Source organism: Arachis hypogaea, chromosome 14 (genome assembly GCF_003086295.3).
Source record: "Arachis hypogaea cultivar Tifrunner chromosome 14, arahy.Tifrunner.gnm2.J5K5, whole genome shotgun sequence".
In the NCBI taxonomy this organism is placed as follows: domain Eukaryota; kingdom Viridiplantae; phylum Streptophyta; class Magnoliopsida; order Fabales; family Fabaceae; genus Arachis; species Arachis hypogaea.
This window is the reverse complement of record NC_092049.1, coordinates 125,387,430-125,459,518: the sequence shown is the minus strand read 5'-3', so window position 1 is coordinate 125,459,518 and position 72,089 is coordinate 125,387,430. Positions and strand designations below refer to the sequence as shown.

Sequence of the window (72,089 nt, the reverse complement as noted above, 5' to 3'; positions counted from 1 at the left end):
CCATTCGATGTAGTCCTCGGCTGTGTCTGATACTGAGAATTCAGCGATGAAGTCGGCTAAGAATTGGAATTTGATAGATGTTCGCCCTTCATATTTGATATCAAATTCTGAAAGTTCAATCGACCATTTTACTAGTCGGCCAGCCAGCTCTGGTTTCTGAAGGACTTGGCGTAGAGGATGATTTGTTCGAACGTGGATTTCATGGCTCTGAAAATATGGTCGGAGTCTTCTGGCCGAGAAGACAAGGGCTAGGGCCAGCTTTTCAATGGTCGGATATCGAAGCTCGGCATTCTGTAATGTTTTGTTGGTAAAATAGATAAGGAACTGCTGCTTTTTCCTTTCTGCAACAAGAGCGGAGCTTACAGCCCAATTAGTGATAGATAAATATAAGAATAATGGTTCCCCTTGTAAGGGTGTTTGTAAAATTGGTGGTTTTGAAAGAGTTTCTTTGATAGTTGTGAATGCTTGTTCACATTCATCAGTCCATTGGAAAACTTTTTTCTTTTTTAAAGTTTGGAAAAAAACATAAAGTTTTAGAAGCTAAGCAAGGTAAGAGTCTAGAAAGTGCAGCAAGTCTCCCTGTTAACCGTTGGACTTTCTTGATGGTGTGAGGACTTGCCATGTCCAAAATAGCTCGACATTTTTCTGGATTTGCCTCAATAGCTCGGCTAATGACAAGGAAGCCGAGAAATTTGCCACTCTGGACCCCAAATGCGCACTTCTCGGGGTTTAGCCGCATGTTGTATTTTCTTAGTTGTCCGAAGATTTCAGCGAGGTCATCAAGGTGGTTGTTGCCTGTTTTTATCTTGGCAACCATATCGTCAACGTAGACCTCAATGTTTCTGCCGATTTGTTTGGCGAAGACTTTGTCCATGAGACGTTGATATGTTACACCTGCATTCTTAAGGCCAAATGGTATGACTTTATAACAATAGTTTCCATATTCAGTAATAAAGGCTGTCTTATTTTGGTCGGATGGATGCATTTGGATCTGGTTATAACCAGAATATGCATCCATAAAGCTGAGTTTTTCAAAACCAGATGCGTTATCAACTAAGCAATCAATAGAAGGCAAAGGGTAGGAATCTTTGGGGCATGCTTTGTTGAGATCGGTGAAATCAGCACACATGCGCCATTTACCATTATGTTTTTTAACCATGATGACATTCGCCAGCCATGTTGTGAATCTAATTTCTCGGATGAAGCCCGTGTTGATGAGCTTCTTGGTTTCTTCCAGGAAGGCTTGTTTTCGGTCATGGCCGAGATTCCTCTTTTTCTGTGTTACTGGTCGGGCAGATGGGTCTAATGCCAACTTGTGTGATATGATGGATGGATCGATGCCTGGCATATTAGCTGGGGTCCAAGCAAACAGGTCGGCATTTTGTTGTAAAAATGCTCGGAATGAGGATTTGTCTCCCGAGGATAATGTTGAACCGACGTATGTGAATTTGTTCGTGCTTTCTGTGAAATAGATTTTATGCAAGTCTTCTGTTAGGGTTGGCCTCTCCAATGTTCCCGCTCTGGGGTCAAGGTCGGCCAGCATTTGTTGGTCGTTCATGTTGCCGATGCTGTGAACATGGGCTTTTGTGTTTTAGCTAGGTCTTTTGAGACTATTGTTGTAGCATTCTCTGGCTTCTCGGGCATCACTGTGAATGGTTGCAATTGTGTTATCCTGCAAAGGGAACTTAACACAAAGATGAATTCTAGATACTATAGCACTGAATTTATTTAAGAAAGGTCGGCCAAGTATTAAATTGTAAGGACTAAAACAGTCAACTACCAAGTATTGAATATCTGATGTTTTTGAAGAGGGAAACTCACCAAGTGTGGTTTGTAACCACACGGAGCCCATAACCGGGACTCTCTCACCTGAGAAACCTACCAAGTCTCCAGTAGAAGGTTGGAGGATGTAGCTGCTCAATTTCATTTTCTGGAATGTGGAGAAAAATAGGACATCGGCACTTCTCCCAAGATCCAGCAGCACCTTTTTTACCAGGAGGTCTCCGAGCTGTAGGGAGATGACGACCGAGTCATCTAAGTTTGGTATACCTTTGTAATGATCGACTGTCTGGAATGTTATCTGTAGGGATTGTGGTATTGCCTGCTGCTGAGTTTGATCAGCGTTGATGGAGAGCATAGCCCAGTAAGATCGCTTTCTTGCCGAACTTGTTGTTCCTCCACCTGCAATAGCTCAGTAATAATACGCCTTGGTTGGTCGGGATGGCTAGTGTCTGGCCGATCCTTATCTCGGCCATGCTGTGTTGTTGGCTGTTGTTCGCCAGGAGTGGTTGTTTGTCGCTGCATGCGGCTGGCGATGTATTTGTCCAGGTGGCCTTGCCGAGCTAATCGCTCTAGAAGGTCTTTGGCGATGATACACTCGTCGGTAGTGTGTCCATACTTTTGGTGGAAGGAGCAGTATTTTGATCTATCTGCGCTTCTTGAATTCGGGTAACTGCCGGCTTTTCTTAGCGGCTTGATCAGCTTCGAGTTCAGGATTTCCTTGATGATATCGTCGCGTTTGGTGTTGAACTGAGTGTAGGACTCATACCACGAAGTCGGTTTGTAGTTCTTCTTTTTGTCTCGAGCTCTATCGTCGTCTCTGTAATGAGGTTTTTCTGTTTTTCGAGCTTGTCAGAGTTCCTCGATGTCGATCTGACCTTTTGCCTTTTTGCGGAATTCGGCCATAGTTTTAGGTTTGGCCACAGCAATAGTTTCCTGGAATTTTTCTGGTCGCAATCTGCTTTTTATGGCGTGCAGTTCAACCTCGGGGTGGAGGTCGGGTATACTTATGGCTATCTTTGTGAAGCGCGTCATGTAGTCCTTGAGGCTTTCATGTTGACCTTGCTTGATTGTGTTCATGTAATTGGAGTCATGCAGGTAGATGGCTGATTCAGCAAAGTGCTCCTCAAAGGGCTTTGATATGTCTCGAAATCGAGATATAGAACATGCAGACAAAGAACAAAACCAATCAAGTGCATGACCATCTAAGTAAGATGGAAAGCAACGACATAAAACTTTATCAGATGCACCGTTCACTATCATTATGGAGGTGAATTTCTTGATGTATATCTTCAGATCACCTAACCCATCGTAGGGAGTCAGGGTAGTCGGCAGGGTGAACCTTCGGGGTAGCACGAAGTTCATCACCTCTGCCATGAATGGTCCGGGGGAGCTTTCCTGATTGTCGTCCTCAGTGTCTGGCCGAGCTTTTTCATTATGCTTGGGTTGCTCCTCTTCGTGCTGAGCAATGTCAGAGACGTGTGTCGGTCCTGACTGATGCTCGATTTTTTCTTGTCAGTCGTTGTTGTTTTCGGTTCGGGTGTTATTCAAGTTGGCAATTTGATCTGCCATTCTTTGTTTCTCCTCGGCCATGGCTTGCCGCAACTCAGTTACCATTTGAAATAGTTCGGATGATGTGGGTGGAAGTCGTTCAGCCATGACTACAAGTGAAGACCTTGAGGCCGATGATATATGGAGGGGATTATATTTTCGGCCACATGGTGGGCGCCAATTGTTCTTGTATGGATACCTGGAGGGAGAGCTCGGTCTCTGGGAATTGACGCCGAGTTGTTATCTTCGGTGCCGACCTTCGAGCTTTGTGATAATCCGAGCTTTTACTCCAAGAGGATGTCCAATCGCGTAGAGCTTTGAGCAAGAAACAGGAGGGGAGTGTACCTGCAAAGGCACTCCGAAACTTAAGTTAGTATTGAGAATTCAATGTGTCTTTTGGGATGGAAGATCATACATTTTATGGGTGGCTTGTGCAAGTCGGTTATGCTCTTGCTTTATTGCCTGTATTGAAGAGCAATAACTAGGTTGGACGTTTCACATTTGGAAAGCAGTCCGTTGAGCCGAGTTGTAAGTTGTAACGTAAGTGGCCGATTAATGACGTTATTGCCGATCAATAACTGTAATGCCGAATTATAACGCCAGCTTTCTGAATAATAACGTGAATAATGCCGAGTTATGAATGATAATGCCGATTTATGATTTTGGATTTGTAACTGTCAGATTACTTTGTTTTAAGAATTATATAAATTATTTTATAACTAATTATAAAATAAAAACATATCTATTATTTTTATTTATCTAAAAAATTATGAAAAAAATTATAATATTAGTTTTCGTGCAAGTATAAATCTAGTTCCATTGTAAGTTCCAGAACTATATATCAGTTATCAGATAATTATTTTAAGCTTAAGGTGTTAGATACCATATTGAATACAGTGTTTTATTGGTCTACGTGAAAATGGGTTGATGTTAAAATTGGTTTCTGATCATACAGGAGTTAATTTGGTTTTGGAAAATTGCTTGAATGCATTTAATTCTTCAAAAGATATCAATGTGAGTTATATTGGTATTTTTTGATAATTTTTTATTGACATATTATTGTTAAGAATGAGACAAATGACAAATTTTATCTTAGTAAATTTTTTTTTTAAAGAATTAAATTGAATTATTATATTTTAAAGAGATCAAAATAATTTATACATAATTTTTTTAGAGATTATTTTAAATATAATTTATTTGAAAGTCTTATGAATAAATTTTTCTTTCTTCCATTTTTTAAAATTTCAATTTTATTTTATAGTGTTTCTAAGTGCTTTGAAACTTATTCTAGAAAAGAAATAGTAAAAAATGAAGTTAATCTATAAATGTAGTGTGCTTATATTGTATAATAAGAGAGAATAGTTTTAATGTGAAATAAATTTATTTTTATTTTTAAATATTTAAAATACTGATAAATTTATCTATATAAAAAATTAATTTTATACACATAAAAAATTAATTTTCATTAATAAAATTAACTAAACTCTAAAAAATTATTTAAAATTCTTAAACTAGTTCTCTTAACATAATCTGCTTTATTCTTAATTCTCACTTTTTTATCATTATCGTTCTGATGAGTTTGGAAAACTCTAATTTAATTTTGATGATGAACAAACATTATTAAAATAATTAATTACAAAATTATTAATTTAATTTTCATTTAACATATGTTAATTAATAATTTTGTGATGCAGGTTTTTAATTGGGCCGAAATAAAAGGAGAGATTCCAAGCCCAATAAATTAAAATCCAGTCCTATGTAATTCTTGTTTTGTGATTGTTGGCTGAAAAGATTTTATCATTTGGGCCAGAAATCAAACATTGCCATAAGCCCAATTTAGTTTTGATGAATGATCCAATGCTTGATCCAAAATTCATCAGGAAAGCAAATGTTACTAATTGGGCCAGATTAAATTATGTTGCTACCAAGCCCAACATTAACTTTTGATGAATGTTTCCAAGCTTGGTCCGAAACCAAGTTAAAGAGAAAGCAAATAGGCTTCATGCTTTCCAACGGATTCCATTGCTTGCTAAGGATGGATTTCAAAACTTAATATACTAGCATTGGAAACATGAGAGAGAACTTGACTTTGATTTGATAGGAATCATTATGATTAATGTTGTACGCTATTCCAAGCAAGGGAAGTAAAAGTAATCCATCAATATGTTTCATTTCATTTAATTGCTTTTACTTTAACTTCACATTCTCTCTCATCTCTTTCCTTCTTCTCTTTCGGTCATTGACCAGGAAGCCATGGAAGCTACACTCACCGAAAAGAAGAAGCTGCATGCATCAAGACCATCAAGCTAATGATGGCAAGAAAAAGAAAACCAAAAATATATTGTGGCTGAGATAATCATCAAATGTAGTAAGATTTGGTGAGGTAATCTCGGATCCTTCATACTCAAAAAGAAAGAAGAAGATTCGGCCAGCAAGGAAAATATTCTTGGAGGCATGGCTTGTCTCTGACTCTACTCAACCACCACAGGAAGTAGCTAGAGTGGCGAAGTGATGGAGGAGGCAGAGATTGGAGCAGATGAAGCCATCATCATCATGAAGCATCAAGGGCCAGAAATCCATCTTGGAGAGGAAGCCAAGGATGGAGCGCTCGGATTGATGAAGAGTGATGACCAAGGAAGGATTAGAGGTATTTGCATGTTGGTTTTTGCATGAGTTTCCTCTTCTCTCTCTGTGGCCGAACCGATTCTGTGTTGAAGGAAAAGAAGCTAAGCTCGGTTTTGTGTTTCAACTGTGAAGGCTTCACTTCTCTATAAAAGGGGTGAACAGTCATGGTTTGATTCAAGGAGTTAGAAGTAAGCATTGAGAGTGCAAGGCACAGAAGTCTCATAGCTACCTAAGCTTACAGATTTTCTTCTCCTTCAATGTATTCTGTTTTGTAATTTTTCTGTTTAATTTTGTCATGTCTTGAGTCTCATGGAAAAAGGCAAACAGTGAGGTTTGTATGAAAAATCCATAGAGCGGAAAAAGGCAGAGAGTGCAAAATTAAAAGAAAAGCCATAGATGTCTTAGAGTTCCTTTGTTTATCTATGTTGTGTTTCATGATTCTGTGGGAATCCCCTTATAAGTTGGGTTAGCACTTTACAATTTGTAATCTGAAAGATTATAGTGAAATTCCATCATGTTTGTGATGGAGACTGGATGTAGGCTGCACTGCACTTAGCAGCCGAACCAAGATATATTTGGGTGTAATCTTTTCTCTCTCCTACTCCATTTCTGTTTATACAGCACAGGAGCTAAAAATCAAAAATGTCTCGTGCCAAGTGACGAGACAAAATGAAAAAGTCTCGTGGCTAAGAACGAGATAAAAACAGAAAAGTCTCCTCTAAGTTCAGCAAGAGTTAGCAAGCGAAAATGGGGCTAAGATTCAACCCCCTTCTCTTAGCCACTGAAACCATCACATTCTAACCTCGAGTCTTCTATCATTACCATCCAATTTCTTCCTCATCCAATTTTCATTCTCAATTACAAATTATTGCCACAATTACTATCATCAATTCATTATCACTACCTCCTTTTCAACCTTTTTAAATGGTTATTTCATCTTTTTTTATGTCATTTTATATCCACATTTAAATGGCTCTTTCAAAATAATCAATTAACTTTAGAATCACAGTTCAGTAGTTTTCAGTGTGATTCGTTTTCCCGCAATAAGACTCCCATTTTTAATGCTTTAAGAAATACGCCTCTGTTACTTTAAGTCTCTAACTAACATCAAAATTCATGATTCTATTACTAGTCTTTTTTTTATATATATTGTATATTTTCGCCAATCACCACCAAATTAAAAGGTGTATGACTTATGAGTAATTTGTTTTTGTCAAAAAGAAAAAAACTATCAAATTGTTCTCCCACGTCTAAAAAGCAGAAGTGAAGTTAATTATAATAATATTAGTAAAGGTGCTTTCTTGAAAACTTCTTCGTAACAACTATAAACAGTATTACAGTAATTTAGAGTAATTAAACTCAAATTTTCCCAAAAATTGAGAGCAAGAAACACATGGTGCATTTAGAGATGGCAAAATTATTTGAGATGCCAAAATTTTTATAGAAACGGCGTTGAATGGAGGTCCAATTGTAAAAATTTTTTTTGCAAGAATGAAATGGGAGACAAAATTCTCCTGAGGTATGCGTGGAGACCCGAACGGAGATCTTCGTCCCATCTCCCCTAATTCCCAAAATTCATAAATTTACTTAATTGTTCTTAATAATTTATTTTTCGTATATGTTTTTAGTCATTTCACATGCCATATATATAGAGAGAAAAACCTAAAATTCCTAATTCTCATTTGCATAACCCTTCTTCAATTCATAGATCCCTAGCGTCATCCCTATTCCATCCAACATTTCTGCAGCCACTCCCTCGCTACTCTTCCGTCTCACTGCATTGTCACCGCTCACCGTTTCATCACTCTCACCGCGTCGTTCTCTATATTCGTGGCATTTTTTTCCACAACTCTATTCTTGTGTCGATTCTCCTCTCTGCTGCCGCGTCTCCTACATCGTCTACTACTCTGTGCTTTGGCTCGCTGTGACGGCCTCTACAGCATCATTTTAAAAGAAGTTACCATTTTATCGTTTAGATTTTTTTATATAAAATTTTACTTTTTTTTTATAGAATTGATATTTTTAACTTTTTTTTTTTATGAAAATTAATAATTAGTCATAATTTTTAGAGAGATATGAAATGAAATCCTATAAAAAATAGGGATGAGGAGCAATATTTTTTCACAACAAAAAATGGAAATAGAAATAAAGAGCAAATTTAAAATGAAAATGGAGAGCAGGAGGGAGACATCTCCCACTCCACCCCTACCCCGTTGACATGTACACTTACCCAATTGTGCTTGTGCTAAATGCTCTCGTAGTAAAGAGAAGGATTTGAGTGGGAGTGGTAAAAAAATTAAGGAGTGAGAACGAAATAAATTAGATTAAAATTAATTTAAAAATTATGGATAATTTTTTTTAGTTCAAATAGTTTTGTTAGAAACCTATTTTTATTTTTATGAATTCAAAGATAATTTTATATTTTTATAGATAAATTTATTAACATTCTAAATATTTATAAATAAAAATAGTAATAGTTTGACGATGATATTATATATATTGATTAGTGATTAATATTTTCTTGTAATTATAAATGTTAATCAATGGAAACAATTTATCTTAATAATATTTATAATTATTTAAGGAGCTTAATCTTTTTTCTTCAAAAATATCGACCACTAAGCATAATAACTAATCTTTTTAATGAGTTTAATGTTTTTATAACCCATGAGTTTAGAGTTGACTCATATTGATTTTAGACAATTTTATTCGCATTTTAATATAATCTTTAAAATTTTAATTTACTCAATTTTAATTTTAAATTTGACATTTATGACTCACATGTTAATTAAAGGATTTTTTATTTAAATAAATTTTATAGAACCTAAATTTACTGGATTGTCCTGAAATGAGATCTGCAACGTGATTATCCTCTTCCTATTATTATTATATAAATCGTCCTAGGCTGTTTAGGACTAAATAAAACGTAAACCATTTTAGCTTGGAACGATTAATGCATGATCTGGTAAGGAAAACAAAGGGTAAATTGTGTCAGGGTCCCTAGAGTTAAAAGGAGAACATAAATCGTTCCGGACTGGTAAGTTTAACATTTTGTTGGGCTAAACTTCATTGAGCTGCCACGATTTACACACAAAGGAGACCCTACTCACCCTGGCGCGATTCACGTGTTACTTGGTAACACAAACTGGGCTGGGACGATTTATGCTTGCAATGTTGTTGAGTTGATTGCATGGCAAACTTAACTACGTTAATACGTTGGATCATGTAGTGTGTTGGATCATATAGTATATACTTAGTATGCAATTTAGAATAATTTTGAACGAAGACGTTGTGCGATGGTGGATTTAATGATTTAGGGTGTATGTAGTTTACCATAAGACGTTAGAAATCAGGCTTCTTAATAGCTTAGTTAACACTTTTACTATAGAGTGATAGTTGTATAATAGGGTGCTTTTATTTATAATATTTTAATTTAAATTATATCTATTTAAATTTTAACTTAAAAAATAAAAATATACTTTTTATAATTTCAATTATTGATTTCATTGTGAAGATTAAATTAAATTTAAAAAAAATACTAACAAATTATAATAAAAAATACTAAATTTTAATACATAAATTTAAAATTTTTTTTAAAAAAATGTCAAAAGATATTAAAAAATATTAATATTTTATAATATAAATTTATGTTGTTTTAAGTAACATAAATTTAAGTTTTTATGAAATTTTTAGTATTCGTTATTTATATAATTTTTTTAATCATTTTTATTAATGCATATTTTTTATAGAATTTTTTTGTCATGTTTTATTTGACTTCATATAAATTTTAATTATTTATTTATAATTTTAATTATTAATTCTATTAAAAAAACCAAACTAAATAAAAAAATACTGACAAATTATAATTAAAAAAGTACTAAATTTTAATACATAAATTTAAATTTTTTTAAAAAAATATCAAAGAGTGTTAAAAAATATAATTTTACATAATATAAATTTATGTGGTTTTGAGTAACATAAATTTAAGTTATAAAATGACAAATAAAATTTTATAAAAAATATACATTAATAAAAATGATTAAAAAATTATATAAACAACGAATACTAAAAATTTCATAAAAACTTAAATTTATGTTACTTAAAACAACATAAATTTATATTATGAAAAATTAATATTTTTTAACACCTTTTGATATTTTTTAAAAAAAAAACTTAAATTTATGCATTAAAATTTAGTACTCTTTTATTATAATGTTAGTATTTTTTTAATTTAATTTAATCTTCCCAATAAAATCAATAATTGAAATTATAAAAAGTATATTTTTATTTTTTAAGTTAATATTTAAATAGATATAATTTAAATTAAAATATTATAAATAAAAGTACCCTATTATACAACTATCACTCTATAGTAAGAGTGTTAATTAAGCTATTAAGAAGCCTGATTTCTAACATCTTATGGTAAACTACATACACTCTAAATCATTAAACCCACCATCGCACAACGTCTTCATTCAAAATTATTCTAAATTGCATACTAAGCATATACTATATGATCCAATACACTATATGATATAATTAATTTTGCCATGCAATTAACTCAACAACATTGCAAGCATAAATCGTTCCAGCCCAGTTTATATTACCAAGTAACACGTGAATCGCGCCAGAGTGAGTAAGGTCTCCTTTGTGTGAAAATCGTGGCAGCCCAATAAGGTTTAGCCCAACAACATGTTAAATCTACCAGCTTGGAACGATTTACGTTCTCCTTTTAACTCTGGGGACCTGCCACGATTTACCTTTTGTTTTCCTTACCAGATCATACATTAATCGTTCCAGGTTGAAATGGTTTACGTTTTATTTAATCCTACACAGCCTAGGACGATTTATATAATAATAGGAAGAGGGTAATTGTTGGGAATAAGACACAATTCCCCCTTGAGAAAACACCTTTGACAGAGAAATAAAATAGACACAATCACAACACAAGAATTTAACGTGGAAACTCCAATTACCGGAGAAAAAACCACGGCCGTTGTCAAATGACAACCAGAGAATATCACTATGTGAAAATTGTTACAACACATAGACTTCTTTCTCTCACCGGCACCCCAGTACACCCACACTCTTTCAAAGCAAATATCTAACTACACCTCACAACACTCTCTAATCAAAGAGTACAGAGGAAAAGAAAAATCAGATACAAGCTTAAAGTGTTTCTGACTGGTGCAAAAACAAATGGAGAACTTAGCCTCATATTTATAGCCTAGGCCACCCACTCCATTTGCTATCCTAAGCAATGTGGGACTAATTCAACCAAATCCTAACAATCTCCACCTTGATTGAAATAGTCACACATCTTCAGCTTCCATTGTCAACACCGACAATTCTTTGCTGCCATTGTCTATACCGACAATCATAGTTCAGAGAACTATCATACTCCACCATGAAAGTATACTCACTTGGAATTAGACCACTCCAAGAATTTCGCCTTGGTACAGATCGAAACCTTGCTGAAAATTCATGGTGCAACTTCCAAATTGGCTTTTCCTGGAAGTTCTTCAGCCATCGACCTAACTCCGCCACACACCTTGCATCTCAACGCCAACCAATGCCCGTGTGCAATTGTGGACCCGATTGCCACAACTTATCCTTATCCATGGCAGTGCGGTAATACCATGAGGATACTTCTTGTCTTCTAGAGAACATCATCTTCTCTCATAGAGAGAGCAACCAGAGATCTTCTCCTTCAACGCCTTGTGCAAACCTGATTGTATCAACACATCCTTGACTTGTATTTGCCACAAGCCAAAATTGATTCTTCCATCAAAATTTTCTATTTCAAGCTTCACAGCACTTGAATATCCTGACATTGTTGCAACCGTATACTGGAATAGTATAACTCAACTGTAGACCGTGCACTAGGAAGGGTCCCCAGGAAAGAGAGGTGGGTCACAATGGACACACTTAAATACCAAGTCTTTCCTTAGCCAGAACCTTTTCCAAACTGCACTCTCACAGAGTCACACTGCCTTCCAGCAACAACAACAGCAACCAAAGATCAACCTCAAGCCACAGGGCAAAATTCTTTTCTGATGTGGAAGGTCAGACTAGGCTGCAACCACAGAGCATACTAAGAATAAATCCCACCGAACCAGGCTCTGATACCACTTGTTGGGAATAAGACACAATTCCCCCTTGAGAAAACACCTTTGACAGAGAAATAAAATAGACACAATCACAACACAAGAATTTAACGTGGAAACTCCAATTACCGGAGAAAAAACCACGGCCGTTGTCAAATGACAACCAGAGAATATCACTATGTGAAAATTGTTACAACACATAGACTTCTTTCTCTCACCGGCACCCCAGTACACCCACACTCTTTCAAAGCAAATATCTAACTACACCTCACAACACTCTCTAATCAAAGAGTACAGAGGAAAAGAAAAATCAGATACAAGCTTAAAGTGTTTCTGACTGGTGCAAAAACAAATGGAGAACTTAGCCTCATATTTATAGCCTAGGCCACCCACTCCATTTGCTATCCTAAGCAATGTGGGACTAATTCAACCAAATCCTAACAGTAATCACGTTGCAGATCTCATTTCAGGGGAATCCAATAAATTTGGGTTCTATAAAATTTATTTAAGTAAAAAACTCTTAATTAAAGTGGCCTGATAACGGTCACGTTAGACTTTTTAGCAGCTAGTTAATATGATGATTAAAATTATTTTGCTCTATTTATTAATTCCTAAGAATCCTTTAAAACTCTAATTTTAATTTCACTTGAAGAAATGTCCAACACCATTGGAAGTGTTGTAGAATAAATAAATAAGGAAGAGGAAATAGATTTAAAACAAGAAACATAAATAGATAGTCATAGTATTAATATTATATCTATTAATATAATTACTCAATATAATAAAAATAATTCATATATGTAAATATATATAGCAACGTAAAAGAGAGAAAGAAATATTAGTAATGTATAAAGAGAGTATTATTACTGTGTATAAAGAGAGAAAATAGTATTTGTTATTGATTTTAGTGTGTTTTTATTCAGAGGCTTAAGCCTCTATTTATAATGAAACATTTTCAAACTACATTTAATAGAGTCATCCTTGGTAAAGAGAGTTTCATTAGAAATGGGCATCCACATCAGAACTTATCACAACACTCCCCCTTGGATGACCATTTAGGATTATTGCCTCGTTAAAACCTTACTAAAGAAAATCCAATGGAAAAAAAACTTTAGTGAAGGAAAAATAGTACAATATCCTTTGTGATGGGGACTGCCTCATTAAAAACCTTGTCAAGAAAAACCCAATGGGAAAAAAAACCTGACCAAAGAAAAAAGAGTACAGTCTCCCCCTCTTGTCGACATCAGTTGATGTCTCGAAATCGGCGCATCCTAATCTCATGTACTAATCTTTCAAAGGAGAATTTTGGGAGTGACTTTGTGAATAAATCTGCCATATTGTCACTTGAGCGGATCTGTTGGACATCAATTGTCCCTTAATTTTGAAGATCATGAGTGAAGAAGAATTTGGGAGAAATATGCTTTGTTCTATCACCTTTGATGTATCCGCCTTTAAGTTGAGCAATGCATGCTGTATTATCTTCAAACAGGACGGTTGGAGCTATCTTATGATCAATCAGCCCACATGATGATAGAATATATTGGATCAAACTCTTGAGCCAAAAACACTCGCGACTTGCTTCATGAATTGCTAGTATTTTGGCATGAGTAGAGGATGTTGCAGCAATCGTCTGTTTCGTGGACTTTCATGATATAGCTGTTCCACCATATGTAAACAGGTATCTTGTTTGAGATCTCCCTTTATGTGGATCAGACAAGTAGCCAGCATCTACATAGCCAACTAGTTGTGACTTGGATCCATAGGGATAAAATAATCCCATATCAACCGTCTCACAAAGATATCGAAAGATTTGTTTGATTCCATTCCAATGTCTTCTGGTTGTAGAGGAACTATACCTTGCTAATAAATTCACCGCGAATGATATATCAGGTCGTGTATTATTAGCAAGATATATTAGTGCTCCAATGGCACTAAGATATGGTACTTCAGGACCAAGGATATCTTCATTCTCTTCTTTAGGACGAAATTGATCATTTTCCACATCCAAAGACCTTACAATCATTGGAGTACTTAATGGATGTGACTTATCCATATAAAATCTCTTCAAGATCTTTTCTGTGTATGTTGTTTGATGAATAAAGATCCCATTTTTTGTATGCTCGATCTGCAGGCCGAGACAAAATTTAGTCTTTCCAAGATCTTTCATCTCAAACTCTTCTTTTAGAGTTTTTATAATTGTTGGAATCTCTTCAGGAGTTTCAATGATATTTAAATAATCAACGTACACAGCAATTATAATGAACCCAGATGTAGATTTCTTTATGAAAACACATGGACAGATATCATCATTCTTGAATCCGTTTTTGGCCAGATACTCAGTAAGACGATTATACCACATTCGTCTAGATTGCTTTAGACCATATAAAGATCTTTGCAATTTGACTGAGTATAACCCTTGCGAATATTCATTGGATGGTTTAGATATCTTTAGTCCTTCAGAGATTTTCATATAGATATCCCGATCTAATGAGCCGTATAAATAGGCTGTTACCACATCCATTAAATGCATATGTAGTTTATGATATGCAGATAAACTGATCAAATAACGCAATGTTATTGCATCTACTACAGGAGAATACATTTCTTCATAATCTATACTGGGTCTCTGTGAAAAACCTTATGCCACAAGTCGGGCTTTGTAGCGAACAACTTCATTTTTCTCATTTTGTTCTCTCATAAATACCCACCTGTATCCAACAGGTTTTACATCTTCTGGTGTACGGACTACAGGTCCGAAGACTTCACGTTTTGCAAGTGAGTCTAATTCAGCCTTCATGGCTTCTTTCTATTTTGGCCAATCATTCCTTTGTCGACATTCTTCGACTGATCTTGGCTCAAGATCCTTACTTTCATGCATGATATTTAATGCCAAATTATATGCAAATATTTCATTAACAATTGTCTTATTTCGGTCCAATTTCTCTCCTGTAAAGACATAATTTATTGAGATCTCATCATTTTCACAATTTTCAGGTACCTAAACGTCTTCTGGCATTAAAACTATATCAGAATTTTGGACAACTGCAGGTGTCTCTACTATGTCTTTTTTAACAGGAATAGTATTTACCTCTTTTCTCTTTCAAGAATTTTTGTCTTTGGAACCAACAGGCTTGCCACGCTTCTGGCGTGTATTTGCTTCAGTGGCAATTTGTCCAACTGGGACATCAATTTGAATTGGGGCATTTTCTGCTAGTATATACGACTTGGTTATCCTCTTTGTATCGGAAAATGCATCAGGCAATTCATTTGCTATTCTTTGTAAATGTATAATCTTTTGAACTTCTAGTTCACATTGCCCTGATCGAGGATCTAAATGTATCAAGGATGATGCATTCCAATTAAGTTTCTTTTCAGGAAACTTATTTTCTCCCCCTAATGTTGGAAAATTTGATTCATCAAAATGACAATCTGCAAATCGGACTTTAAATACATCTCCAGTTTGTATCTCAAGATACCTCACTATAGAGGGAGAATCATATCCAACATATATCCCCCAATTTCCTTTGGAGTCCCATTTTGGTGCGATTAGGTGGTGCAATGGGAACATATATCGCACACCCGAATATTCTTAAATGAAAAATATTTGGCTGCTGGCCAAATGCTAATTGCATAGAAGAGAACTGATGGTAACTCGTTGGCCTCAAATCAATAAGTGCTGCAGCATGTAAAATAGCATGCCCCCAAACTGAGGTTGGGAGATTTATTCTCATAAGTAAGGGTCTAGCAATTAATTGGAGGCATTTAATAAGTGATTCTGCTAACCCATTTTGTGTGTGAACATAAGCTACTGGATGTTCAACACTTATTCAATTAGCCATACAATAAGCGTCAAATGCTTGGGAAGTAAATTCACGAGAATTATCAAGACGAATTGCTTTGATTGGATTTTCTGGAAAATTGTGCTTTTAATCAAATAATTTGAGCCAGAAATCTCGCAAACGCCAGGTTGCGAGAAGATAATAAGCACACATGTGACCATCTGGAAGATGCTTAGACCATAAAATATCTAAAAGATGATGAATAGGTCCACATATATCACCTTGAATCTTTTCTAGGAATTCAAGGGGCTCAAATCCAATCTTTACTGGTGATGACCTTAAATTTAACTTTCCTTGAGAACATGCAGAACAACAAAATTCATTAGATTTAAGAATATTCTGATTCTTTAGTGAATGTCCATGGGAGTTTTCAATAATTCTCCTCATCATGGTTGTTCCCGGATGACCCAATCTATCATGCCAAGTTATGAATTCATTTGGGCTAGTAAACTTCTGGTTTACAATGGCATGTGATTCAATTGTACTAATCTTGGTATAATACAACTCAGATGAAAGTGAGGGTAACTTTTCTAATATAACCTTTTTGTTTAAATCATGAGTTGTGATACATAAATACTCATGATTTTCCTCATTCATAGTCTCAATATGATATCCATTTCGGCGAATATCTTTAAAACTCAACAAGTTTCTTCGAGACTTGGTAGACAACAGTGCATTATTTATTATGAATTTTGTTCCTCCAGGAAACAAAATTATAGCTCTTCTGGAGCTTTCAATCACATTGCCTGAGCCAATAATAGTATTAACATATTCTTCTTTTGGCACAAGATGGGTAAAATATATATCATGTTTGAGAATAGTGTGCGAACTTGCACTATCCACAAGGCATACATCTTCATTACATATCCTTGCCATTCTCTTCAAAGACAAATAATAATAAAATGAGTAGTATGCACAGTTAAATTGAATACTTGATTGGAATTATTTTTCTAAGAAATATTGTACATAAAAATAATGTCATATACTAAAATTTTATTTTAAAACATGACACATTTAATGATTTCAAAATTCATAAACATTAATATTTCATTATTTATATACATCACATTTGAAACTTAAATACATAGAAAATAAAACTTAACAATAAGTTCTTTACATTATTTATTTACATGGATACTTAACAATCTCACATATTAAACTATTTCATCATTGATCAAATGATCAATATTTCCTTCAAGATCCTCAAAGAAATCAGATACATCATAATGAGTGGTGGAGTTTTCAGCAACATCATTTGTGTTGAGTTTGAAAAACTTAAATTAAAAGTGATGAACAAACATTATTAAATATGTTTAAGTGTTTAAATAATTTCCAATGGTTTGTTTGATGATTTTTATTCAAGTGTGAAGGAAGCAAAATAGTTTTCTACAATGGGCCAAAAAGCTAATCAAGTCTACTTTGATTAATGAATTAATTTAGTCTTGTGCAAATTAAATAGATCAAGTGGCTGAATTTTGAGATTGAGATAAGCCCAATAGGTTGGAAAAATATTCAGCCTTTGGTACAAAATGGTTTAATCATTATGGCTGAATTATTATTATGTTGATTGGGCCAAAAATAGTAGAGCAGCCCACTTTGGCCAAAATATTATTTTAGCAAATTAATTCAAACACAAAGTGGCTGAAACTTGAAATAAAGAAAAGCCCAAACCTCAGGTCTATTTTGATAAAACAAATGATGAAGAAAGTGGCCCAAGGATGCCATACGTTAATCACAAAAACAAAAGAGCCCAATTTCATTGAAGCATGTTTTGGTTACCAATTCACTTTGGTAGAATTCAAATTTTAAACAAATTGAATGCATATTTTCCACGGTTACCACTCACATCTCTGATGGAATTCAAATTTAAATTAACTTGGCTTAATTGCATGCCTTGAAAATAGGAAATAGAAAGGTCAAATTGATTTGATGGCCTTTAATGTTTCACACGTTACTAGGCTTGGAAAAAGGAAAGTGGTTAATTAATTCATTTTAATTACCTTCTTTACTACTAGTAAAAGCATTTCACTCTTCTCTCTCTTCTCTTTCTTTGCTTTTGGTCATATCATCAGGAAAGGAGGATATGCAAGTTATCAGAAGAAAGGTGCAAGAAACAGAAGCTATGAACAAGCAAGAGGCTAAGGTGATGATGGCCTTAGCAAAAGAAAGAGAAGATCCACAGTAGGGTGTGGCTGAGATCTTTGCCACTTATGGTAAGAAGTTGTGAGGAAGTCTCAAGATCACCATGCCTAAAAATGGTGGAAGATCTGTTTCGGTCAGAGGAAGAAGATCCTTGGAGGCATGGCTCGTCTCTACTTTTGATCAACCACCACAGGAGGTAGCTACTGTAGCTACATGGAGGAAGAGACAGAAGTTAGAGCAGATGGAGCTGTCATCATCAAGAACTCATCAAGGACTAGAAATCCTTCTTGGAGTGCAAGTCAAGATGGAAGGCCCGGATTGATGAAGATTGGTGACAAGGGAAGACACAGAGGTAATTGCATGTTGGGTTTTACATTCGGTTTCCTCTCCTCTCTCTCTGGCCGAACCGATTTTGGTTTGAAAAAGAAGAAGATTGGCTCGGTTCAACCGTTTCAACCTTGGAAGCTTCCCCTTCTATAATAAGGGTGAACGGCCAAGGCTTGAGACAAGGAGTGAGAGCACACGTTCGGGTTCCCATAACTCTTGGAGCTGTTTATTCTTCTCCTTCATGGCTTTCATTGAATATTTCTTTTTCTCAGTGAGTTTGTCTGTGTTTCATTGGTAAAAGGCAAAATGTGAGGTTTTGTAAGAAAAAGTCAATGAGTAAAAAAAGGCAGAGAGTTAAAGAAAAAGCCATTATTATCTCAGAAATTCTTTGTATGTATTTCTGTTTTGTTATCATGATCTTGAGGGGATCCCCTTGCAAGTTGGGTTAGCACTTAGCAGTTGAAAGTTTGGTAGGTGACCAAGTCAAGTTCAGTTTTGGGGATAGATTCTGGACTTGTCCCGGATAGGAATGGGTAGTTCCTAGGGAAGAATTGGTGTCTGTAATCAGTTTGATTATAGTAAAATTCTGTCACACTTGTGATGGAGACTAGATGTAGGCCGTATTGCACTGAGCAGCTGAACCAGGATACTTCTGGGTGTGATTCTCTCTTTCTCTACTGCTCCTTTATTGTTTCTGTTTGTGGGAGACAAAATTAAAAAATATCTCCTAACCGGTTACGAGACAAAAAGAAAATGTCTCTTGACCAGTTATGAGACAAAAAGCAAAAATATCTCCTGAAGCAATTCTAAAAGTAGAAAGCAACATTTAGAAAAAGAGGGCTAAGATTCAACCCCCCTTCTCTTAGCCACTGATAACCATCAATTTGAAACGAAATTCGTCTCCTTTCCTTTGTCGCCTTTTTTTAAAGATGCTTGATAAAGATCGACTAGATGCCTTGGGGTACGACAGGTACGCGAGCAATGGCCCTTTCCACCACAACGGAAACACTTATCATCTGTTGATTTTTTTTGCCTGATATTTCTTTCTTTATTCCACTTCTGGTGAGATCCTCTCTTTTGAACATAATTTCTTTTTCTTCCATAATTTTTCTTGTTACTAAAGCCTTGCCATTTACCTCTTCTGGGGGTAATGATTTGTCGCATTTACTTCAGGAAATGGGACAGCGCCAGCAGGGCATGCTTCGTGATTCTTTAAGAGCAACTCATTGTTGCGTTCAGCAACAAGAAGGCAAGAAATTAACTCAGAATATTTTTTAAACCCTTTTTCTCGATACTGCTGCTGCAGGAGCACATTCGAGGCATGGAAGGTTGAGAAAGTTTTCTCCAACATATCATGATCAGTTATCTTTTCGCCACATAATTTCATTCTTGAGGTGATTCGAAACATTACAGAATTATATTCATTTATGAATTTAAAATTCTGTAGACACAAGTGCGTCCATTCATATCGGACTTGAGGAAGTATCACCGTTTTTTATGATTATACCTTTTTTCAAGGTCTTTCCAAAGATATGCAGGATCTTTTAATGTGAGATATTCATTTTTCAATCCTTCGTCAAGATGACGATGAAGAAAAATCATGGCTTTGGCTTTATCCTTCTGGGATGCATTATTTTCAGCCTTAATGGTATCTCAAAGATCCATTGAATCAAGATGGATTTCAGCATCTAATATCCATGATAAATAATTGTTTCCAGATATATCAAGAGCATTAAATTCAAGATGAGAGAGTTCGACATAATGAAAATTTTTTACCCGAGTCTTCCTAAAAATTTGATCAGAGTCTCGTACTGATAACGTGTTGTAGAATAAATAAATAAGGAAGAGGAAATAGATTTAAAACAAGAAACATAAATAGATAGCCTTAGTATTAATATTATATCTATCAATATAATTACTCAATATAATAAAGATAATTCATATATGTAAATATATGTAGCAACGTAAAAGAGAGAAAGAAATATTAGTAATGTATAGAAAGAGTATTATTACTGTGTATAAAGAGAGAAAATAGTATTTGTTATTAATTGTAGTGTGTTTTCATTCAGAGGCTTAAGCCTCTATTTATAATGAAACTGTTAGGAACAAGAGACTGGAAGAGTAATCTGAAAAGTGTATTATTGAGTGTGATCAAAGATACAATATACAAGGATATTTATAGGTGCTAAATGAATCAGAGTAATAAAGGCATAGAATCCTACAATTAATATACAGATATACTATATAAATATAGACGATACTAATTGATCTAAATTGATTCTAATGATTCTCTAACATCCCCCCTCAAACTCAAGTGGGAGCTAAGGATACCAACTTGAGTTTGGATAACAAAGTCCGGAAACGAGTCGGGTGATGAGCTTTCGTGAAGATATCAGCAGTCTGATCTACTGTTCCAACAGCAATGAGACGAACAGCATCAATAAGGATACGTTGCCGAACAAAGTAACAATCAATCTCAATGTGTTTGATGCGTTCATTAAACACATCATTATGGGCGATCTGAATAGCACTGCGGTTATCACAAAAAACATCAGTAGGGGACGACTGAGGAGCACCCAGATCTTTGAGAAGCCAATGAACTGAGATAACTTCAGCAGTGGTGTCAGTGAGAGCACGGTACTCGGCTTCTGTGCTTGAGCGAGCAGTGAACGTTTGCTTCTTAGCACGCCAAGAAATGAGAGTGTCGCCAAGAAACAAACAGTAACCAGTAGTAGAACAATGATCAGTGGGAGCACCAGCCCAATCAGCATCGGAGTAAGCTTAAAGAGACAAAGAGGAGTGGGAAAAAAAATAAAGGCCATGAAATAGAGTGCATTTGATGTAGCGAAGAATGCGAAGAACTGCCGCATAGTGAGTAGTACGAGGAGCTGAGAAGAACTGGCTAAGTACATGAATCGGATAGGCGATGTCTGGTCGAGTGACAGTCAAGTAGACGAGACCGCCAACTAATTGTCGATAGAGAGTCGGATTATCCAAAATAGTGCCATCCATAGGGGTAAATCGAACATTAGGCTCAAGAGGAGTAGACTCAGTGTGACTAACTGTAATCCCAGTGCGAGCAAGAAGATCTGAATCATACTTAGCCTGAGAGAGATAGATTCCACCTCGGTGGAGATGACCTTGAGACCAAGAAAATAGCTGAGAGAACTAAGATCTTTCATCTCAAAGGTACGATGAAGTAAGGCCTTGAGATCAGAGATACCATCAACATCATCCCCAGTAATGATCATGTCATCAACATACAAAAGTAGAAGAACAACTCCACGTTCGCTTTTACGAATGAAGAGGGCATTCTCATGAGGGCTAGAAGTAAAACCAAGACTGCATATGGTAGTGCTGAACTTGTCAAACCATTCACGAGGAGCTTGCTTAAGTCCATAAAGTGCCTTGCGAAGGAGACAAACCTTATTAGAAGGACAAGGATATCCTGGAGGTGGTTTCATATAGACTTTCTTTTTCAAATCCCCATTAAGAAATGCATTCTTCACATCCATCTGACTGAGAGACCATTTTTTAACCGTGGCAATGGCAAGAAGAGCTCTAACAGATGTAAGACGAGCGACAGGAGCAAAAGTCTCTTCATAATCAATACCATACTCTTGCGTACAACCTTGAGCAACCAAGCGGGCCTTATAACGGTCAATAGAACCATCAGAGCGAGTCTTGATCTTGTATACCCATCTACTGCCAACAACTTCTTGATCAGAAAGAGGATCAACCAAATCCCAAGTGTGTGCCTTTTTAAGTGCCTGTATTTCCTCTTGCATTGCTTGTTGCCAATTCGTGTTTGAGGAGGCTTCTATGAATGACTTAGGTTCATGTTGATGAAGGATAGTAGAAAAGCAGTGGTAATCAAGAAGATGAGGAGGTGGATTCCTTACCCTAGAAGAACGAGCAGGAGGAGGAGGCATGACGGTAGGAGCAGGATCATCGTCCGGTCTGGAATCATCGGGAGATGGAGAAGGTGAAAGAACAGGAGGCTGTGGAGGGTCACTCGAGATAAAATATGTAGAATCATCACTAGGAAAAAGATCAACATTAGGGTTAGTAAACAACGGTGACTAAGTAGTAGGAATGGACTCAAAGGACGAGAACCGAGAAAATATGTGGTGCTCCCAGAAGACAACATGACGAGCTATACGAATACGTTTAGAGAGAGGATCCCAACAACGATAACCCTTGTGTTCAGTGTCATAACCAAGGAAACAACACATACGAGCCCAGGGTTCAAGTTTACTATGTTCATGATGCTGAAGAAGAACAAAACATACACAGTCGAAAACTCAAAGAGAACTATAATCTGGGGAGGTATGATAAAGATGCTCAAAGGGAGTAACATTACCAAGAACAGAAGAAGGGAGTCTATTGATAACATGAACAGCAGTAAGAACAGCTTCACCCCAAGTACGCTCAGGACACGAAGAAGAAAGGAGCATTGCACGGACGGAGTCAAGAATGTGACGGTGTTTGCGTTAGACTCGACCATTTTGTTGAGACATACCAGGACAAGAAAACTCAGACAAAGTACCCTGTTCTGCAAGAAAGGCTAAGAGTTTGGAATCACGGTATTTCATAGCATTATCACGTCGGAAAACCTTAATGACCTTAGAAAACTGAGTTTTAATCATAGTAACAAAATTGATATAGATCTGAGGTAACTCATGGCGATTAGTCATCAAATAAACCCAAGTAAAATGGGAATCATCATCAATGAAAACGACAAAGTATTAAGTTCCGCCCATAGAGGCAGTGGGAGCAGGGCCCCAAACATCAGAGTGAATGAGATCAAAAGGAGAGCAAGCAAGAGATGAATTATTGTGAAAAGATAAAGCAGGTTGTTTGGCAGTTTGGCAAGAAATGCAATCAAAAGATTCATTTGGAACCTGACTTAAAACACCCTGAGACACAAGAGGACGCAATTTTTCTAAGGAGGTGTGGGCAAGACGTTGATGCCATAAGTGGAAGGTAGAGGGAGAAGAAGCAGCATAGAGATTTGGCACAGGAGGAATATGAAGATTCTCGAGTTCAAACAGCCTTCCGACCTTACGTCCAGTCCCGATGATTTGTCCCGTCCGAGGATCCTGTACACGACAACCAGTAACGGAAAAAGTGACTTCAAAACCCAGATCAACAAGTTGACCAACAGAAATAAGATTGAAGTTTAATTTGGGAATATAATAAGTATCAGGAAGATTAAGAGTTGACTGGGATATAGAACCCTTGTGTGTTGCGTGCAAGAGGGAGCCATTTGCAGTATTGACAGAAGGTCCATTTGTAGTGGTAGACATGGACGAGAAAATATTACGCAACGGAGACATGTGATTAAAGCAACCCGAGTCAAAGTACCATGTAGAATTACCTGGAGGGGTGGAAAAAGTAGCAGGGGTATTACCAGAAGTAGAGAGAAGACGCTGAAGAAGAGATGCAATATTAGATAGAGAGACAGGAGACGAGTTGAGTGGATCAGAACGTGGTGGGCGAGTAGGACAGGCAGTAATTAAATGTCCCGAGAGCTTGCAGTAACGACAGAACAGCTGTGAACAATGGTAGCTAATATGACCTTTCTGGTGGCATGTGCGACATTCAACAGAAGGACAGTCGGGGAAGAGGTTCCCAGAACGGTTACAGTTTCGACAGAATTTACTCTTTTTGGCGGTGGCAGCAAAAACATTTGACTTTTCCATGATAATAGTCACAAAGATCAAATATAGGAGAGAGAAATGGCAATTTTGGAGCAGAAAATGAGAAATCGGAGTGCAGAATCGAAAAGAGCTCACCAAAAAATCTTAGGAAGGGTCCCACTGTCTGCCACGTCGGAGGACACGTCAGCAACCACGTCAGCAAAAAGGAACACGTGGCGCTACGAGATTGGATAAGCAGGACACGTCAGGGCTGACGGGGCGGGGTGCCACGCGGGCAGAGGAACGGAGCGGGTCAGGCGCGCAGGTCGAGAGCGCGGGTCAATCTCGGGTTGGGAGAACAGCGGCGTGACACGTGGCGAATGCGGAGCCGTGGATTTGGAGCGCTGATCCAGCGGCGCTGGAGGCGTCTGGAAGGAGAACGGCTGAATGCGGACAGGCAACTTTGGGCGGCGCGTCCGGCGTCTTCCGGCGATGATTCCGGTGGCATTGGAAAGCTTGCAACAAGGAGAAGGCGAGGGTGGTGGCGGTGACGAACCAAAGCGTCGGGAGAGACTCGAAAAGTGAGCACAAAGTATTGATTAGAAGCAAACGGATGGCGACCTTTAGACAGAGCGTGGCGGCGCGTGCGGTGGTTTTCGGCGACGAGGCTGGACTCGTTGAACTTGCAACGACGAGATGAAGGCGGTGGTCAAGGCGGTGACGAACCAAAGCGTCGGAAAAGGAACGAAAAGAGAGACCAAAGAACACTGCCGGAAGAGCAAAAATAAAGGACTATAAACGAATTTTCACTGGAAAAAAAAAGAACCTAAACTCTTGATACCATGTTAGAAACAAGAGACTGAGAGAGTAATCTGAAAAGTGTATTATTGAGTGTGATCAAAGGTACAATATACAAGGGGTATTCATAGGTGCTAAATGAATCAGAGTAATAAAGGCATAGAATCCTACAATTAATATACAGATATAGAGTAAAGTATCGTTTTTGTCCCCAACGTTTGGAGTAAGTTCTATTTGTGTCCATAACGTTTAAATCGTCCTATTTGTATCCCTAACGTTTATAAAAGTGATTCAATGTTATCCTATTATCAATTATACTAACAAATCAGATTATATTTTTTAATTATTCTCACTTGAATGTATTCATTCTCAATTAGATCTCATTTGGATGTGTTTGATTTTAATATTATACCCACTATTTGTGTTTAGATTCAATTATGTCCCTAGAAAAGTGAATTATGTAAATATTGTAGGAATTAATTTCAACTTTTAATGAGTTATTTTTTGGAGTGGATCACCGATTCTATCCCAGACATTTGTATTCTAAAATTACTATACATATCTTTTTCATGTTTATCTGCCTCTTGCAGTGTCTGAAATTTTCTCCATTTCCATTGAGTATGGTTTGAGTGTTGGTAAAACATGTGAGTTATTTTGTTTGAATTGTTTGTTTGCTCTATCACTACGAAGGTAATGATAATATACTATGCTTGTGATATGTGTGATAAAGTATCTCTTCAATCATAACTCGAACGACATGCATCCATTTGATATAATATATTATATTTTAAAGAGTAAAGCATCGTTTTTATCCCAACGTATGGGGTAAATTCTATTTGTGTCTTTAACATTTAAATCGTCCTATTTGTATCCTTAATGTTTGTAAAAGTGATTTAGTGTTATCCTGCCGTCAATTACACATCATGAACGCTTTAGTTTGAGTTTTAAAAATCTCTTTTTGAAGTTAGAATACAAATGTCCGAGATAGAATCGATGATCCATTCCGAAAAATAGCTCATTAAAAGTTGAAACTAATTCCTACAACATTTACATAATTCACTTTTCTAGGGACATAATTGAATCTAAACACAAATAGTGGATATAATATTAAAATCGAACACATCCAAGTGAGATCTAATTGAGAATGAATACATTCAAGTGAGAATAATTAAAAAATATAATCTGATTTGTTAGTATAATTGATAATAGGATAACAATGAATCACTTTTATAAACATTAGGAATACAAATAGGACGATTTAAACGTTAGGGACACAAATAGGACTTACCCCAAACATTGGGGACAAAAATAATACTTTACTCTTTTCTAAAATAAGACATATTAACTTAAAATGGAAGAGACAAACACTTAAGTCAGTTTCAATAGGTTTATAAATATTTTTTTATTTTTAATTTATGAAAAGTTATAACATTAATATTTAATATAATTTTTAAAATTAATTTATTACTTTTTAAAAAATCATTTAAATTACTTATGAAAAAATTAAAAAAATTATTTCTTTTATAATAAAATTTTTTTATTATTTTTCTTTTAAAATAAGTATTTTTGTGATTAAAAAATTAAATATAAAATAACTTATTTATAATTACTTTTAATATAAATTCTTATATTTTAAACTTCTTCTTTTAAAAGAGCTTAATTAAATTATTTATCTAAACTTACCTTCATATATAATATAGTATTTCGTTTAATGCAATAAGAATTATATTTTTTTTATAAAAAATATATTTTCATAAATATTGTCCCTGGGGATAAAATACTTGGATATTGCAGAATATATATATATATATATATATATATATATATTGATATTCATACGAATAAATTACGAATTTATTTCATTTACATATTTCTAGAGTATAATTTCTGAAATATTTCTAATATTAAATATTATAAAAATAAAAAATTTTTGAAAAAGGAAATATAATAATTAAAGAATTTATAAGGATTTCTAAATAATACTACAATAGTGTTTATTCCCATAGTACAGGTGTTCTTTAAAGTTTAAACATGGGTATTTGGTATATTTGGAGATAAATTATCCCTAAAAATTTTTTAAGACCTGAAATATATAAAGGAGTATATTATTCTCATGTGATAATTCTAGAAAGAAAATTATTAGGAGCTAGCACTTTTTATTGATATTAATCAATATTTTAGAATTTAGATTAATATCTTATTTTTATAGTATTAGAATTTAAAATTTATAATTTAAAATTTATAATTTAAAATTTAATTTTTAGTATTTAAAATTAACTAAAAATTAATAAAAAATTACTAAATTTCATTAATCACTTAGCATTGCTCTTCTAGAAAATAACTTAAAATAATTTGATACAAACACCCTCTTATCGAGGTGTGTTTTTTTCTACAAGTACTTTTAATTTAGTGTATATGGATATGTATATTGATGCAAATTTTGGAAAGTTGTGAGGTCAAAATTATTTTGATATATTTTTTACATTTAATTGATTATGCAAAAATAATTTATGTTTGGCTACTATAGTTTAAAAGTGATATCAAGATAATTTATGTTAAAAAGAAATTCTACGATAATTACATCGTATTTTTTCTACATTCTTACACACAGAAAAATTATATATAATATTTTTATCAGTGTATCTATTCCTATTCTAAGGAGTAATAAAATTCTTACTCCAAAAACATTTTCTATATATAAACTCTTTACATTGCATTTCTCTATACACATTGACTCTTCTTCAAATTTTTACATCAACTTACTCTTAACGAAAATTTCTTTTTCCTTTTTAATTTTTCGAAATGCATTTTCTCACCTAAATAATGTTTCAAAATTTTCAGCCACTATAAGAGAAAGGTGGATGGATCTCTTTAAAATTTACAAACACCTTTACCTTTATATTAATTTATCTATTTATAAATTATAATCGGGACGACTAAGAGTGACTTGAGTCTTGAGGTCCATATTTATCATGTTACGCGCATGATGGAAATCGCATAATTGACCTAATAATTGACCAAAAAATAGATAAATAAATAAATAAAATAATAAAAGCAATACTCCGTCAATTTCCAACAATTTTTTAAGTTAAGATCTTAATTTTAATAAATTTTAATTATTATATTAGTTTTTAATTTTTATTTTATTAAAAATGTTAACTTTTATATCAAATTTTAATATAAAATCAGACAAGTCAATTCTCATCTTTATTTAACAAAAATATAAAAAGTTATAAATAATTTTAAAGTTTTTATATCAATATCTTGATGTAGATGAATAATTTAATGTTTAAATTGGTTTGTCTAATAAAATAAAAATTTAAAAATTAATTTTATCCTTAAAATTTATTAAAATCTAGTGTTCAACATTTAAAAGATTAATTTTAGATATTATTCTAATAATAAAGACTATCAGAGATTTAGAGTGACATGTTAGACAAATTTATGTGTAGAAACCTTTTAGAAGAACATTTTCATTGGACAAGAATATTTGTGGAGATAATGAAGGTCACTGAAATAGTTTTATTTCACGATTGAATTTTTTACATAATGAAATAGAGAAATGAAATATCACGATGCTGATAAAACACTATAACAAAAATATTGACTATCGTTAAAATTATTGTTAGATTTAGCGTTGTATTGTATCGGCAAATTTACTTCAAATTTTTTAATAAAAAGGAGAAAAAATTTGTCGTCATAAAAAATTATCTCAAAAGAAGAGGATAATAAATCTAATAAAAAAGACGGTAAATTTGAATAGGGTTAATGTAAATATAATTTTATCTTATGTGTTTTTTTACCAAATTTTGAGAAGAATGTAATATGATTAATATTGTTTTAAATATTTCAATTACCATAATTTCATATTTTTAATTTGTATATTTGATATTTGATATTTGATATTTCACATCAAATTTAAAACATTATTTCAATTATTAATTATCGAAATGCATTGTAGATGGGCAAAAAAATATTATTTAAAAAAATACTACCGTCGGAATATATCGATGGTAACAGCCCAGTTAAATTTCAAAATAAATAAATAAAATAAAAAAAACCTTTTTCGTTGGCATTACCATCAGATTAGTTCACCGATAAGATGACGCGTTACCGTCGAAAAATTTCGATGATAAATTGTGACAGATTTTATTTTTTTTATAACTATATTCAGTCGCAGATTTTGACGGTAATTATCGTCGGACAAAATAAATTCGACGATAATTATTTATTGATGAAGTTTATATCGTCGGACTTTGTTTGATTTTCCAATGATAAATTCGATAATACTTAACATTTTTTTGTAGTGAAATTTTATACGGATGATTGAAATAAATCTCGAAACACATAAGTAATGTCTCAACCTTTCATTTGCTAACTAAAATTATGTCATCGTATTAGCATATGTTAATATACTTGAGAAAAATAAAGAGCATATCACTCTTTAAAAGGACCTGCTATTAGAAATAAGAAACACAAGTTTTAAAATTTTAACTTTTTATTTTTCTTTTTGAAAAAGCCTTAAGTAATTAACCTACATAACTAGGAAGTTATTCTTTTAAACTTCAGTCATTTATATAAAACATAATATAATAGAAAATTAAGATTGGTTTAAAGAGTATAGCACTTCTTGTTATTTAATTAATAAAAAGCGTTTAGTTTTTTTTTTTTTTTCTCGTGTTTATTTCGGCTACCCCTATTTTTACCGTTCCAGGGAGAGTTGTTTCTCTATAAAAGCCATTTGGTGTGTTCTAAACTTGTCATCTCAATATTTGCATTGCACTAAACTTACTAATACACCATGGGATCGTTATGGTCTCTTGTTTTTCAAACACATTTTCTTTTTCTTTTTTCATTGCTCTTCTCATTGTCCACTATCATAAACGGTCACCAATGTCATGGAACTGAAAGCAATGCTTTGTTGCAGTTTAAGGAAAGCTTTGTGATTAGTAAGTTTGCTTCTTATAATCATTTTAGCTATCCCAAAACTGTTTCTTGGATGCCAAGCATAGATTGCTGCTCTTGGGATGGTATCGAATGCGACGAGGTCACCGGTCATGTGATTGGCATTGATCTGAGTAGCAGCCAGCTGTATGGATCAATAGATGCTAATAGCAGTCTGTTTTCTCTTGTAAACCTTCAAAGCCTTGATCTTTCTGACAATAACTTCAACCACTCTCAAATTCCAACCAAGATAGGTAACTTTTCACAACTAAGATACCTCGATCTTTCTCATGCTAGCGAGACAACGTTTTCCGGTGAAATCCCGCCAGAGGTTTCCCGTTTGTCAAACTTGTTGTCTCTTGATCTAAGTAGCTTTACTGTGTTAGATCCTCCTGATGATCCACTTAACAACCAATTGCTACTCAGCATATCCACTCTAAGAAGCTTAGTTCAAAACACAATTAGGCTTGAAGAACTTCATCTTAGTTGTGTAAATATTTCATCATCTGTGCCCGATGTACTCACAAACCTCACATATCTGCAAAGTCTTGATCTTTCCCATTGTGACCTGTATGGTGAATTTCCAGTTGGAATATTCCATCTTCCAAACTTGACAACTTTGGTTTTGGCTGAAAACCATAACCTTAATGGTGTGATTCCTGATTTCCAGTCAAGGGCACTCGTTAGCAAGTTGATTATCCCTGCAACAAATTTTGGAGGTAGAATACCAACATCCATTGGTAATCTTACTTCTTTAAAATGGTTGTCCATTGCAGAATGCAATTTCCAAGGATCTGTTCCTTCTTCGTTCGGCAACCTCAATCAGCTGGTGCATCTAAACCTTTTTTCCAGCGGGTTAACCATTGGAACCTTCCCAGAATTTTTTGTGAATCTCACCCAGCTATCTTACTTAAACTTAGGAAGATGCAACTTAACTGGTGAGATACCATCTTGGATAATGAACCTAACATCTTTAAATCACTTGCGTCTTTACAACAATACATTTCATGGTGAAATCCCACACTCTCTTTTAAGAATGGACAATCTTACAACTGTTGATCTAGAATCCAACTGGTTGCAAGGGAAACTAGAGCTTGGATTGTTTTTGAAGATGAGAAGGCTTTCTTACCTTTATTTGTCTTACAACAAACTATCTTTGCTCAACAAAAAAGGTTCCTTCAATGCTACCCTTTCCCCACTTGAGGTCTTATACTTGGAGCAATGCAATTTAACTGGTGGAATTCCAACTTGGATAATGAACCTAACTGGCTTGCAGGAGTTGGCTCTTGATGAAAATTACCTTCAAGGTGAAATTCCTCACTCTCTGTTTTCACTAGAGAATCTTGCAACACTTTCTCTTAGTGATAATTCGTTGGAAGGAAAGTTTGAGAGTGACATGTTTTTGCAGTTCAAAATGCTTATTTATCTTTCTTTATCCGACAACAAACTCTCTTTGCTCCCGGGGAAAGGTTCTTCCAATGGAACCCTTCTTCCATTAGAAGTTGCAGGTTTGAATTCATGTAATTTGGTTGAGTTCCCATCTTTTTTGCAACACTTGGATCATTTGGAATCTCTGAGCTTATCAAACAATAATTTCATGTCAGTAGTACCTGACTGGATTTGGGAGAAAAAAAGTCTTCAAAATTTGGCCATTGCCAAGAGTTCATTGACAGGAGAAATATCTCCATTGATCTGCAATATAAAATCACTTGTGGTGCTTGATCTGGCGTATAACAACTTAAGTGGCACCATTCCATCATGTTTGGGAAGCTCTAGCCAATCTCTTCAAATCATGAAGCTAAAAGGGAACAAATTGTTTGGCCATCTTCCTCAAACATATGTCATGGGAAGTGCACTTAAGATGATTAATCTCGCTGACAACAATTTGCAAGGCCAGCTGCCAAGAGAATTGGTCAATTGTAGAATGCTTGAGTTTCTTGACGTGAGCTATAACGTGATCAATGACTCGTTTCCCTACTGGTTGGGATCACTTCCTGAGCTGAAAGTTATCGGCTTACGTTTTAATGAATTTCATGGAACTATTAATTGTCCAAGTATATGCACATTTCCAAAGCTTCACATTCTTGATCTTTCCCACAATAAATTCTCTGGAAATTTGATTCCAAAGATGATCAAGAATTTGAAGTCCATGACAACTTCCAACATAAGTCAATTAAAATATGAGGATTCGACTGTCAATATTGTGGGAAAAAATTGGCTTACTTATGTTACCTATTCATTCACAATGTCTAACAAAGGGGTTGTCACGGATTATGAGCGACTTCAGGAACTATTTTACTGCATGGTAGCCATTGATATTTCAAATAACAGAATTTCAGGAGAGATTCCATCTGTTTTGGGGGATCTCAAGAGTCTTGTTTTGTTCAACATGTCCAATAACTTCTTTACTGGTGAGATTCCATCTTCCTTTAGAAAGCTCACAAACCTTGAAGCACTTGATCTTTCCCTCAATAGTCTGTCGGGAAAAATTCCCCAAGAATTAGCAGAACTCACCTTTTTGGAGTTTTTCAATGTGTCCTTTAACAAACTCTCAGGTCCTATACCAGAAAACAATCAATTTTCCACGTTTGAAGGCAACTGCTTCGCGGGAAACCAAGGCCTGTGTGGGATTCAGTTGAAGAAGAAATGTGATGGTAATTGGTTTTTCCCGACAAGACTTGATAGTGATTATGACTTAGGATCTATCATTGAATTCGATTGGAAAATAATTCTGATCGGATACGGAGGAGGAGTTGTTGCTGGACTGGCACTTGGAAATGCTTTCGGTTTAGATATTCTTGCATGGTTAAAAAGTAAGAAATTACTTTGCTAGATTGCTTTTCTTACCCCTTTTAAGTCCTGTAGTAGTCTGTTTTGTAGTAAGAATTTCCTATATGCTCTTGTAATATGTGTAAGCCATTAAAAGTGATATAGTAATAAAAGGTTTGAATAATAAAAGAGTTCTTATGTTAACCTCACTGTTTAAAATTTAAGAGAAGAGTCTTTTATAGAGCAATGATACGAGGAATAGATGCAAGTCTGCTCTTACTATTTTTACTTGTGCGGTGGAAACATCATGTCAAGGAAAATGAGGATACAAAATCCTGTTTATAGCAGTGTATTTTGACCATGCAAAAATGGAATAATACATATATCGGTCTATAGCATGAATCACATGCTCGGAGGAGGAAAAAGATCTATACATGAACAAAATTGAGAACAAACAGCAACTCTTCATAATCATAAGGACATCAGAGCTCATCTTAACACAACATTTAATTTGCTTTGCACCTGATCTCTTACTTTCCACTGCGTTTAAAAAGATTGGGGTTGGGGTTTAGTAACTTCCCAAACAAAATAGACATTATAAGACCAAGATTGACTCTAAAAGAAGGAATTAAATAAATTTAATACCTGCAGATCGTTAATTTCATCATCAGTAAGAGAACGTTCCATAGACCTATATGCAATCCTATAGCAGTGGCTGGTCATTCCTTTCTTGTTGGTAAAATTGTCTATTAATTGCACCTACAATTTCAAAAGGCAAAAAAGAGGAAGGAACAGGTCAACATTTTTCATTTGGTGCATCAGAAAGGAAGAAAGAATGAGAACACCTAACTGATCCAATTAAAATTTTTCGGAAAAAGAGAAAGGAGGAGGAGGAGGAGGAGAAAGGGGGTTAGGAAAGAACAAACAAAAAACAAATAAACAAAGGAGAAGAGGCAAATAATTGACCATGAAAGGATGGTAAATGTAAAGTTGCTTCATTAGAAACCATGGGAATCTATTTTATGATTCCTGATATCAAGTTACAATTCATGCATATTGTGTTACAGCCTTTGCCAAGCAAAATGGTGTTGCAAATGCCCACTCCGATCTTTTGGTTGGTTTAGCAACTTGTTCCCTTAAACTGAATCACATTAGTTTCAGCTGATAATAATACTGTGAACAGATTATTTCAGCTTCTGCCTAACAATTTAGTGAGTTTATTATTAACGCTTGGTGCTATGATGACTTGGGAAGATATCATTACCCCCAATTTTCAATTCCAGATCAGATCACCCCAGATACATTTGCAATCCATTAGACATTCAGGAAACAGCAACACTGATAATCCACATACATTTAAATCCAAGAGAAAAGGTTCACTAGAACTTTCAAAGAATTACCTCTTCTACAAGATCCCCAGCAATTCCTCTGACAAGTTCACACAGATTGTTTTCAGTAAATGATTCATTGATCCAGAAACTGATGTCCTTGTAACAAGGTGGATACTGTGGAAGAAAAATAGAGAGAAAAAGAGTTAGAATTCTCAGTTAGAATTTTGCTAATTTCTTCTAATCGAAAACTGGACAGCCAACCATAAACAGCACATAAACCCACTAAGTTCCCGGCAAAAGATGAATGCCAGTAAGACTATTCAGTTGAAGACCCTCTAGTTTGAGATTTACAAATAGGATAAGCATCTTTGGGCAAGAATGAAACTAAACAAACAAATAAAAGCAGGAACTTGATCACAAAGGCCCTTGAACCTTGACATAGCGAAGCATCAAAACCACATTCCTAGATATCTCATCATTTAGATTTTAGATCATCAAAATTCTCACCACACTTTCTATCTTAACAACAAAAGAAGACATATAAATATAGTTTTCTATAACAAATTATGTGGGCTATCTTAACTTTGATAACATGGAACTTTCTCAAACACATTTCAAATGTGATAACATATCTCAGGAAAACAATATTCTCAGTGATGAATATACACTACACGGCTGATTAACAATAAATGTCAACACCTAAGGGCAAGCACACAGATACAGTGTAAAAGTTACCTTTGAAAATGGCTTAAATTTGACTCCCAACTGGCCCTCTGAGAACTGTGTTCAAAATATATCACCAAAGAAAATGACAAGAATAGCATGTTAGAGATCCTAAAAGAATGACACTTATAGCACAATAATGTGATTCTCAAGATTAGAAAATCATATATGTCTTCTGAACAAATCCAAAAAATACCTGGGAGGTAAATCGCTCATCATTTGACCAAAAGAGACGAATATCTGGTATGTCAAATAAAACCATTGCTAGCCTCTCCAATCCTAGGCCAAATGCCCAAGCAACATTGTTTGGCTTCCCATTTTTTCTTAGAATCTCTTGCTCTGTCACTCCACAGCCCAAAACCTCCAACCACTTTTCCTGGAATAAAAGAAAAAATAAGCAATATATAAAATTAGAATCAGAACAATACAGAAAGAAAATATGAGAGAAGAGGGGAAAGGACACAAGCCTAAAAATGATAAATAAAGGAAAGCCGATCACATTGCTTAAGCTGCATCTCTGAATTAAAGATGGTTGAAAAGTGTGAGTATTGACTACTAAAAACATAAATAGCTGGATGGCATGGAATGATCTAGTGACAAATGTTTAACTTTTGGTCATCTCCTAAGTCCTAACCTACATTTATTTAGCAATTTCATTTTGTAAACCCAATGTGTTAAAGAGATAATCTCATAATCATGACCATAGCATACCTTGAAGTATATTTCAAGTTCAAATGATGGATTAGTAAATGGGAAATAAGTATCCACCCAGCGCATTTCCACAGAACCTGAAATTAATCATTTAACTCCATGAGACAGAGAAAAGAGCAGATGGGAAAATATTACAGATAATCAGTTTGCAAGTTGGCTTAAAAGGACTATCAAAAGTTCACAACTAGACTGCTTCAAATATAATTTTCTAGCAGATTCTACCCTATTATTCCAGGAGTACAATAATATAACCATCCTAAAAACTTCATATTTCCAATTTCCTGTTGAAAGGGTTTTCTTTCTGCTCAGAAATTATGAATGAGCAATCCCATTAATTTATGATTACTTGTATATAATATGTATTCTCTTAGCTGAAGGAGACTTTGTTGGATGACTCCATAACTAGAATCATTCTACAGAGTCTGTTGAAATATCTTTCTATCTTGTCATGAATAATACAATATGCATGTACAGAGGTACACTGTATATGCAAATGCAATCAATATTTGTTTCTATCATTTACAATGATTAATCTACTTTCTTTAACTAATCCATCTTACGAGTCCTAATAAATTATCAATTTGCAGCAACTAGCACCAAAAAGTGTGTATTGGCCATTAAGAAATACCAAATAAATGGCGTGCTAAACCCTCAAGGCATTTCTTTAAGTCAGCTGCTGCAAATGATGTGCCATCCAATTCAGATGCCTCCCATTCCTCCGGAGCAAAAACACGAAATCCTTCCATCTACAGAAAAATAAAAATAAAAAGAGGAAATTTTATAAAGTTGATAATTAGAAAAAACCAGCTCAGTGTAGGGAAGCATACCTGATGGAAGACAGGATAATGAGTTGAATCAATTGAGTCCCTACGGTAAACATCACCGGTAACAAGGAAATGAGTGTAACCACTTCTCAATAATTCAGCCTGATGAGCACTTGTATGGCATCTCAAAACAGTTTGAGGGTCGACATAGTACGTATCATTATAGCTTCTACTCACATGATCTTCCGGAACCAAGACATCATCAAAATTCTGCAAGGACAAGAAGATCATCACACTGAAACAAAATGGAACATCAACAACAACAACAATCAATTTGCTAAACAAAATCTACAACAAGAACGACACAAAGCAAAAGCACAACTAGCTCTTCAACTGTTTCATGTCATACCTCCTTCACTGAAACAATAGGACTAAGATCATCGAACTTATTGTACTTATTTGAATAATTTGTGTCAAAATACTCGTATATTGCATTCTTGAGTATCCCAAGAGGGTGTTGATCTCTCCTATGGAGCTGCACTCCTAACTTTGAAAATATATTGTCTGGCACATTATTCGTAGGATCGTCCCTCACCACATCTATGTTACCACCAAGACAAACTAATCAGAATTCTATTAAGCACAGAACAAACATATCAACACCACAAAATTATAAACACATTAAACTGTGACAAAAAAAAAAAAAAGTATAACATATAAAAATTGAAAAACTCAATCTTGGAACTTTCATGAAATCACTTCACTTTCAATTAGGCTTGCATTCTAATTGTAAACAAGTAAAACTCCTCTCTTTTGAAGTATCATGAAACACAGCAAGAGATTTCAGATCAAACAGCATATAAAAGCATCATAAACATCATTGAATTGTTAAGAAAAACAGTAACGGATAGCTCTGACCTTCTCTGTTAACCTTGACTCCGCCGAGGTCGAGCGCTGAGAAAACAGGTTGCTTCCATTTCTTGCGGGAAAGGTTGGGAGCAGAGATAGAAGCAGCTGAAGAGGAAGAAGAGAAGGACGAAGAAAAAGCGAAGGTTCTTGTGAGAAGATTGGTACGTTGACGAAAGAGAGAAGATTGGAGTTGCACGAAAGAGAAGGATAGAATCGTTGCCATGGCTTTCGTTCACTGTTCAGTGGTGTTTCAGTGCGAAGCGTTAAGCCTCACCCGCAACGCCGTCGTTTTTGGGTGGCCACAACACTTCCACGCACACAGAAAAGAAAGAGAAAGAGAGAGAGAATAAAGAATGCTGACTCAGCCCGTTTTCTTATCGGGTCGGTGATTCGGTTGCATTATTTTCTTACTTGATTTTTTTTGGTATTGGCTTACTTTAATTTTTATCCTCATAGTTATTCTATTATCAAAATGGTTTTTGTCTCTATATAAGCCCAAGCTCAACGCTACAAAAATAATAGTACGAGGATAAAAAGTTTCGTTTTTGTAGTATAAAATTTGGGCTTATATAGGAACCAAAAGCATTTTGATATTCAGGATTTATGTGGAATTGTCAAAACTGGTTTTTTAGTATTTTCCAAAAATCTCAACATTTGCAAATCACTCTCACTATTTTATTTCAAGTATCTAGGGACGAATTCAAATTTCTTTTTTTTTTTTTATGAAACACTAAATCTGTTGGAGAGTTTAGTGTTTTTTCAAAAAAACAATTTTTTAAGTACCAAATCAATGGGATTTTTAGTGTTTTTTCAAAATAAAAATTTAAAAAGCGTAATTACGGGGGCAAATTTTGTTTGTTAAAAAAATTTAAAAATAAAATTAAGAGAGACTATTTATTTTTTCAAAAAAGAATTAATAAAATGAAATCATTATTGGAGACGAATTTTGTACTACGTCACACACCCATAAATTAGTCCATACACTAGTTTTTCTTCATTTTATTTTATGAATTCAAAATTCTTAATGTTTTTTGAACACATTAATCTCTCTTCTTTTTTTCTTACAATTTACTAAGAAAAATTTACTAAGAAGATTTAAAGTAATAATAGTATTTTTAAAATTACAGTGTTGTCCTGAAGTGTCGCATAATCTATTGTTAGAAGCATGTTACACCCACGAACATGCCGTTCATATCTCATCTGAATCCGAAACTTCATTTTCCATAATCTAACCTCTCCTAAAATGGTACTTTAATTTCAACTAGAAGATCTTGATTGTCTTAACTCAATAATCAATGGTGAAGATCTTAGGTTTGACTAATTAATTAAGAGTAACAATGATTGGGTTTGATGATGAGCCAGGCTTAACCGTTGAAATAAAAAAAGTGCCACGTAGCACTCCATTTAGGGAAGGGACAGAGGAAAAATAGAAAGGTGTATGTGTTCATAATATAATTAAGGTTTGTGTTGCCTTGTGCATCCATTTTCTCTCAATTTCTTTGTCCCCTTTCTTTGTTTGTGAGAAAACTGGGGTAAAGAAAGAGAGAGAAAAACCACCTTCTTCATCTCTCTCTTTCTGTTTATTCTGCATTTTAATAATAATAAAAAAAAGTTTGGGAGAGATTTGAAGGTATTTGTTAAGGTTTGGATTTGTGTTTTGTTGTGGGGGCTGCAAACAAACCACCATGAATAATATGATGAGAAAGTTGAAAAGCATTGCTGCTGGCAAGACTTCTCTTCTTCCAGATTCTGTAAGCTTAATGCCTTTTTTTTTTTCCTAATTTAAAGATCTTAAAACATTTATTTTTAGTTTGTTTCTATTTTTCTTGTATTTTTTTTTTCTTTCAGATGTTTAACATTTATTTCATCTAGTAAAAAGAGGGAGAAAAAAACTGTTTCAACGAAAATAAAAAATGGGACATAATTTTAATCACTTTATGTTGTAATTCATATCATATTATAATTTTTAAGAGTCATTTCCTAATGAGGTTTATTATTATTATTTTGTTGTTGTTTTGAGGGAGGGGATGATTTTATGACAAATGGAGATAACTTTGGTGACGATATTGAAAGCAACGCAAATGATAGTAATGATAGGGGGCATCACATAAAAGAAGCTAATGGAACATCTAATTCCAAAAATGTAGCTAAAGAATTGCACGAAATCAAAATTAGGGATGAGAAAAGCAAAAACAACAATGGAAAGGTACTTAATTATTAATTAATTATCATTCAATATATTTTTTTTTTTCTATATAACATAGAGTACTATGTAAAATGTAAAATCATTTCTAACTCTCTTATTCATTGCAAAGTAATTAATAAGCACATACATACTTATGAAACAAGTTATTATTTTGAAAAAGAATAATAATAATAACAATAATTGAGGTGGTTGTATCCAGGATATAGAAGCAACAATAGTGAATGGTAATGGAACAGAAACAGGTCAAATAATCACTACTGCTATTACTGGTCGCGATGGACTATCAAAACAGGTGATGTCTTCTTTCTTATGGATCACATCATCACTCCATTAATTAATTAATTATTTTGGGCTAACAACTAACTCTAATTAATATTGATGACTATGTTAGACAATCTCATACATGGCAGAACGTGTGGTTGGTACCGGTTCTTTTGGTGTTGTTTATCAGGTATTCATATTCATTGCATCATTATTGTTTTATTGAAAATGTTTGGTAATAAAAAAAATTAGTCAAAAATAGTTATAACTTACTTTATTTAATATTCATTAATTGTTATAATAATTAATAAATGTTAAATAAAGTAAGTTCTGACTGTTTTTTTTTTTTTTTTTGTCTTCCTATTATTATCATTATTTTATTTTATTCACTTGTATGTATTAGTATTTATACAACAGAAATGTTTGTTAATTAATAATTTTTTATTTATTTTATATTTAAATTAATACTAGAATTTTTTTTACTAAAGGTATTGACTTTTGATCTCCTAGAATTTAAAAAAATCTATTATATATAAACATATGAGAAAGATTTGGTGTGTGTATATGTATATTAAAAGATATGCTTTATCATATATAATCCATAAAAATTATATTTTGTTTTATCCAATTAAGACTTGAATTCAGGATTATTTTAGTTTAAATATAAAATACTTGACATCTTTATTAATTTGATATTTATAATTATTATTACACATATTAATTTATAATAATTCTTATGGTTTGAATATATATGATGTAGGCTAAGTGTGTTGAAACGGGTGAATTAGTTGCAATAAAGAAAGTGTTGCAAGACAAGAGATACAAGAACAGGGAACTGCAAGTGATGAGAATTCTTGACCATACAAATGTTCTTAAACTAAAGCATTGCTTCTATTCAATGGCAAATAAAGATGAATTGTACCTTAATCTTGTTTTGGAGTATGTTCCTGAAACTGTCTATAGAGTCTCAAAGCAATATGTCAGGGTGCACCAACATATGCCTACAATTTATATTCAACTATATGCATACCAAGTAAGTCTCAAAATTATTCATACTTCAATTCCATCACTTTTTTTTTTCTTTAAATTCTCTTTTTTATATTGACTTTTTTTTCCTTTTGGTAAAACTCCTTGTAGATATGCCGTGGTTTAAATTATTTGCATCATGTGATCAATGTGTGTCACCGTGACATCAAGCCCCAAAATCTCTTGGTATGATATTTTACAATTTTACTTAAATATTTTAATCTGTTGATTTCGTCAAAATTAGATTTTTTTGCATATTTTTTAAAATCTTAACTTTTATTGACGGTCTGTTCGTCGGTAATTTGTCGTCTCGCGTGATAATTTGTAATAGTATAGTAACAAATAAAATTATTGTTCATTGAAGATTTTTATTACTTATTTTTGTCAAATTGTTTTACATATGATAGGTTAACCCCCAAACTCATCAGTTAAAGATATGTGATTTTGGGAGTGCAAAGATGTTGGTATGTATATGCTCTTATTTTTATTTTATTTTTTATAATCAAATTAAAAAAATCTTATGATGTGCCTAATAATGTTGTGATATTATTGAACTTGAATTTATTATTTTAGGTGCCTGGTGAACCAAACATATCATACATATGCTCAAGGTATTATAGAGCTCCAGAACTAATTTTTGGGGCAACAGAATACACAACTGCCATAGATGTTTGGTCAGCTGGTTGTGTTTTAGCTGAGCTTATGTTAGGACAGGTTAGAAACCTCTTAATTTTATGTTAGATAAATTTAATTCATGGTATAAAATGTTTTTTTTTTATTAACTTCCTTTTTTTTTCCTTTGATTCTTTCATTATTTCTAGTAGATATTTATAACCAAATAAATTTTTAAAAATAGACGCTTGTTAGGATTGAAGATAATAATATTATTTGAATTTTTAAAATAGATTCTGCTTATAATTAAATAAGGGTTTAATTTTAATATATTGTAAGTATAAATTTTGACATTCAATTACATCCTTCCTTTTGTTTCATATTGATTCTTATTTATGAAAATGATGTCTTATTTGCAGCCAATGTTTCCTGGAGAGAGTGGGGTGGATCAATTAGTAGAGATTATTAAGGTAATAAAGTTGTTGTCTTCTTTTTTTATTTTTTATTTTTATTTATCCATCGTTGTCACATTTAGGTATATCGTTACATCAATATATCTAAATGTTACATATTTTGTTGTGATATATACTTTAACAAACGAATTTTCCAACAAAAAAAGAGTAATATATAAAATATTAAGACTAATAATACATTATCAATAAAATTTATTATTTTTTATCGATATTTACCAATTCTAAATCTTAAATACTAAATTTTAAATTCTAATAATATAAAAAATAAAATATTAATTTAAAATATATATTAACTAATATTGATAAAAAAGTGCTCATTCTCTAAGATTTTTTAAAATTAATAAATGAATTTGTTTTATGGTGATTGGTATAATATCTAAAAATATTTGTTTAATTTATTATAAAAAATTAAAAATTAATATTAATATAAAAAAATTAGATATTAAATAAATTAATAAATTAATATTTAATAAAAATAAATAATTATTAAATATTTAAAATTTATCATAAAAAATAAATTAAATAAATATTAGACACTAAATTATAGACTCTATAAAATTCACTTATTTCTTATTGCAAGTGCAGTCTTACATTTTGTTACTTCATCTAATAAGGGTAAATATCTGACATATATATAGATTTTGGGAACACCAACCAAAGAAGAAATAAAGTGCATGAATCCAAATTACAACGAGTTTAAGTTTCCGCAAATAAAAGCTCATCCATGGCATAAGGTCAGCAATAATCTTTTGTTTCTTAGTTCTCACCTAACATTTGTAATTTAATTATATAGTAATTGATAAATATGACCAACCGAATATTTAATTAACTATATTATTAAATGATTCAGGTTTTTCCCAAGGCAATGCCTCCTCAAGCAATAGATCTAGTCTCAAGGATGCTTCAATATTCACCTAATCTACGTTGCACTGCTGTAAGAAACTTAATTAACTGTTAGAAATACTCTCTCTTTTTTTTTAATTTAATTTTACCATTATTGTAAATAAATATAATCACTGTAATTTTATTTTATTTGTTAGTTGGAAGCGTGTGCTCACCCATTCTTTGATGATCTCCGAAACCCTAACATAACCTTGCCAAATGGGCGACCACTACCACCTTTGTTTGATTTCACAGCTCAAGGTAATTTAAATCTTCTTCTAATTTTACTTTTTTTTTTTCTTTGTTAAATACGGGTTATTTAATTTAATTAGTTTTTATTTCGAAAAAAGTTTGAGAACTAGTAATTTTAATTGATATTGATGAGTATTTTTTGCCAGCAGTCTAAACATAACACAGTTTTAGCAACACTTTTAAATATTGTTGACTGTTGGTCAAAAATAATAAATTTATTGTAAAATTATTTTTATTTTTTGTTTTTCAATCGCTATTAGTTTAAATAATGAAATTAAATGAAATGATGCAGAACTAGCGGATGCACCCGATGAGTTGCGTCGACGTCTAATTCCAGAGCATGCAAGAAATTAATTGAAGCAATTGTGACACATTATTTGTAGATATGGTTTTTTGATGATTAATTAGATATTCAAATTAAACCAGCAATGTTTTCACATACATACATACATATATAATATAATATTAATAATTTTATTATATTATATTATATAATATATGTATGTACATATATATATCTTCCATAACAGACAACAGTTTAGGTTTCTTTGCTGTCCAACCTATGCACAAACATGACACAAAATTATGAACCTTAACATGTACACCTCACCGTGTAATAACCTCTTTATGATGGACCATTTTAAAGACCACCATCCATAATATCAAGAGACCATGTTGTTATTAATTAGTTTATTTGATCAATTGTAGGAATGTATGGTTGGGGATAGGGTTACATTGTTGTTTAATTAAGTAGATTTTTTGATCGATGTATACCTCAATTATCAAATATAATTAATTAATGATCAGTTCTTAATTCCAATCCTTTTATCCCCTATTTTATATAGTGCGTTAAATTAAAACTTCACTGTTTTTCTCAATGGATTATGTGGAGTATTCAGGTCATTATAGATTCTTTTTGGCGTTTGTTTATTTAATTTATCTTGTTTTCATTAAAAGAAATGAAGACGCAATTATGCTCTACAAATAAAGTTTAATGCTTTGTAAATATATGTTTGATGACTACTAATAAACATTCTACGCGTTGTATAAATTAATACAAATTTTAACATTATTAATTGAGTGAAGATGGTATATTCAAGAAGCTAAGACCCAAAAACCTTTTCAAATTTAGACTAAATTAATGCAATTTTATAATTTCAGAGACAAAAATATGCAATTTATCAAAGGAAAAAAAAATCATTAATAAACGGTGGGAATGGAATGATTCAGTTGAATATCACTATTTAACAACTCATACCAATTGAAACTGACCCACAACATTTGAAAAGTCCACGGCCAATGTTAATGCTTTGATTTAATTATTTGGTTCGTCCGTTGAGTTCTCATAAAAAATATCGACTTCTGAGTCTGAAATATATATTCTGAATGGAAAAGTATAGGGTACTAACATATTATCTGCCAACTTCTGCCAACTCTTATTTATAATTGTGTTTCATGGAAGTGTGTTCGTGGATATGTCTAATAATTAATATATTTTAAATACATATATAAAGAGACACATTCAGAAAATATATCTATAAAGACACTTCTATTAAACACAGCTATAAAAAAGACATTTTTACTAGACACATCTATAGACACATCTACGAACACACTTCCATGAAATACAATTATAAATAAGAGTTGGCAGAAGTTGACAGATATGCTGTTGGTAACGTAGCGGAACCGATTCTGAATTAGTTACTCTTTAAAACAAACAAGCAAACAGAAACCAACAAATTTTCAATTCCTTGTTCCCAAAGAATCCCATTATTCCATTGACTACATTGAATCCAGAATATAATTACCTTCATTTTAAACATTAAAACCCCTTTCACAATCAACCCCCCACCCTCCTTTGCCTTGGAAAATAATTTAGAAAACTTTCCTCTTATTAAAGTACATAAAAGGTAAAATGCAGCAATGATAATGCAACTTTCATTTTTTATGATGTTACTCTTCATGAGTGATTTTTTTATGGTATATTTGTATGAATTTATAAAAAAAATAACATTATCAAAATAAAAATAACATTATTGTTTTTCACAAAAAAAGATTGCATGAGAAATAAAAAGGTTATATATACAGATTTTTTTACCTTACATATTATTAATTAGACATTAAAATGTATCATATAATATTTTTTTATTATAATTAAAATTTATTTTTTAAAATTAAAAAGTTCTTTTTGTATTCTTATTTTCCTTTGTAGCTCCTATCTTTCTTTCTTTTTTTATCTATTATTCTATTATATATTAGTACTAATTAAACTATAAATTTTATAGGTCTTGAGAAAATGAGAGTTCAAACTAAGGCATTTTTTTAATGTTAAAACAAGTTATTGAACAAGCAAGAAATTTTTTCATTTTGCCTTTAATTAAAGAATGAGAGAAAATGACATCAACGTGCATGTATTTTGGTTCAACTTAAATATAATAAGATCTAGTCTAGTGTCCACCACAATTATGGTGGAGTTTACTATAATGATCAATATGATTATCAATATTAATTCAAAAACAAAGACAAATTAACTCAAATCGGTTCTATCTTCAGACAAACAAAACTACAATTCTGAACTTAACTAAACCAACTAAACTAAGAATGTCAGACCAAATCAAAACCAATACTAAAATTCAAACAGGAATAGAAACAATATTTTAATTTTTCTCATTATAAGAAAAGTGTTGAGCATCGACAGATTTACTAGCGGAATAGTAAAAATTATTCTACGATATAACTCTCGCCGGTAATAAATTACCATCGAATTTTTTAATCTTCCGATGGGTACGTTAGATTCTGCGACTGATTATTTATTTAATCTTCCGGTAATTTTGGCGCTCTACTATTTTTTTTCCGCCTATTTATCGTCAGATATTGTCCCGGTAAATTCGACGGTAAATCCTTTTTTTTACGCAATAGGTGGTCAAATTCTTTTACTTTTCATTTAAACTTATTTTTTGTACAATTAGTAGTCAAATTCTGAATAATAGAAACTAAATATAGTAAATTAAATATCAAGTGTACAAAAAAATTAAAATATACAATGAAACAGTCTACAACAAAACTCTAATATCATCTCCCTGGTCGTCCTGTGAGGCGATAGACTATGTGGTGATGTCGGTGCCGCCCCTGTAGCAGTGCCGGTGGCACCAACAGTTTTCCTACCATTGGTCCGCATCTGCTCTTGGTACACCATCATCTGTTGCTCCATCTGCTGAAGCCGCTCCAGCTACCACCTTTATTTCAGCCTGAGAGATTCTGTGTCTGAGACGCGTGTGAAGATCTCCTGATACTTCTCCTCAGACATTATTATTTGGTGCAAATTTATCAATAGAAAACTTAAAATTAGTAGTTTGCTAAAAAATTATTTGAAATTATCTATAAACTTCAATCATATTTAGTTTTTTTAGAAATTTCGACAGAATTTCATCTATAAATAGAATGTGTCACAAACTTTATCTATCAACAATAAATCCTAAATAATTCACAAACAAACCAATATGAAATTATATGACGTAAGCAGAAACATCCATTAACAATCAAGTAGTATGCATATAAAATTAAATACTACAAAAAAATACTAATTACCGTCAGATTTACCGTAAAAAATTGAATAAAATATGACGGTATACCTATTACCGTCAAATTTTGCGTCGGTATTCATTCAATGAAATAAACCTCGCCGGTAATAGAATACCGTCAGATTTTTTCATCCGACGGTAATTTCCGTCGAATTTAGCGATGGAATATTGTTAGAAAGCACACGATATCTATTGAGCGTTACCGTAAAAATTTTTTCGACGATAACGTTGGCGTCATTTGATATGTCTTCGCGCCATGTTACTGTCGAATTAATACGACGGTAATGCCGACGGAAATGTTTTTTAATTTTTTTAAAAAAATTTGGTTGGGCTGTTACCGTCAGTATATTCCGATGGTAATTCCAATGGTAGTCATTTTTTCATTTTTTATGCACTTTTTCATCCATATGTAATATACCCTGATAATTAATAATTAAAACAGTGCTTTATACTTGCTATGAAATATCAAACATACAAATTAAGAATATGGAATGATGGTAATTGGAATGTCTAAAACGATGCTAATTATATGACGTTCTTCTCAAAGTTTGGTAAAGAAATACATATTATAGAATTATATTTACATTAGCCCTATTCAGATTCTTCGCCTTTGTCCTCTAGTTCACCATCCTCCTCTTCCGGTGTAGTTTTTTTATCATCAAACTTGGCTTCCTCCTCTTCGTCGCCATCAACCCCGTCGTCTTCTTGAAGATCGCCATCCTCTGGTTGTAATGCATTGGCATGTAGAACAAGGTTGATGATGTCATCATCCATAATAGCTGAGCTAAGGTAATCCGCTCACTAGTATCAAGCACCATTTTCGAAGGAGTTGGGTCATCAATCTGGTATAAGGCTCTTGGCCCTCTGTCCTATCATCAAACTCAATGCGGCCTTTTGGCTTATTCTTAACTACAACCATCCAACTAGACTTGCATGAACTCGGATAAGGCAAATAGTATACCTGTCGTGTATTTTGAGGTAGAATAAAAGGATCGTAGTACCTATACTTTCTGGCTAAATTAACTTCAGTGATATCGTAGTCCTTGTACTTTCGTCTTTCTTCTCGCGAACTTGGATCATACTATTCACATTTAAACACGCACAGCTTGTGTAAGACCGCAGATTTTCAGAAATTATATTATAATATTTATTTATGATTTTAAAGGAAAATAAATTAATCTAATTATCTCTAATTTATATTGAATTAGTATTATTTAAAAATAATTTATAAGTTGATAATTAAATGGTATTTTAAAGATAATTATTGTTGGGTTAAATTTGGATTTAAATTATTACCCTCTCTTTAATTTTTATTAAAATTTCTATACTACCTTAACCCTAAAATCTCCAGTTTCACACACAAACCCTAATTCCCAAACTTAGCCTAACAAAACCCTAATACACACAACCACATACTCCCTTATTACTCCCTCATTAGCATCGCCACCCCACCCCCCTTTCACCCTCTCAAACGCAACACACATAACCCACACTCCTTCCCTCATGCACCCACACACTATGAACAGAGAAGAGAATGGGAGAAGGAAGAAGAGAGGAAGGGGAAGGGGAGGTCGATGCCAGCTTGGTGCCGTTGCCGCCATCGCGGATGTCGACGCCATTGCCGAAGCTCCCTGTGATGCAGTCGATCTACTGTCATCACCGCTATGTTCAGGGCCATCGCCGAGGAACCCGCACGAGAGAGAAGGAGCTGCTACCATTGAAAACGCGAGGAAGGAGAGGAGCTGTCACTGCCGTCGTGCTTTATTGCTACCAGCTCCATCGCGTCTGCATGCTATCACTGGAGGGATCTTCATCGCTGCTGTTGTTGACACGTGAAGGGGAGGATGAGCTCGTCCTCTCCGCTTCTGCTGCTGTCGAAGCCAGGCTCGTCGCCGTCACCACCCGCGAAGCTGAGGGGAAGCCGCTATGGCTGGAGGAGAAATCAGCCACGCCATCGCGCCTCTGTCGCCAAAAACAACGCTGTTGTGGCCGGAAAGCACTGGCAAAACTGGCTGAGTTAGAGCTACTACCACTGGTAAGGGTGTTCTTGCTTCTGGTTTCCATTCTTTCGATTTTCGGGATGTTGTTGTCACTATGTTGTTGCTGCAGTTGTCGCTGAGGTTTTCTGTCATCACTAGAGCTCTTTTAGTTTGTTCTTTGGTTCTTCTCTGAATACAGTAAGTCACTCTTGTCCCAAAATTCTTACCATTGTTATTTTGTTTTAAGTTATTGAGTTTTACGCGATGTTAATATCTCAAGGTTGAGTTATTGTGACTGCATGCGGTATTTGATAGCTATTGCTACCACGATAGCGGTCGGAATTGTTGTTGCTGCTATGAACTGAAAGAAAAAGGGGGTTCGTTGTGTTTAATGATCACCGAGTTCAATGATTTGAGGTAAGGGCTCTTTCTTAAAACCCATATTATTTCTAGAAATTGTTATAACTCGATTTTGAAATAAAAAATATGTTTTTGTGGTTATGTGAGTCTTATGGGTTAAACTGAATGGTTTTGGATGGATGTGATTGTCATCTGATTTATTTATTGATTAATTAAAAAGGCTGAATATTCTGATTTGTTGATTGAGTTTGTTGAGTTGGTTGCTATTGAACTGGTTGCCTGATAATGCTATGTTTGTTATGGGATTGAATTATGCTGAGTAATTGATAAAGTTGGGGTTTAATGATTAAATTGATTTCTTGAAATTAGTTTCTGGATTGTGATAAAATAATTATCAAGTGTTTGAACGTGTTTTGATCATTGCGGCTGAATTATTGTGATTGATGAGATTGGTTGTTTAAATTCTGGATTTTTGTTAATTTTCTTGAGTTGGTTTGGTGTTGTTGTGATAATGATTTATTAAAAATGATTTGAGATTTGGAAATGGTTTGATTTTGAAAATGGTTGAGAATAGTTTGAGAAATAGGTTGGTTGGGACCCGAAGAGGGTGGAAAATTCCGAGTTTTAATGGAGATACTGCCGAAATTTTATGAGAAGTTGGAAGTTTCATTTTGGATAATTTGATTAAAGAACTATTTTATTTGATTTTGATTTTTACTAAAGAATGGAGTATAAGGCATTTAGCGAATTTTAAAGTATTATTGAAAAGTAAGTGATTATGTTTAAATTAAGATTTATAATTGGAAATTAAAAATGATTTGAATTTTTTGGAGAAGAGTTTTCCTTTAAACTTAAAAAGAAGTGAAGTTGATTTGAGGAGTATGAGAACCATTTTGAAATCTTTGAGGATATAACAAATTAAACTGAGTAATTTTTCCAATAAGAATCTTGTTAAATATAATACGATTAAAGAAAGTATGTGATATTAATTGATTGCCTGGTAAGGACGGTGGTACTATCCCATTTGCTCAGTGCATTGTGGATTCATGGGGATGGTGATTTTATCCTCTCCACGATGAGGATGGTGGTGTCATCCCACTCACGGTTTGAGGACGGCTATCCTTGTGATAAATATAAATATAAAGACTTATGACTTTGATTATGATTGAGTTTGATTATGATTCTGAGCATGATTGACTGTGAATATTATTGAAATGTGATTACTGAATTGGCAAGGACGGTGGTTTGTCTCGCTTGCGTGGCAAGGTCTATGTGTTATCCCGCTTGCGTGATATGATTTTGAACGCAATCTCGTGAGGACGGTGATATGTAACACTCACTTGAGATGTTGTGCATACGGCTCAGTGGGGATGACGATACGTAACGCCCACTTGAAACCTTTTTGGCACCTACACTAGGCAAGGACAGAGGTCTCATCTCACTTGTCCAAATGGTTTCGGTGTAACAGTGGAGACGGTGATACGTAATGCCCACTTTTTCTCGGATGAAAGGTGAGACGACACTCTCCGTTGATGTGAGATGGCACACTCCTTTGTTTGGCACGGTTTATACCTCTAGAAGAAGGTGAGACAACACTCTCCGTTGAGATAATGGTAATATGATTTGTAGAATTCTTCCTAGAGATGTTCACCAAGAGACCGATCCGGGGTGTCAACCAAATTTTGAGTCGGGTTTGGCAAATAACCGACACGTGAGCTCATGGCCACTAGAACAGGCATGTATCATACTGCATTTGTTTGAATTTGCTTGGGTCTACATAATTACTTAGTTTACCTAATTGAATATTCTACTAATTGCTAATTGTACTACTTGTCATAATTGCTCTCTATGTGTGATTGTTCAACTGTCTGTGTGATTATGATTCGCTGGCTCGGTTTATGGTGGTTTTGAGTGTTGATTTAATTGTGTTGAGCCAGAGGCCATGATTTGATTATGTGTTGGGCCGGAGACTGTGGTTGATTATGCTTTGGACCGGAGACCGTGAATGGATGAATTAATGGTAAGTAGTGATATATTATGGAATACTTTGTAAGTGAAATTTGTATAAGTAAAATATGAATATGAATTTTTGGTTTATTAGTTATTGTGATTTGAAAAGACCCATAAGACGAGCGATAATCACTACGGTTGAAACCGATCTTCCTTTTATATATATATATATATATATATATATATATATATATATATATATATATATATATATATATATATATATATCCTCTTGTGACAATTTTTAAAACTCCTCTGGTGAAACTGTTTGATTAGGTTATCACCCCCTATAGCTCTCTATTTTTTAGGAAATGGACGAGAAAGACTATGAAGATTTTGTTAAGCTGCGCTATATCTGTTTTAATGCCTTAGTTATTATTTTTTTTCTCTATTATTATTATTATATATTGTAAAGAGGGATAGGAGTTGTAATAAAATATGTATGAATTTGGAATGTAACTTGTACGAAGGTTTCTTTGATATATATATATATATATGATGTGCTGTGGTTGAAGTGTATGTATGTATGATTATGTAATGAAAGAAAAGAAAAAGTATTTTCAATTTTCCACACGAAGAAATTACAGTTTTCCGTTTAAAGGCTCCTATTATGTAAAGATATATTTAAAGTCATTGTAATACTTCTCGCTATCAGAGTGGCACAGCCAAAAGCGTAACGTTCTGGTAGTAAGGGTGTTACAGCTTGTATGTAGTATAATAGAAATACTCTAATTCAATTATGTTGTGCAACACACCAAACTAATCAGAATGAACCCCGCCTGAATCCCCATAAACTCAAACTCCGGTGTTATCTATTTTCTTTCCAATTGACCACTGTAAAGAATGGAACCAATATCCATTAACATTGTATATTGGGTAGCTAGTGCCCTTGTTCATTGGGCCCAACTAAGTGCAACTAGTTCCAAATTTGTTGTGTCAGTTAGATACACACTAACGTATTCTTTGAACCAATGTGGGAAACTGTTCAATAAGGTATCAGGATTTGCCTCTTGGAATAACCTATATGATAGAATAGGAGTTAGAAGTTTTGATTAGATTAAAAAGTTAGTATCTTACAGATTGCAATATTTATGAAGACTTAAAAAACCCACATGAGGTAGGGTGAAATCTGGTCACAGTTAAGCAACACTTGTAGGTATGCGACATCAATTTTCTTCTGCTCCAACCAGTAATCATTGTCCGCACCCATTGCAGCCCCTTCGAGAGCAAAGATTGGATACGTTGTTCGACTTGATGAGGATTCTCCCTTCCCATCATTTCTTACAACCCTTGTTCTACATGACTCAATATGAAGCTGAAAATAGTATGAGCGAAATGCGAATGTTTTCTTAGCTAAGAATGTTTCGCATATGCTGCTCTCAATCCGAGCTTTGTTCTTCACGGTGCACTTGAATGAACCAATCATCCTCTCAAATGATACATCCACCGAAATTGGACCGGACCACATAGTATTGCTTCGTACAGTAGGTGGACTGCTAAGTGTTCCATAATATCAAAAAAATAGAGGAAATATCCTCTCTAGCTTACAAAGTATGATGGAAATGTTCCTGTCTATGACTGTGACATCATTAATGTTAAGTTTCGTAGAACATAACTCCCTAAAGAATTCACTTATTTCTGTGAGGGGTTTCCAGATGTTGGTTGAAAGTTCTCTGAACACGACAGGAAGCAAAGACTCCATGAAAACGTGGCAATTATGACTCTTTAACCCAACAAGCTGACCCTGTGATACGTTTGTACACCTGCTCAAGTTAGAAGCGTAACCATCAAGAAACCTTAATAATCTTATCCACTTACAAATACTTTGTCTCTGGTCCTTCGTTAGAGCGTATACCGCCTTTGGTTTAGGCCACCTCCCGTTATCAAGTCTCTTTAAATGCAAATCTGACTGACTGCAAATGTCCACCAAGTCTAACCTAGCGTTATTGTTATCCTTTGATCGCTTATCGTCCATTATTGTGTGCATGATGTTATCAAACACGTTTTTCTCAATGTGCATCACATCAAGACAATGTTGAACCAAGTTGTCATTCCAATAAGGCAAATCCCAAAATATACTCTATTTAGTCTAATTATACTCCTTGCCATATCTCGGAGGTCTCATACCTGTCCCGTTATCGACGATCCTTGGCATTCTACTAACACGATGCCAAACTTGCCTACTAGCCAACCTCACGGGTGCCCTTTGGTGTCAGTTGTATTCTTTTTGAACAAGTTCTTGTTGCGCCGAAAAGGATTATCCATGTCGAAGAATTTTCAATGGCAATCAAACCACGTGTTCTTACCGTCATTCATCAACCAAAATGCTTTTGTATCCTCCATGCAAATGTGACATGCCATTCTGTCCTGAGTGGATCAACCTGACAATATCCCGTATGTAGAAAAGTCGTTAATGGCCTACATTAATGCAGCACACAGTTAGAAGTTTGTCTTCGTCAAAATATTATACATTTTTACCCCATGGGTCCTCAACTCATCCACCAAGGGCTGCAAGTAGACATATATTTTGTCTTTTGGATTGCTGGAACTACATATGATGTAAGTCAGGAACATGTATGAGTCCTTCATGCACATTTCGAAACTCAGGTTATAAAGTGTAATCACTACAGGCCAACAAAAATACACATTACCAAAATTGGAATTTGGTGCGAACTCGTCAGAGCACAAAGCTAGTCTAACATTTCTCGGCTTGCTCTTAAATATAGGATGGACCCGATCAAAATACTTTCAGGCTTTTGTGTGACGGATGCATCATGATTCCATCATCTCTCTTGTTGTTACTATGCTAGGTCATGTGAGGGGCCGAACTCATTGATGCATACAATCATTTCAGAATAGGAATTAAGGGCAGATAATAGTGCATCCATTTCATTAAGGGTACCCAAATTATAATGTTAGCTGTAGTTGTTGGTTTTTTTTGATATTTCATTCTCCCCAAATTCTAATTTGGTAATTGAATTATTCATTGATTGCAGACCATTGATAAAAGATGGTGTGATTTTTTTGTTTGGACAAATGTCAGGCAAGAGGCTGTGCTTGCAAAATCAGAAATTGTTAGTTACAATGATAACTAGAAGATGAACTTTGGTTGGAGGCTGAAAAAGTTAGAATCTAATATTAGGAGTCAAAAGTTTATGATCTAATTATTATTTCTGATTGTTTCTGTAATGCTATTGTTCTTACTAGTGGTATTTTGTATACTTTGAACTCAATGTTAAGTAATAATGCGATTGAAATTTGGTATATGTATAATATTTTCATGAATGAAAAAAAGTTGCTGCACATCTAACTGTGTTATCCAATCTTTTCTAGATATTCAATGTTTTTATCAAATGATAAAGGTAACCTGAATATATAGCAATAGAAAAATATAGTAATTATTTTAATAATGCAAACAAAGTTATCATTCATAAGTTTTAATTAGATTACAAAGCCATAAACAAAGTACTGCTAACAAAATAAACATAACAATAGGTTTGGTAACAAATCAGCCATAAACATAAAGTTATCCTAACAAAAGAAAGGGCTACAAAATATAAACGAAAGTCATGAGATTTTTTTTTGCAAACTATCAAATTACCCTATACGAAATAACTCCCAACAAAAATGCATGTTAGACAAAAGTCATCAATTTTTTTTCTATGTGCCTTGAATTCTGGGGTGGGAACAAATTTCAAGAATTTGGCAAGTCTTGCAGCTGTTCCTGAGCTAGCACCTTGTATGGGATTAATTGGGATAGGGGCAGAAGTTGGTGGTGGAGATGATCTTCTCTTTGGTGGCAATTTATCTAGTCTTAAGTTAGTGAGAAATTTTGAATTAGTAAGAGATTTTTGGCTTAGTTTGAGGTATTAAATTAGTAGGAAGCATTAGATTAATAGGAGCCTTTGGGTTCTCCATAGTGTTCATAGGCTTTGGCTTGTTTTGGGGGATTGATAAGTGGGATTTTTTGTTTTGTCATTAAGAGTGACTATAACACCTTGTCCTTTTGCAACATCCACTCCTTTATTATCCGTGCATACATTAGTCTCCTGATCTTGTAAATAATCTGGAGATGACACCCCATGCTCAAAATATACATCCATCAATCCCTTATTCTTTTAAGCAAGGAAGCACATCTCTCTAAGTTCGTTGTTATTGTTTAGATTCCTCAATTCGGTTTGCAAAGTCCTCCTAAGTACTAGCCACCAACAATGATGCATCTTGTCATAGCCTAACTCCTTGTAATAATTCCTTATGAAGAAACATCTAAGGTATCCTCATCCAGATCATTCAGACAAGTTATGTTATCAGGGGCATACTTCAACATCCCTTCATCATCTTTCTCAAATTTTTCTCTATAATAAAGCATTATATCCAATAACACATCCATCTGCACCAACAAATCAAAACCATTAGATAACACATTATCATAAAAAAGTACTGCAACATCATTCAACAACTACATCATATAAAAAACTTATAAATTAAAATCACAACTTTTCATCACTACCGTACATTAACCCAATAATAAAAAAATCTTTGTTTCATTGCCAAAAAACAAAGCATAACACACTAAATCCTATGGCTTAACAAAAATCTTTAGATAAAAACTTTTAAAATAATGCAGCCATGAAAACTCTAGGACAACCCAACACACTAACAATAATGCAATGATAAACCTTCATCATGTATTGATTTATAAAAAAAATTCGAAAATTATTTCAAACAACACATACCTTCAACGACGCAGAAAACAAAGAAACCACTTGCCTCTAAACTCTCCCCATGAACACTAAATCCTTCAGACGCGAAGTTTTTTTTACAACACTCACACAAAAAAACCAAGTTAACGTGGTGCCATTTGTAACGATTTAACTTCCAGCACGTTATAATCGTACCAGAAGACATGACCAACCTAATTTCTTTATTTTCTATTTAATATTGAGCATTTACGCATTAATCTGTCGATAGTTTTTCTAAAAAGTTACAATTTTTTCATCAAGAACAAATAACACATATTCACGTACTTAATATTAATGATACATTATAGTCGTATATACAAAATCAATTACAAAACCTATCCCTTTGAATAAAACTTCAACGAATAAGTCGAGGAAAAAATAAATTCTAACAACTCAACTTGCAAACAAATTCTTCTATGCTTCTGCAGCTTTATAATTAGCCTTTGTATTTATAAGAGAAAGGGATGGAAAAAGGGACTAAGAACTGGGGAGTCCTTAGTATGGTCGGGGTGGATAATTATGTTCATTTTATTATTATTAGCCAACAACAACAAGCAACAAAATACATTCAACTTAACAAATAAAGAACACAGAAGTCAAACAATCATAAAGCACATGCAAAGCACCCACACGTATACATAGAAAGTACATCACAGAGAAATATGCGCAAACAAGTATGATGTATGTCTATTCCTAGTGCAGATAATGAGCTCATTTGTCGGTTACATACCCGTTTCCGACAATATTCGGTAATCACATCCGAATACGGCTTTTCAATTGGCATACCCATTGTACACACCCACTGTCAATACAGGGTGGCTTTCCCTCGCCGACATATACATGATATACCTCTATGAACACCCCTTGTCCTCACAGGCTGCAGCACCAGGCCGAAAGTATGTATAACAAAACCTCTGTGAACACCTCCTGTCGTCACAGGCTGCGACCTTAGGCCAAAAGTTTTCTAGAAAGCAAATTTCGGTGGTTGCACCACCATCTATCTGATTGTCCTTCTGTAGCAGATTCTCGCATAATCTTTTTCATTATTCACCATCAATTACTCTTTTTATCTTTGCCATCTGCTCTCCTGTGATAGAGATTTCTTTAGTTAATACATCTTTTCTTTTCTTTTCTTTTCTATTTTCTGCTCTCCTATGGTAGAGGTTCGTTAAATTCTTTTAGTTTTTACTCTTTGCTCTCATGTGGCAGAGATTCCTTTAATCTTTTTCTTATCTTTTTCTTATTCTTTTACTTTCTTGTTTTCAATATTTTAAATTATCTTCACACTCTTCTCTCGCCTTTCCCTAATTGTCATGTAGAAGGAGAATCATCAGATTCTCAATTTAACTCTGTATTTCTAAGGCTTTTAAAAATTTTTATTATTTTATCTTTTTTTCTTATTTGATAAAAATAACAACTTTAATATAAATATACTAATAAAAATATACTAGTTAAATTAATACAAATAATAATATTATTTAAAGATTAATAATATTTAATATTTTATTTTAATATAAAAAAATTAGTTTGTAAGGCTTTATTCTTAATTTTTAAAAATTCCGTTTTAATTCTCAAGCTTGTTAAATATTTTACTTTTTAACCCAACAATTTATAAAATTATTAATTTAATTTCATATTTCTAGAAATAACCTTAAACTCTTATAAAATATCTGATTTACTCTGGAACTTTTACTTTTTATTCAAAATACCCTCAAAACTTATATAATTATTATTTTTAACCCTAATCTTTTATCAAATCATATTTTCATATTCGAAAATAATATTTGTGTTGGTGACAAACATTCTTTTCAAAACCAAAATCTTCTTTTGTGATTTTTTAAAATATTTGCTTGATTTTTTATCCGTTTTCGAGCTTTATGGTTACCGATTTTTCACAACTTTTAATTTAATCTTTCAACTACCAAATCACATCAAATATATCAATATTTCAAACTTAAAAACAGTCCAAAAACACCCACAACATATCCGTTTTGACAGTCTCAACAAAACCAAACATAAAGCACTAAATCAACAATATTTCATCAAAAAATTCTAAAACAAAATCATTCAATTTCAAGTCACAATCATCCAGTCAACAATCACACATCAAGAACACATTTAATTATTACAAAATTACCAGGTCCTACCTTTGTATGATAGCCACCAAACTGAAACACCAAAAAAGCTTTCTGAACGAGAAATCGAAGAAGAAAACGTCAAAATCGACTACTCCACCTCCGAGACTCCCACTTGGCCGAACCATGTATAGAAGATCAGCGACGTCACCGTTGATTTCTCCCAAACAAAAGTGACGTTAATGTGAAGAGGAGGAAGATACAAATATTTTAATCGGATTAGATTTTTAATGGAATTACGGAACTCAAGAAATCGAACTTGAAAAGTTACGGTTCAATGCAATCTCTCTCTCTCTCACGGTCTCTCCCTCTCTTTTCCCTCTTGTGTTAAGCTGAACGAGGAAAGAAAAATGAAGTAACGATGATATGGTAGCAAGGGAGGAGGCATGTGTCACGGTTTGGAGCTGATGAGTCAGCGATTCAAGTTATAAATATCTTAAACGAATAACGATAAATACTAGATATATTAAAATACAACTAATAATATATATATGAGTTACTAATATAAATGACATTAGTAACTTAAAGATAGAAGATATATAATAAAATATTAGCAAAGCTAAGTTCATTAAAGAATACCGATATATATCTACTCATACCAGCAGATTTTGAACTCGATAATAATATTATTAAACAAATTTTTATTTTAATTAAAGCAAATAAAAATAAAATATCAATAATAATAATAATAATAATAATAATAATAATAATAATAATAATAATAATTTATTAATAAATTATTATTATTATTATTATTTTTATTATTATTATATCTTTTCTCAAAATATCTCATTATAATAAAAATTATATAAAAATTATAATTAATTTAAACTCTGGTTACCATAAAATCAATGATGTATAATATTTTGTTATAACAAAATTATATAATAATCTTAATTAATCCAAATTCAAATGATAATAATTATAAAAATTAATTTAATTTTTGTAATTTAAAATAATTTTTAATAAATAGTTTAAACTAATAGAATAAATTATAATTAATTTAAACTTCAATAATTATAAAATTAATGTAATTATTTTAAAATATAAAATTTAAAACTTAATAAGATAAAACATAATTTATTCATATTTAGATTTTAAAAAAATACGGAATATTATACCATTGATGAGAGAAGGGGAAAATGAAGTCTGAGAGTGTTCAAATAAATATGGTGAAGGCAAACCGTTTTCATGAGTTTCAATGCAAGAAATGACGTCATTTTTCTTTTTATTGGGCGTAAAATGGTACTGCGTCATTTCACTTAACTCAAGCATGGCATAAGAGGTGCCACATCATCTCTTCGTTTGTTGATTATGCGTCGAAAAGAATAGAAGGACAACTATGGGTCTCGAAACAAAATATGAGAGATGTTTTTAGGAAATTTTGGAAGTCAGGAACGATAATAGGTAACGCATCTAATTTCAAGGATCACTTTGAGATTTAATCAATATATTGATGAGTAATTTTAGTGGTTGATTTTAATGTACAAATAATATATTTTTTTGGGTAATGTTAGGGAGAAAAAAAAACAGGCAGAACTTGCCTTATTTAACATTAATTAAATGTCGCAACATTTAATAAATACTAAATAAGACAAGTTATAATTGTTTTTAGCTTATTTTCTTTGGTTACCAAATATTTTCTTATTTTTTTATATTATATAGTAGCGGATAGCTAGATGTTAGTTTGTGATTTTCCATTACTGTAATTTTGCATAGTGGAAATGAGTTCTTTTCGGTTTTCTGTCTCATCTCTTCAACTTGATCATTGACTTTCAAATTAAATTTTATTATACTCGTTATCTAGGAGTATATTCCAAAGTCCGTGAAAGAAAAAATATAAGATCCAATAACTGATGTATAGCCACATATGTAAACATACATTGGATTTTCTATTTAAATTTTATTTTCAAAAATATTAAAAAGAAAAGATCCGCAGAATATCACCAAATTGTCGAGCTTCTTTAACAAGCTTTCTATTTCTTTCTATCGTTTTCTTCTGTTTTTATTTCTTTTAAATTACCTTTAGTATTTTCAAAGTACAAGCTTAATAGTTCATGACCCAAAAAATACCCTTAATAGTTCAACCTTTTTTTATTTAATATGTATACCAGAGGCGGAGCTTCATGTAGTAAAAGGAGGGCAATGACCCTTCCTAAACTTTAAAATTTTTATATAAATTACATATAAATTTTAGTTTAGTCTTTTTTAAAAATTTTATTTTATTTTATTTTATTATAAAATTAATTTTTATTTTCTCTAAAATTCAACCTAATTTCATCCCTATGATTATAACAAATATAAAGTTAGTTAAAAAAATAAATAAATTTTACAAGTTGTCTTAAATTCTTGTAAAATAAAAGCCACTATAATTAACAGAGTATATGCATAAATATCTTTAAAAAATTTTGTCAAACATTTTTATTATTAAAAAAATTTTATTATGCCAAAATTTTTGAATTTTATAAAAATAATATATATAAATTTTTTCATTCCACTTTTAAAAATTTATTTGTTCAAATAAAAACCAATTTGACTACAATAAAAATTTATGTCTTATTTTATAAAATTAAAAAATTTTAATGTAATAAATTTTTTAAAAACAAAAATGTCTGACACAAAATTCCGTAAAAAGCTATTCGAGTTACACTGGTAGTTAGTAGTTACCTTGTAATGCATTATCTCTTACAACACGTGTTAATATCATAAAACAATTTTCTTACACAAACTTCAGTTTAGTGAGGTTTTGATTAAGTGATTTGAAATTTAAACACGTTACAACAAAGATTAAAAAACATACAAAGTGAAATCACAGTTTTAACCCTCAGTTTTTCAAGGAAATCACAATTATTCAGCTCCAATCCAGTTCAACAGTTAAAATCTCACACTGTTGATTCCAAATGAATTCACTTTCCGCGATTCAAAATCCATTTTTCACTTCACCCTAATAATTTCCCTTCAGAAAAGTTTCCATCTTCGGCTTCAATTTCAATTAACCGTTTCTCTCAAAAACCATAAATTCTCACAAACCCCAATTTCATCTTTCTACAAGCACAAAAATTTGCCAGAAAAAAAAAGAATTTTCTCTGATGCAAAATACAAACGCTTCGCCGTCCTCTCCGGCCGCCGTGGACACGGCGCCGTTCCTCCTCCGAAGCCGCCGCTTCCTCCGGCGCACACCACCTCCACTTCGTACGGCGGCTCGTCTCTTCCGTCAGGCCTCAGGGCGGAGAATGATGCTCCGGGAACCATCCGTTCGGGTCCGGGAGGCGGCGGCGGCGGAGCTTGAGGGGCGGCAGAGCGACTGGGCCTACTCGAAACCGGTGGTGGTGGTGGACGTGCTTTGGAACCTGGCGGTTGCTCTTGTTGGCGCGGCGGTGCTGTGCGTCAGCACGAAAGAGGAGCCATGTGTTCCCTTGAGGGTGTGGATCGTAGGGTACTTGTTGCAAGGTTTGATTCATTCGCTGTGTGTTGTTGTGGAGTTCAATAAAAGAAGGAGAGTGCGGAGGAGCCAAGACGGTTCTACTTCTTCTAATGGTGGTGCTGATAGGGAATGGAGTTTCAGCTCTGAGAGCGATGATTTGGATTATGATAATGTTGAGCGCTTTCTGCACACTGATGATAACAGGTATACTTGGGGGAATTATTTTTATCCATTGTTAGTGTGTAGAAATTTAAATTCTGCATAACTGTATTTTGTTGCAATATATGTGTCCATTGTTAGTGTGTAGAAATTTAAATTCTGCATAACCCTAAACCAGTCCTAAGCTTGAATTGAAGAGGTTGTGAGGTTGTGTTTATGTATTAGGTAGTCGGATTCATGACATGGATAAATTATGCAATTGTGGATTTGCTTATAATGGTTTTTGAATTGCAATTCCTAGCTGTAATTGCTGCCTCAATATTGCTATTGCTGCAGTTTCATATGCGTTTTCCTGTAATTTTTTTGCATTGCAACACACTTATGATTGAGACCGAAATTTAGAACCAGAACATGGTCCTCCCAAGTGCAGTAACTGATACTGATAGGCGGAAGCTTCTTTGCTTTAGAGGTGACATTGTGAGAAGACTGTAGTAGATGTCACTGATATTGAGGGTCAATTAGTGTTTGCCGATTGTGTGTTAACTGTTAACCTCTTGGGGGATGGTTTAATTTCATGGTAAAGTGAAGTTTGTATTTGGGGTATGGAATGAGGCTATAGAAAGCTTGTGATAGACTGATAGGTGGTTAAGATTGATTGTCCAACCTTCTCTTGTGTTAACCTACAATCTGGTTCTTTCACCAACCGTCTATGCAAGGAGATGTGCACGTTGGTGACATAATATGCTGTTCATTATCATTCCCTAGTCACCCTCTCTTTTTCTTTTTCTATAATTCTTAGTCATCCTCTCTTCCTCTCCTCATAGTTTAATGACATCAAATCATTCTTTTAGTAAGTTTTATGCTTTTCTGTATTTTACATCCGAGGTTGCATAGTGAATGTGTTTTTTCTTACATTATTTGTAATTGTCTAATTGAAATGTCCATTGTTATGTCAGCATCACGAAGCATGTTGAGTCAGCAAATACCATGCTTTCATTTATATGGTGGGTCATTGGGTTCTATTGGGTAACTGCCGGTGGCCAGAATTTGACGAGGGACTCACCTCAGCTTTATTGGTTAGTCAAGTCTTGGAACTGTATATATCTGGTTAAAATCTTGTTTTTTCTATGAATTCATCCCATATTCTTCCATGCATATTTTGTGATGGTTGTGTATGTTGTATTTTGCAGGATCTGCATTACATTCCTTGCTTTTGACGTTGTGATTGTGCTGCTTTGTGTTGCTGTTGCATGTCTGATTGGTATTGCTGTTTGCTGTTGCCTGCCATGCATACTTGCTATCTTGTATGTTGTAGCAGATCAGGTAACTAAGCTCTTGTATTTGATTCTTTACTGGCTTTTATTTTCCTGAGATGCTTATATAATTAATTTAGTACTTTTAGTCTTTTATAATTTTATCTGCATCTGTTTATTTCCGAATGATAACGAGATTTACAAACTAGCTAGTGGTCAATAATGGTGTTTCTTTGAATTTTTCTGTTGCAATAAACTGTGTTGGGTATTGTTCTCTGAAAATTTGAAGGCTAAATTAGTCCTAGCACTCCAATTTTTTAAGTGTATTTTAGCCTGTGATTTCTTCATATTTGTGTTTTGGTCAATAATGACCTTTATAAATTGAAGAAGGGATTCACATCTTACATCTTTCCCATGCCTCTAGAGACAGTGCAATTCATGGAAGTTTAACTTTTAACGCACTGCAATTGGTTTCTCGCCAAATATTTTTTGTTAGCTCATATTTTAGTCACGAACTGGCATATCCTTCATATTTCACCATTTCCAACTTTAATCAGACTTACTTTGACCTTAATGTGGGGACAGGAAGGGGCAACCAAGGAAGAAATTGAGCAGTTGCCAAAATACAAGTTCAGAGTGATAAAGGAATCTAAGAAAGAAGATGATATTCCAGAATCTTCCAAAGGAATAATGATGCAATGCGACAGCGAAGCAACTGCCGAACATGCTATTGCCTTAGAAGATGCAGTAAGTCCCCTGCATATTGGCAAAATATAATCTAGTATAAAAATGGTCATGGCTTGAAACTGGCTGCCTATTTTTATATGTATTTGCATTTATCCATGTCTTGGTCCTGAAGCTTAATGATGAATACAAAGGGTTTTTCCACGCTTGTTTGTTTATTAATCATGAAGGGGTTGCTAAAAACAGTTATACTGTTGCTACTTATATTTTAAGCTTCTGTTGGTATGTTCCCCTTTTTATCCTGTTGGTATGTTGCTATACTTATATTTTATCCATGTCTTGTTTGCATTATGCGAATTGACACTTACCTTCCTTATAAATACGACACTGACAACGACGGTATTGTGTGTGATATTACTCAACTTTAGGAGTGGTTAGTGTAATTGGGCTTCAAATTACTTGTTTCAGTTTCCCAATTTTGCATTCCAAATAAAAACTTGAGCAACAAATCTTCATTTCTGACATAGGGACATTGATGTTTTTGTGGTAAAACATTACAGGAATGCTGCATCTGCCTTTCTGCCTATGATGATGGTGCTGAACTCAGAGAACTTCCATGCAACCACCATTTCCATTGCACGTGCATCGACAAATGGCTGCTTCTAAATGCCACCTGTCCTCTCTGCAAGTTAAACATTTTAAGGACTAGTAATCACCACCAAGAAGTTTGAACCAAGCCCTTCAATGAAGTTCATTAGGAGAAAACCAATCTGTTACATCCATCTCAGTGATGTATATTTCAGAGCTAACCATATTCCGAAACACTTTGTTTCTGAGTTTGTATAAAGAAGTTGAATTCTCCTTATTTATCTCATAATATATATGGCCATGAAGCTTGAATTGAAATATTAAAAAATCCGTGTATAAATGTTGGTCTCCTGTAATTTCACATTTGATAAATATAATAATATATATGCCATTTTCAAAAGTATACTCATGTGATAGGTTTTCTTCATACAATTCTAAATAATCTCTAGTCATAATTGGTGGTTTGGTGAAATCTCTTCTAAATTGCAGGTTACAGTATTTGAGGCTTTAATATTGCTACTAAATCAAAGCTTCCATTTTCAATTTTACTGTGGCAAACCAGCATATGATAGTCCCGTTTATTATGAGGTACGTTTGATGTTACAATAACAATAAGTTTTTTATACGGTTAATTTATTGATAAGTGATAAATTTCAGTGATAAATTTTTAAACGAAGTTTAGATATACTACAAATTAGTTTTAGATCTACCGACTTAGTGAACACCGTGAGGAAAAAATAACCTTTGTCCTCATACAATCATGTAGGTAGCAAGTGAGTAAACATTGTATATTGGTACATGACATTGAAAATGTTTTAGGTACGGTAAGGCTAGTCAATTTTTAATTCAAAACCGCCTCTGTGAATTGGGAATGGATTTTCTGGATGAGAAATTTTATTTGCTCATATTAAATGTAATTTTTTTATTATTAATGAGATATTTTTGTGGGCTCTATGTCATATTTTGAACATTCTCGAGAGCTTATCTTGCTCATCTATTAAAAAATAAACAAATAAATTCTCGGTCCTTATGAAATATTTATATTTTTTAGTTTTTATAATTTTTATTTTATTTTATTTTATGGGAGAAACTTCGTATCTTTTTGAGTCAGAAAAGAAAAAAGAAAATAGAGATTAGAGCTGAGAAAAGAGAAAGAAATAAAGGAAGCTGCAGGTATAAAAATGATGATGATTCAGGTAGAAAAGGTAAAACAATTAGAAAAGAAGTCATAATAAAAAAAGATCGTAAATAACTACTGTTTAGTAGAGAAGAGTAAAAATAATGAGAAAGAGACACAAGAAAAAAGTATTGTGAAATGTAAATTTTTTTTCTTCTTATTTTTTTAAATTTTTTCTATGTATTTTCTGTATTTTTTATATACTTTTTATTTGTTCTCTTTTTTATTATTATACTTAATATATATTTATCTTTACGTATTGAACTTTAGAACCAATTATTACTTTTATTATATATAATTATTTTTTATTTTAATTTATTCCTTAAATCAACATAACACCTATTAATAATAAAACAAAAATACTATTTGTATATTAAAATCAGCTACCAATGTATTTGTATATAAATATGTGTGGTTTAATTTATTTTTAATGTATATTTATATTTTAATATATATTTTATACTAGTAACTGACTTTGATGACTAATTTTAATGTACACGTAACATAACTCATAATAAAATATTATCAAACTATTTAAAAATACGATAAAAATATCCTACTAAAAAGATTGTAGATGCAATAATCTTGTTTTTTGTTAACAATAAAATATTATCAAACTATTTAAAAATACAATAAAAATATCCAACTAGGAAGATGGTAGCAAGCAATAGTCTAATTTCCAAAAGTAACAATGGTGAGTGGACAATAATAAAATGTAATGATGTGAATAAACTAATAAAGTACAAAAATTTTTAATTTATTATAAAAAAAATCTGCGTACATTTTTTAAAATAAAAAAAAATACTTAGTTTATAAGCAAAATAAATGGCTGTTAAAAGTAATTTTTTTAGTGCAACAAAATGCGTTCCAACAAAAAAAACACCAAGCCTTTGATAGAGTTGCTTAGAAAAAAAAATGCTAACTAGAAAATTAATAAATTTTAAATTATAATTTTAAATTTTTCAAAAAATAAAAATTAAAAAATTAATTAATATTAACTCATTTAAAATAAATTATTTATACTTATTCTAATCCGTATGTCAAGTACATATTATGATAGAGAAAAAATAATAAAAATTACTTTTTATAAATAATTGAATAATTATTACATAAGATGTGTCATTTTATTTTTATTAACTTAAATATTTCTCTTGGTTTCTCTTTTCTGCACCCAAAGGGCTTTGATCATAAAATAGGCCTATTTTTAAAGGCTAACACTACTTATTATTTTATTATATGATTGTGTTCAAGTCCTCTATTAAGTAGTCTCCTATCGTGTTTATAGGTTTCCGCAGAAATTGCTCAACGTCAATCCATGTCTGTGCTTCTTTGAATTGTAAGCATAATTGCCCCTAAAGTCAACCAAATTGAAAACTTTTCAAGATGGTTAGTTGAATGTAAATTACCAATTGGTTAGCAATTTCTTTTTTCTTCTTATAATTTAATCTCGAAATGTATGGTTAAAACCATATCAGAAAACGCGTTGAGGTGACAAAGTAATCGGATGGAAGAAGGTAGTATATATAACTGTATATGTAGGAAAAGTTTTTTTTTTTATTATTTGCATTTTAATTATAAATATAAATGTAGTTTGACTGTATCAAGTTTAGTTATAAATATATAAATCTAATTTGTATTATATTTTTTTATGATATTTTATTACAAATATGAATATAATGTTAGAATTTTTATTTTAATTGTGGTTCAATTTGTTAATATAGAAATTAGTTTGGGTAGTGTTGTAATTATTCATTATTATATTGACAGTTGGTCTGTTCTTTGATAGAAAGAACACGACTGTTCATCATAAACTTTATAAAATTTGGGTCCCCAATTCTGATTACAAGAACAAAAAAAAAAAAAAATACACCTTGATTCCATCTGGCTCTCTGTGATTCAAGAATTGAAAGTTCCAAATTAAATCAAAGAATTTATTGGCAATGGCTGGAGGTACGTAAATTACTGGTTTTATAAAGAAATCTAACATGTGATATCAGAGCAAAATTGTCTCTGCCTTGCCATTTAAAAATTTAATTACTGTGCATTATTTTGATAAATTATTTTCAAAAGAAAAATATATAGTATGAATTTTGAAATAAGTAAAAAAAATCATTGAAAATTAAAGTTGACGTAACATGAGAAGAGAGAATAATAAATAATATTCTCAGAAAGAATCTTCTAAATTTGTGTCGTAGTTGTTCTTCATAATAGTATAATTTTCCATGATTCCCATAAGTTTTCTTATTCTTGAATTAAAAAAAAAAAGAGAGAAGAAGAAAGGGAAGACGGTGGAAGAAAGAAGACAGAATAAACTTGTTTCAATGGATAAATTTTGTTTGTTATATAATATTAAATGCTTTCTACTTTTAGGTTTAAAGTTGTTGTGTTTCAAAATTTAAATTTTATTATAAAATTCAAATTTTGGTTGGAGTGAGGTTTGAACTTGAATCTTTTAAATATTGGCAAACTTGTTTCAATGGATGAATTTTGTTTGTTATATAATATTAAATGCTTTCTACTTTTAGGTTTAAAGTTGTTGTGTTTCAAAATTTAAATTTTATAAACAATGGATGAATTTTGTTTGTTATATAATATTAAATGTTTTCTACTTTTAGGTTTAAAGTTGTTGTGTTTCAAAATTTAAATTTTATTATAAAATTCAAATTTTGGTTGGAGTGAGGTTTGAACTTGAATCTTCTAAATTTTGGCAAAATATTTATCCACTAGATTATCTTCACTTTTGATATAATTCATGTTATTGAATTTATTTATTTAATGATTATATTTGCATGCAATATAAATTCTTCCGCTGCATATTATATTGTGATTAATATATGATTTATTGAGGAGTAACCACAGCATCCTTAATAATAATAATAATTATATTTAAAGAAATCACATAAATATTAATATGATATATTTGTAATTGTTGTGAACTATATAATAAACTTACCCACAGGAATTTATTATGTTATTCACATATAATTAGATTGAAATAGAAAATATTTTTTACTTCTTAATTAGCCTACAGGTATTAAGAAGTAGTATTTTATTTTCTAGTTTCAATACTTTAGTTCATATAGTGAATATTATGTGTGTTAAAATCTTTGCCCACAGGTAGATTTTAATGACACTATGATTTATATTTATTTTGATATGACTTGCATTGGCATGTATTATCATATATTATGGATTTTGATGTGCCTATTTAAAGTTGAGTAATGTTAGCATGATTTATTATTTGCAGCAGTAATGATATCTGAAACTGTATCTGAAGTTCATTTGTTAAGTGGTAACAACTATAAAGAATGGAAAGATAAGATTCTCTTTCACTTAGGGTGTGCAGACCTTGACTATGCTCTTCGTAGGGAAGAGCCTCCGACACCTACTGATGCTAGTTCTCAAGCCGAGGTAGCATTATACGAACGGTGGGAGAAATCCAACCGTTTAAGTATGATGTTCATTAAGTCTCGTATTTCAGCTAGTATCCGAGGTTCAATTCCTGATTGTAGGAATGTCAAGGATTATATGAAGGCTATTGATGAACAGTTTGAGTCTTTTAGTAAGGCACTTGCAAGCACCCTAATGGCACAATTGTCATCTATGAGGCTTACCAGCGTAAGAGGTCTGCGGGAACACATCATGAGGTTGAGAGACATTGCAGCACAACTGAAAGATTTAGAGGTTGAGATCTCTGACTCATTTCTGGTGCATCTTATTCTAAATTCTCTTCCTGCCCAGTACGGACCATTTAAGATTTCTTATAACACACATAAGGAAAAATGGTCCATTAATGAATTACTGGTGATGTGTGTGCAAGAGGAAGGAAGGCTAATTTAGGAACTTGGTGAAAGTGCACTATTAGTGACAAATGAGGGTAGTAAAAAGCAAGCTCATAAGAAGAAAGGAAAGGGTATTGTATCCCATCCTATGAAGAAAGAAGGTGCACGGTGTTTCTTTTGTAAAAAGAAAGGACACATAAAGAAGGAGTGCCCAAAATTTAAAGTTTGGCTTGAAAAGAAAGGTACTAACCTTTGTGATCTTATTCCTTTAGTGTGTTTTGAATCTAATTTTGTTGAAATATGTCATGACACTTGGTGGATTGATTCTGGTGCTGAAATTCATATTTCAAATACCATACAAGGTTTCATAAAGAAAAGAAAATTGATAGGAAGTGAACTGAGCATCTATATGGATAATCGGATGCGTTCACATGTGGAAGCTGTTGGAATATTTAGGATTGTATTAAGTACTGGTTGTATTTTAGATTTAGAAAGAACCTTTTATATTCCAGATTTTTCTAAAAATTTGATTTCTTTATCTAAGCTTGTAACAAGGATTATGTATAAATTTTTATGATGATTCTGTTGACATTATTAAAAATTCTAATATTATTGGACGTGGTACTTTAATTGGTGATTTATTTAAAGTCCATTTAGCTAATAATGTTCCATCTAGTCTTATGGTTATGCATGGTAATGGTATGAATGAAAAATCCTCCATGTTGTGGCACCGAAGGTTGGGACACATCTCCATTGAGAGAATAAAGAAATTAGTAAGTGATGGAGTTCTTGAAACTCTAGACTTTACTGATTTTGATACTTGTGTGGATTGCATTAAGGGAAAGCAAACCAAAAAGTCTCAAAAAGGTGCTAAGAGGAGTTCTGACATATTAGAAATAATTCACACTGACATATGTTGTCCTAATATGTCCTTAAGTGGTCAGAAATACTTCATCTCCTTTATTGATGATTATTCACGATATATGTATCTTTATATGCTTCATAATAAATATGAGGCATTGGACGCTTTTAAAGTTTATAAAGATGAAGTAGAGAAACAATGCGGAAAGAAACTTAAGATCGTGAGATCAGATAGAGGTGGAGAATTCTATGGGAGATATACTGAAAGTGGACAAGCACCTGGTCCATTTGCAAAGTATCTTCAAGAGCATGGTATTGTGGCACAATACACCATGCCTGACACACTAGATCAAAATGGTGTAGCTGAAAGAAGAAATAGGACTTTGCTGGATATGGTGAGGAGTATGCTTAACAACTCCAATCTTCCTTTATCCTTGTGGAGTGAAGCCCCTAAGACAGCTGCGTATATATTAAATAGAGTTTCAACAAAGGCAGTTTCTAAAACGCCATTTGAGCTATGGAAATGTTGGAAACCTAGTTTGAATCATATACGTATTTGGGGTTGTCCTGCTGAAGTTCGGGTTTATAATCCAACAAGAAAGGAAGTTGGACCCAAGGACGATAAGTGCCTATTTTATCGGCTATGCAGAAAAGTCTAAGGGTTACAGATTTTATTGTCCCTCCCATTCAAGTAAAATAGTTGAATCTAGAAATGCAAGGTTTTTAGAGCATGATGTGGAAAGTGGGAGAAATCATCCTCTTAAAGTTGTTGAGAATGATAATGTTTATCAAATCTCTCCATGTACAAGAATTTTTGTTCAATACAATGCCCATACAAATAGGGTCAATGTAGAACAACCTATTACTAATGTTCCACATCATGAAGATAATGTTCAAGTAGATTATATGGTGCAGGATCAAACTCTTCATAATGAAAATGTTGTTCAAGAACATATTGCTCAAGAGCAACTTCAAGAAGAGGGAGAACCTGTTATGCCACTACCTTTACAAGAGGTTGATGATGTAACATTAAGAAGATCAACAAGAATAAGAAAGCTTGCAATTTCTAGTGACTATGTAGTGTATCTTGCTGAGTCTGACTATGATGTTTGTGATGAAAATGACCCAACGACGTTTTCACAAGCAATGGAAAGTCGTAATTCCAATTTCTGGCTAGATGCTATGATGGATGAAATAAATTCTATGGCAGATAACCAAGTTTGGGATCTTGTAGAATTGCCTTATGGGGAAAAGGCCATTGGCTGTAAATGGGTATTTAAAACCAAGAAGGATTCATCAGGTAATATTGAGCGCTACAAGGCTCGACTTGTTGCCAAAGGATTTACTCAAAGGGAAGGAGTTGACTATAGGAAAACCTTTTTTCCTGTTTCAAAGAAAGACTCTTTCTGCATCATTATGGCATTGGTAGCACACTTTAACATGGAATTGCATCAAATGGATGTGAAAACGGCCTTCCTTAATGGAGATTTGGAAGAAGAGGTCTATATGAGACAACCCGAAGAGTTTATCTCAAGTGCTGGTAAGGAGTTAGTTTGCAAGCTTAAGAGAGCAATGTATGGTTTTAAGGAGGCTTCCCGACAGTAGTATTTGAAATTTCACAATATGATTTCTTCATTTGGATTCATTGAAAATATTTCTGATCAATGTATATATCACAAGGTTAGTGGGAGTAAGATCATATTTCTCATCTTATATGTAGATGATATTTTGCTTGCAACAAATGATTTAGGGTTGTTACATGAAGTGAAACAATTTCTCTCTAGACATTTTGATATGAAATATATGGGTGATGCATCTTATGTCATTGGCATAAAGATTCATAGAGATAAACATAAAGGAATTTTAGGTTTATCTCAAGAAGCCTATATTAATAAAGTTCTTGAGAAGTTTAAAATGCAAAATTGTTCACCAAGTGTTGCACCTATTGTGAAAGGTGACAAATTCTGCTTAGATCAATGTCCCAAAAATGAACTTGAAAAGAAACAGATGCAAAATATTTCTTATGCTTCAACTGCTGGAAGCCTAATGTATGCTCAGGTCTATACAAGACCTGACATTGCTTTTGCTGTTAGCATGTTAGGAAGATATCAAAGCAATCCAGGAATTATCCATTGGAGAGATACAAAGAAGGTCTTAAGGTACCTTCAAGGGACCAAGGACTTCATGCTTACATATAGACGAACCGACAATTTGAAAATTGTTGGATACTCAGATTCAGACTTGGCGAGATGTGTTGATTCTAGAAAGTCAACGTCAGGATACATCTTTATGCTTGCTGATGGAGCAGTATCTTGGAAGAGTGCAAAACAATCACTTGTAGCCACTTCTACCATGGAAGCCGAGTTTATTGCTTGTTTTGAGGCTACATCACAAGGTGTTTGGTTAAAGAATTTTATCTTTGGGCTTAAGATTATGGATTGTATCTCTAGGCCATTAAGAATATATTGTGACAATTCAGCTGCTGTATTTATGGCTAAGAATAATAGAAGTAGTAGTCGAAGTAAGCACATCGATATTAAGTACTTAGCCATTAAAGACCGAGTTAGGTCTAATGAGGTACAGATAGAGCATATTAGTACTAAACAGATGATAGCTGATCCTTTGACAAAAGGCATGCCACCAGGATTGTTTAAGGATCATGTTACTAGTATGGGTTTATA

At 33.1% G+C, this 72,089-nt stretch overlaps 6 protein-coding genes across 7 annotated transcripts; 4 read left to right on the top strand and 2 right to left on the bottom strand.

Annotated features, from left to right (window-relative positions):
* Positions 1 to 1,554: 1,554 nt before the first annotated feature.
* Positions 1,555 to 3,156, bottom strand: LOC140178717 (uncharacterized). Its single transcript, XM_072215947.1, has 3 exons — positions 2,658 to 3,156; positions 2,102 to 2,615; positions 1,555 to 1,672 (listed from the first exon to the last, which is right to left on the bottom strand). The coding sequence occupies exons 1-3, from the start codon at positions 3,154 to 3,156 to the stop codon at positions 1,555 to 1,557; spliced, it is 1,131 nt and encodes a 376-aa protein (XP_072072048.1).
* Positions 3,157 to 29,611: 26,455 nt separating this feature from the next.
* Positions 29,612 to 32,031, top strand: LOC112744012 (uncharacterized). The gene is made up of 2 exons (XM_072215946.1): positions 29,612 to 31,899; positions 32,013 to 32,031. Exons 1-2 carry the CDS (start codon positions 29,612 to 29,614, stop codon positions 32,029 to 32,031), a joined length of 2,307 nt encoding a protein of 768 aa, XP_072072047.1.
* Positions 32,032 to 32,056: 25 nt separating this feature from the next.
* LOC140178716 (receptor-like protein 54) lies at positions 32,057 to 32,587 on the top strand. Its single transcript, XM_072215945.1, has one exon. It carries the CDS (start codon positions 32,057 to 32,059, stop codon positions 32,585 to 32,587), a length of 531 nt encoding a protein of 176 aa, XP_072072046.1.
* Positions 32,588 to 32,773: 186 nt separating this feature from the next.
* Positions 32,774 to 37,400, bottom strand: LOC112744009 (phenylalanine--tRNA ligase, chloroplastic/mitochondrial). The gene is made up of 10 exons (XM_025793469.2): positions 36,971 to 37,400; positions 36,462 to 36,652; positions 36,116 to 36,322; positions 35,917 to 36,034; positions 35,289 to 35,365; positions 34,774 to 34,953; positions 34,590 to 34,634; positions 33,924 to 34,028; positions 33,169 to 33,282; positions 32,774 to 33,063 (listed from the first exon to the last, which is right to left on the bottom strand). The coding sequence occupies exons 1-10, from the start codon at positions 37,182 to 37,184 to the stop codon at positions 33,013 to 33,015; spliced, it is 1,302 nt and encodes a 433-aa protein (XP_025649254.1). The 5' UTR covers positions 37,185 to 37,400; the 3' UTR covers positions 32,774 to 33,012.
* Positions 37,401 to 38,397: 997 nt separating this feature from the next.
* Positions 38,398 to 43,493, top strand: LOC112744008 (shaggy-related protein kinase theta). Of its 2 annotated transcripts, XM_025793467.3 has the most exons (13): positions 38,422 to 38,712; positions 38,982 to 39,167; positions 39,367 to 39,459; positions 39,559 to 39,618; positions 40,189 to 40,461; positions 40,566 to 40,640; positions 40,862 to 40,918; positions 41,028 to 41,168; positions 41,486 to 41,536; positions 42,178 to 42,273; positions 42,390 to 42,473; positions 42,580 to 42,682; positions 42,966 to 43,493. In XM_025793467.3, the coding sequence occupies exons 1-13, from the start codon at positions 38,647 to 38,649 to the stop codon at positions 43,025 to 43,027; spliced, it is 1,347 nt and encodes a 448-aa protein (XP_025649252.1). In that variant the 5' UTR covers positions 38,422 to 38,646; the 3' UTR covers positions 43,028 to 43,493. The 2 variants fall into 2 exon arrangements, with proteins under 2 accessions (XP_025649253.1, XP_025649252.1); XM_025793468.3 differs by lacking the exon at positions 38,982 to 39,167 and having other exon boundaries at positions 38,398 to 38,712.
* A 16,724-nt stretch (positions 43,494 to 60,217) lies between these two features.
* Positions 60,218 to 63,988, top strand: LOC112744007 (E3 ubiquitin-protein ligase At1g63170). The gene is made up of 5 exons (XM_025793466.3): positions 60,218 to 61,108; positions 62,020 to 62,139; positions 62,254 to 62,386; positions 62,902 to 63,063; positions 63,561 to 63,988. The coding sequence occupies exons 1-5, from the start codon at positions 60,570 to 60,572 to the stop codon at positions 63,729 to 63,731; spliced, it is 1,125 nt and encodes a 374-aa protein (XP_025649251.1). The 5' UTR covers positions 60,218 to 60,569; the 3' UTR covers positions 63,732 to 63,988.
* The last annotated feature ends 8,101 nt before the right edge of the window (positions 63,989 to 72,089 follow it).

Bases quoted from the DNA above. Each gene is read 5' to 3' on its own strand.
- LOC140178717 (XM_072215947.1), bottom strand. From the start codon at position 3,156: ATGGCAGAGGTGATGAACTTCGTGCTACCCCGAAGGTTCACCCTGCCG. The intron at 2,616-2,657 runs GTCAGATCGACA...CTCGAAAAACAG, and splicing joins ATTCCGCAAAAAGGCAAAAG to AAAAACCTCATTACAGAGAC. The intron at 1,673-2,101 runs GCAATACCACAA...TTCCCTTTGCAG, and splicing joins CTGATCAAACTCAGCAGCAG to GATAACACAATTGCAACCAT.
- LOC112744012 (XM_072215946.1), top strand. From the start codon at position 29,612: ATGGGATCGTTATGGTCTCTTGTTTTTCAAACACATTTTCTTTTTCTT.
- LOC140178716 (XM_072215945.1), top strand. From the start codon at position 32,057: ATGGTAGCCATTGATATTTCAAATAACAGAATTTCAGGAGAGATTCCA.
- LOC112744009 (XM_025793469.2), bottom strand. From the start codon at position 37,184: ATGGCAACGATTCTATCCTTCTCTTTCGTGCAACTCCAATCTTCTCTC. The intron at 35,366-35,916 runs GTATTTCTTAAT...GATTAATTTCAG, and splicing joins TTTAGCACGCCATTTATTTG to GTTCTGTGGAAATGCGCTGG. The intron at 33,064-33,168 runs GTATTAAATTTA...TTTTAAACGCAG, and splicing joins ATGAAATTAACGATCTGCAG to TGGAAAGTAAGAGATCAGGT.
- LOC112744008 (XM_025793467.3), top strand. From the start codon at position 38,647: ATGAATAATATGATGAGAAAGTTGAAAAGCATTGCTGCTGGCAAGACT. The intron at 38,713-38,981 runs GTAAGCTTAATG...TGTTGTTTTGAG, and splicing joins CTTCTCTTCTTCCAGATTCT to GGAGGGGATGATTTTATGAC. The intron at 41,169-41,485 runs GTTAGAAACCTC...TCTTATTTGCAG, and splicing joins CTGAGCTTATGTTAGGACAG to CCAATGTTTCCTGGAGAGAG.
- LOC112744007 (XM_025793466.3), top strand. From the start codon at position 60,570: ATGCAAAATACAAACGCTTCGCCGTCCTCTCCGGCCGCCGTGGACACG. The intron at 62,140-62,253 runs GTTAGTCAAGTC...TGTATTTTGCAG, and splicing joins GACTCACCTCAGCTTTATTG to GATCTGCATTACATTCCTTG. The intron at 63,064-63,560 runs GTAAGTCCCCTG...AAAACATTACAG, and splicing joins CTATTGCCTTAGAAGATGCA to GAATGCTGCATCTGCCTTTC.